We start from the raw sequence: 65,212 nt of genomic DNA on the forward strand, positions 1-65,212 counted from the left end.
AGGTTGTAATTGAAAAGCATTTTTCTAAAGGAATTAAAGTATAATTTTTCTGAAAATGAGTTTTGGTTCAAATTAAATCAATAAATACCTTTATTATATAATATTTATTTATATAAATTAAATACCTTAAAATATTGGCAAACAACCTGTTGATTCCTAAGGTGTAATTGTATTAATGTTTATTTACATAAAATAGAACTACAGTTGAGTGGCCTAAAATAAAGTTTTTATTGCGCTCTGTTCTGTGGAGTATTTTAAAACTTTAAAAATATTTATTGTCATACTTCAACTAGTTTTAGTCACCACATAAACCTGGAGGTTTTGACGTGTGACAGCAATATTTGTTTCTTTTAAAATTTAATTCTTTTAAATAAAAATAAATTTCTTTTATGAAAGTCTCCATTGACCGGAGTGCAACAAGTCAAAAAATAAAATTATTTTAGGTTGCTTAACTGTAGGATTACCAAATATGCAATTAAATTCCATATTTTAAAAATAATCTAAATGCATATTTTCAGAAGTTGAGCTTTAGTAACTTTAATCAGAGATCATGTAAAAGATAAAAAAATCATTCTTAAGTATCAGCTGAGATCACCCTGAGAATTGGTCAATATTTTTGTTATTAGGCATTTAAAAAGATTTGATTTTTTAGTACTGTAAACGAAATTACTAGTGCTTCAGTATTTTAGTTACAAAAATTTTTAGACTTTTTGGAACTAATGATCTGTATTTCAGCAGATCTGTATTTCAGGCTTCCTTTAGTAAATCTGTAAAGAAGTCTTAAGCGAAACTCTTTATACTCACTCTTTAATTATTTTAACAAACGACTACACCAACTTTTTAATTTTTAAAAACTACACTTTAATATTTTCAAGTCAGAAAATGTTTAAAAAACTTTTCTGACACAGATTTTTAACCAAAATTTTGTTTATAATTTTTTGAAAACGAGACTTTTAAAAGCAAATTAAAAACAGACTAAGTTCTTAACTTTTTAAAAATTATTTTTTTACTAATATAGCTCAAAATTTGATGCAGGTTTCTAATCTGCAATAAGTTTCTTAATAAGTTTTTGCATAATATTTTCATTTTGAAACTGTTTTTTAAAAATGTTTGTAGCAACGCGCGTAGCAACATAGAGTATGCACATTTTGTGTGGTTTTTCAGAATTACTGTTTCAAAAAGTAATTAGGATTTATATTATATTTACCACCTAATATTATGTTGTTTTTTTATATGCAGACATACAATTTTTTTGCAAGTTATTAAATCTTTATTATAGAGCGACGTAAATAAAAATATGAAAAATCTTATTTAAGTGTATATTGAAACCGCATTATTTATATTGGGTTATAATCAAGCCTGTAGTTAAAATTTATTAAAAACTTAAAATGGCACCAGAGCATTTTACTTTAGCTGGTTTTACTTATAAACAAGAAATTAGTAAATAATACAAAAATAGATAAAAAGATATCACTATTTAAGACATGAAGGTTTTAAGGTTTTTACGATTTCAACATTTATTAAAAGGCAATAACTTAAATTTACACATTTGGAGCAGTTTTGCAAAGTTACATTACTTCTTTGCTCATTCAAAAACTACAACTTCAAACACCTTTATCGTCTTTTCTTTATCTTAAAAATTTTAAAAAATTCTGAGAACAATTTTGTTCTAACTAATTGACTTGATTTTCACTTAATATTTAAAATACACTCTTATTTTTTTATTTATGATTACTACAATTATTATCATTAACATCTTGCTTGTTTATTTTTTATTTTTATTATTAAAGTATGATAATAATAAAATATAAACAAGCAAGAAGCTGTTTTCATTTGTTACCTAGCTATCATTTTACATAAATCTTGTTTATTTTTAATGTCAGTATAATATTTACTCTGTAGTTTTTATTTTAACTATATGTGTTATTTTTGTTATAGCAACATAGATAAGCTAAAGCATTATATCGAATGTAATTACTAGTATGAGTACTAATTATCAGTATGAGTTTCTTAGCAAGATTTTCGTACTTAAAATTAGAAGTCATTCTTTTAATCTCTTTCTCATTAAATCATTAGGAGAGCAGATTAAGAGTATTCTGACAAATTATGTAGAATCAATTCAAACGTAGATATTACAAATTAATATCATCTAAATTAAAAACTAACAAATATAAGATATAATCAGTGGCCTGGCAGCGGTGGAGTGGTTGGGCGGGATGACCAAACAATGTTTTTTTAATATTTTAAAACATATTTGTTTCGCATCCCTACTCAAAAACCACCACTCAGTTTTTGACATTTTGTTTTAAAAAGCATTAAACTTGTTTTTATAAAGCGAAATAAAATCTTCAATTTATTTTTTAAACTGCAACGACTTCGCAAATTGCGCTTGTCTTTTTATCTAACTGAAATTAAACACAAAGGAAAAATTTAAATAAGTAAAAAAAGAGAATAGAACATACCGTAAAATGGGGACTTTGGCCCAAGCTGAATATTTTACTTCACTAATATACTTAGTACCATAATGTCCGGATATTTAGTCTTACTTATTTAAAACTTAAAATTCTTAAAAACAGCACTTTGTTAGGACCACCTAAAATTCGTATTATTCAAGTCCTGCAAACTTTTACACCCCTATCAGTAGGTATTTCACAGAAATATGCAAAAAATTTATTCTTATTTACCAGTGTTTAATTCTATCTTGTTTTGGCAGCTTTAAGGCTTATAAAATTTATGTAACTGGAGCTCAAAAAAAATAGGGTGCCTTTGGCCTACTACCTGGGCCAACTTTTCCCAGGCTTAATAAAGTGAATGTAGTATTAAAAAATGTTATATAATAGTTATAATGATTATTTGTAAGGATTAGAATAGTTTATGTGTTGTCATAATGAAAATTCATATTTTGTATTAGAAGTACAATACTAAATCCGTATAATTGTAAAACTATATCAGTTCTTAGTTAATATATGCCAAAAATTTATAAAAAAATCATGTAAGCAGAAAGTCTGTAACCTGTAGTTTATAACAGGTACACCATAACGCATTAAAAATTTAAAAACTGTTTATTAAATTAAAGACAACCAGCTTCAAAGTACAAAATATCCATATCAGTATCAAAGGTAAGGTTAAACACGCATATCTCAAAAAGCATGATGGGTAGCCATTGTTTATATCTACAAAATAAATGTTTTTCTGTTGATATAAATTATTCCACGGTTTTTTTGTGGAATCATATGACTTTAGACGTATCGCAAGATACTATTTAGACAAAGTCGTAACTTGTTGAAAATGTATCTTCATTTTTTATACTTTTTATGTAAGTTTTGTCACAAAATCTTTCTCAAAACTTTTTCGTAAATTTTTGAATTTACTAAGTTTTTAAAAATTTACAAAATTTTGAAAGTTTTTTTCTTTTTACCTTAACATTGCTACTTTCATAGATTCACTGCATCATTTAGATTCTTTTTACTGGGTTAAGTCAAAGTCACTTTAACACGCGGGGTGAGTTTTGCCCACCATTTAAACCCTCTAAAAAATACTTAAAGTGGTTAATTTTCAGTTATGAGAGAGATAGTTTTAATAATCATACCTATGCACTTTTAACGGTGCTCAGTGTTTGAAGAAATAACTTTTGTGGCTTTCATGCACTAGACGTTAAAGTGTAAAAAATCCACCTCCACTGTCGCTGTCATACGCATAATCGAAACATGCTATAGTGCAAGAGGGGATCCAAATAGTGTTACGACAAAAAAAATACTCAAAAATCCTTTAAGCTAAAGAGCAACTAATGAAAAAAAATTTTTGAAAAAAAAACAGATGTACTAGGTCAAATGCTGAGATACGTTGGTTGTTTTGCAATTATTTTAGCTTTTGGGTTTTCTCGGGTCGTTGAAGACGACTCCCACAGCCCGAGAAAACGCGACAAGAAAATAGATGGACTAAGTCAAATGCTGAGGTACGTTGGTTGCATTACAATCATTTCAGTTTTTGCGTTTTCTTGGGTTGTGAGAGTCAGAATCGGTCCTTCAGGAAATAAATGATACACACACCTACCTCAAACACAAGAATTGATGCGATATCAAACTAGATACTCTAAAATTATTTTCAACAGAGATTAGGTATCAAATAATTAATAAAGAAGTCGTTTATGCAAAAGACTCGTTTTAATTGTTAAAAATAAAATCTCTCATAAAACACACACGTCGAAACTTATCTAAAATCTATCGATTATTTGTTCATTCACTGTTACACTACCTATTATAATATCAGGTAAGTAAAGCACATGCTCTTTAGCCCTAAAGAATATACATACTATAAAAACAAGCGTGTGGTATAGTATCTAATTTTGATAAATACGCTACACCGTTATTCAAGCGTTTGATGCTCATGTATTAAACCATTTTCAAAATTTACGATTAATGCTTGACTATTTAAAAATAAAAAAATAGCACGCTCCTAAAATGTTTTGAAAAACAAGTTTTTTGTAATTGATCACAAATATTCAACTAAATACAATTTTAAAATTAAGATGATTTGATTTAAAAAACTTTTCTATCTTATTCTGAGAACCGCGACTATGGAATTTAATTCCAAAGAGAAAAACAAAACATATGACATCAAAACATAAAACCGTTACTAATGATGAAGTGATTAAAAATTTTCTGTTAAGCAACAGTGTTACCGTTGTACAGAACAATTCCAGTATTACGTACGCTCTCATTTGAGTTAATAACATTAATCCAAATAAAAAAATTGATCCCATTTTTAAACCATAATTAACAAAATTAAAAAACAGATAGTTTTGGGTTTTAAAAAGAAACCCAAAACTATCTGTTAGAAAACCAGAGTCAACTTAAATTGCGAGGGCATCCTTCAAAATTTTTAATTTTAATGAGACAGGTTTTACTATTGTGCAAAAAACTCCTTGTGTCATTGAATCAAAGGGAACAAAGCAAGTCGGGCAAATAACATCTAGAGAAAGAGGTGAATTAGTAAAAGTGTGTTGCATTGCTTCCGCAGCTGATATAGTAATACCCCCTGTTATTGTTTGTCCAAGAAAATTATTTAGAAAACCACTACTGAAAGGAGCACCAGAAGGTTCTATTAAATTAGCCAATCAATCTGGATGGATGAATGCTGAAATATTTATAGATGTTTTAAAACATTTTGTTAAGTTTGCACGCCCAAAACCGATCAAAAAGTTTTATTGATTATCGATAATCTTGAAAGCCACCTTTCACTACAGCCACTTGAATATGCAAAAGAGAACCATGTTTGTATGATAACTTTGCCACCACATACTTTACATAAGACACAACCTTTAGATAGGTCTGTTTTTGGTCCAATGAAAACATATTTTAATGCAGCTACCAATAGCTTGATGCTTAGAAATCCATTACAAGCCATTACCATTTATGAGATGGCTAGTCTCATTCCACAAGCATGGAAAAAATCTTCCACACCAACAGCTCATGTGAGAAATTAATTACAACTGCTACTTCCTTCATTTATCTCAGATTTGGATGTGTAACATAAAGCTGTTGTAACTGATAGAGAAGGATGCAGTGAAGGCTTATTTGAGAAATTAATTACAACTGCTACTCCTTCAGGTATCTCAGGTTTGGGTGTGCAACATGAAGCAGTAGAAAAAACTTAACTGTAAATTCTCCTGAGATTCTACAAGGTTATCCAAAGGTAATTTAAACTAAATATTCTTAGTTTAGGTTTTCTTTAAATTTTATAATTATATAATACTATAATATATATTTTGCAGGTACAAATTTAACATCTCATTTGGCATATAAACAAACTTAAATTTGGAGTTTGCACGTTGTGTGAAGGTGTTCTATCTGAAACATCAAAAAATCCTGCGGGGGCCCATGCACACATGCCACCCCTTATATACTGGCCCAGAGTAAGGCCTATTTTTTGAGTCGACAAAAAACAGGTTTTAGCAGGGCCGTGGTTGATGGGTGGGTTTCCCCCCCCCAAAAAAAAAAAAAAAAAAAAAAAAAAAACTTGTCATTAGCGTCTCAAAATCTTCCAAATTTGACCGCTAGGTTTTGCTAAATTATAAAGCTTCTTAAATTAGTAAAAGAGCACAAAATTTGCTGTTTCCTCCTCCCCCCTCCAATTAAGAGGGTATAGGTAGCCTACCCTCGGCACTGGGTTTTAGCCATTGTTTTCAAGACTCATTTTTTACTTACTAAAGAGGGGTACCTGAAAAAAACGTTCGCCTTCAGTATAGTTTATTTTTATTTGATTCGTTATTAAAACAAAAAAAAAGTTCAGTAGGATTTCTACGGGAATCGAACTTGAAGCTCCGCCGACCGTTCCCTCCGCGTTAACCTCTCGACTTAACACACACATTGTTTGTATACAATTCAAATTTATTAAAATTTAAATTTGCATATATATTTAAAGACGTTTTTTGAATGCGCAAACAAAGGGCTTTGAGGTCGTATAAAGTATCTAAGGTACCCTCCACCATTTTTTTTTTTTAAATAAACTTTTTTATTGAGAAAAAAGTTTATTTAAAAAAAAGTAAAGGAGGGGGGGGGGGGTATTTGAGAAACGTACGTACTTTTTAAGGGGGGCTGGGGACATAAAAGTACGCATGGCAACAGCGGGGAGAGGGGGTCAAATTTCAAAATTTTTGGCGTACGTACTTTATGGACGACCCCTTACTAGTGTCACAAAGAAAAAAAAAATCCTAATTTCGATAAACTAAAAACGACAAAGAATTTTAATTTCTTCTATATCTGTTGATTAAATTCTTTAAGTTAATATATTTGTAAGTATTTAAGAAACTAAAATGAAGAAGCAAAAAATCTGTTTTGTTTTGTTAACGAAATATATTTGATAGCCCTTAGTTACATTTACAGTTATATTTCTTTTGAATCGCCAAAGTTTTGAAGCTACTCCACAAAATAAGGATGTCTAAGTATATAACAATCATTTTTATGGAGCAACGCAATAGCAATAAATGTGAACATTTTTTAAAGAAAAACACAATACTTTTTAATATTGACATGTTTCGTTGTTAACATACTACATTTTCAAAAGATAAAATTACCATTTAAAATTTCTGGATATAAATATAAAATCAAAATTTAAAGACATTACAGAGAAATATTAACAGACAAATAGAATTGTTACAAACCAATAAAAATTATAATACAAATTATAATACCGTAAATAGCAAAAAGATAAAAATAAAATTATAAGTAACTTAAAAAAAAAACAACTAAAAAGTAGACAAATTTATATTATAGTGAACAGTGTGTTTATTTAACGATGGGTTTTCCCATTTAATATAATCATTTTTATGTAGAAAAGAAACCATTATATTGAAAATTTTATGTTTTTCGTTCTGAATCGTATATATTCTGTATTGTTTAAAAGATGAATATTCTAAAACGCAGATCGTTGCAAATGACCAGTGTTTTGGAAAATTAGTGATTTGCTAATAAAACGCCATTACCTGAAATAAAGTAAAAAAAAAACTAAAAACAAGTCTCATAATAAAAACAAGGAGTTCAGAAAAATTATATAAATAAAATAAAAAATAAAATAGGTGAGAGTGGGGAGAAGTGGGACGCAAATTTTTTTTTCAGGGTAGTTACAGTAACTTTTTTATTTGTTATATGAACTGAACCAAACTAGTCTTAACAAATAAAGCAGTGTTTGGGGAACCGAAACCACCCCCTAAGATAAACAGAATGTTTTAATGTTTTTAAGTATATATTTTTAGGTTTAAGAGGAACCCTGCTATTGGGGTAAAGTGGGACAAGTGTGCGGGAGAAGCGGGACATTTGGGGGAGATGCAGGACTATGTAAAAACGACTCTAAATCTAGTTTAATTTAAAGTTAAGTTTAGTTTAAATAAAACGCGGCAGTGGAGTAGCGGTAGAGCGCTTGGCTTGTAAGTTGTAAGGTTCGGAGTTTGACTCCCACCATGTCCCTGGAAGTACCACGCTCAACTTAGTTTCTCCGCGCAGTGGGCCTTGTTCGTAAAGGTTTGTGTTTCCAAGTTAAAGGGTTGAAAGAGGGTTGTAACCACAATGAAAAAATATTTAAAAATGCGTAGCCTCCTCGCCTGAAGTGGCCCCTTTGGAGAGGTGAATAATAGAAAAAAGATATATCAAATTACCAATGCCTTTTTCAATCAAATTAAGATTACATTTTAAGAATTAAAATTTCTTTACTAAAAAAAGAAAAAAGTTATTTTACATTTAAGATTCTAAAGTTCACTTGGAAAATAATTTCACCTTTTGTTCTTGATGTTGTTCCAGTAAGCGGTTGAGGCAGGACTGTTTTTATATCATTAATATTCACACTACAAATGTCATTAATTCTAGGTTTGACAAATTTAGAAGTTTCTTTATTCTGGCATTTCAAGATGCTGACATCTACATCAAAATTTGTGTCTACATAATGAGAAATGGTGTTTTTACTACAAACCTCGCAAAGAACATAATCACTGACACTCACGTCTAAAAATTTTACGAGAAGGTATTGCATCATTTGGCATAGGTACAAACAAACTTAAGTTAGGAGTTTGCACGATGTATGAAAGTTTCCTATCTGGAACATCAAAAAATTCTGAGGGCGCCCATACATGCGTGTGCATAGACGGAAGCTATACCCTCTACTCCATATACCATACATCTTTTTATGTTGGCAAACTAGTATCTTTAGTCAGAATGTAACTTTTCTACTGATTAGCTGGTTCATTGTGATAAATTAGAAAATCGAAGTACGTACTTTTAAATTGAACCCTTATCTCCCCCCTCCCCTCCCATACGCTTTCGTACGCTTTTTGAAGACCTCCCCCTCCTCCCTATGAGCGTACGTACTTTATGAACGACCCCTAATTTGTAACACAACTAAAATGTCTGAAATAAGTGATTTTAAATGAAATAAATGATTATGAATTTTTCGGAAATAAGACAATTCTGATCTGATCAAAACTTTTATCCAGATATTATTTATTTCAATGACATTATTACGGATTGTTTATATTAGTAACCTAACAAATTAAAGAATTTGTTTATAAAAATACGAAAAACAATAGTGATCAACTAAGAATTCTTCATATAAATATCAGAAACCTAAACCGTAATTTTGAAAATCTTCTTAATTTGAGAGAAAAAAATAATATTTTTTAAAATATCATTTGTTTAACTCAATAACTGAAAAATATTTAAATGTTAAATCGAATTTTAATCTTATATACTTTGATTTAATTTCTCCAGAGAGTTTATGAAGAGTTTTTGATAAACGCGGGAGTTCTAATTTATGTAAAAAAAAGTATTGCGCGTAATATTAAGTATTTCTGACGTCGACAAATAAATTTCAACTATTGAAATTCTAAACCATCAATGGCAAAACATTTTTTTTTCACATTTGTTGGTTGTTATAAAGCTTTATATATCCAATAATAAAAATAATAATATAAACTTACAATGATAGAAAATATAACAAATATTAACAAGGTATCTGAAAGAAGATCGCGAGGGTCTTGTCGTCAGAAACTTAAATAAGCATTTAACAAGAAAAATAAACAAAAAATAAATAAACTTTTACTAAATTGCAAGATAAATAGTCTATGTTACTGAAACAAGATCAAGAGGATCTTCTCATCAGAATTTTATTCAGGAGTAAACCAACATATAAATTAAAAAGCATAAGAACAATAAATAAAATAAGTAGGAATAAACTTCTATAAACGTAGACATAAACAATAAAAAAGTAGACCAAAATATATTTTCAGTTTTTATTACTAATATTAACTCAATATATTATTTAATGAAAGAATGAGGTTTTTCAGTTTATTTTTAAAAAAGAAAAAACTAATAGGTACTTCAAAATTAAAATTTGGTAAAACAATTTTATTCCAAGGGTGCTCGATAGGTAATACAAAATTGATTAGAGTTTGTTTGACAAAAAGGTTCATTTAAAAAGTTGATATTTCTCAAAATATATTTACTGATTTAAAAGTAAAAAGATCTTTGAAAACGGCTTAGCATAAGTTATTTATCCACATATATACAAAACATAAAATAATAAATACAATTAACATTAAATACAATTTAAATGAGAATTCTAAATACATATGAATGTATTTGGAATCCTCATTCGAATAAAATAATGCTTTGATTCGAAGCCTTCGAATGAGAGAATCAATTTTCAAAATTGATTACGCGGATTGCGCGTTTCTGATGGCGAATAAGAATTATTTATTTACAAAGTTATTGCTTTAGGTCTCTTAAAGATGTGGCCAAGAATATGAGCATGTATTTTGAACAAAAACTTTTTAAAAAAGGCATCCTTGAAAAGAAAAAGAATTTTATTGTAGTGGATTTCAATATGAATTGCTTCCGCTGTTCGGCGGACTGTAAAGTTAAAATATTTTTATATTTGAATTTTTGTAATGGAAGCCATTCCTTTAATAAATCGCCCTACCAAAGTAACTCCAAAATCAGCTACTCTAATTGATAACATCCTAAAAACTGATATTTTTAACATTGACTTAAATAAAGGTACCCTAAAAACAGACTTATCTGACCATTTCTCCCTTTTTTTTACCCTTTTAATTTAAAAGTATGACTAAAACAAACATAAAAAGAACATAAATGAACATAAATGAATATAAAAGAATATAAATGGTTTAAATGAATAAGTTAACATTAAATGTAAGCAATTGCTCTTCAAAAAAATTTTTTTTTTTATTTTGCCAATTGATAAAAATTGCAAAAAAGAAGTTACAATAATAGAAAACCCTGGCCGGAGCAAGAAGAAGACAGACTTGTCTTATCAACGAGCCCCGTTAAAATATTGTTTTCAAACGTATTTAGATTACTAATAAGTGATTAAATAAAGCAGTATAAGTACCTAAAAAACTTCAGCAATAAAGTGATTTTTTGCAAACAATCTTCCAATAATTTAAAAATAAAAAATGAAATAATACAAAAGTGAGATATTCGTGAAAGCTATTAAACACAAAAAGTTGCGTTAAGTTTTATTAAAAATAATCCAACATAAAAAGTAAATAGGGCTGATTAACAACTATCAACAAAAACTTTAAACAAAAAAGTACAATACTTAGTAAAAAAAAAAAAAAAAAAAGAAAAAGTTAGATGACTTTTTAATTCAAAACTTTTAATTTGTTTTTAAAAAAGATCTTTGAAATCTAGTATATCGAAGTCCATGTTTAGTAAATGCCGTTTTGAACCAGCGTTAAAACTTTCTAAAGTGCAGCTTAAAACTAAGTCTTGTTTTTTATAAAAAATATGAAGAAAATTTTTCCAAACAAAAGGTCCCCGATATTGAGTTTGGTACAAGCCTAACTTAAGATGGTTTTTATTTTTTTTTTTATTTTTTTTTTATTTTGTCATCAAAAAAAAAGAATACAATGCTGTTTTATATAAATAAAAATTACATGACCGGGGCTAAAAGAAGACAATATTTGCCTTATCACTACGCCCCAACGTGCTTTCATCAGCAAGCGTGTACAATCATTAAAATGTAAACATAAAATTACTTTGTACGAAAAATACAAATAAAATAAATACAAATACAGATAAAAAATTAATACAAATTTTACATGTATGTTAAGATCAGTAACTAATCTATAATCAAAAGAAGATCGTTAAAAAAAAAATAAAAAATAAAAAAAAACAAAAAAAAAAAAATAATAATAATAATTACACCTAAAAATTAAAAATAAGTTAATAGAAGAATTTAAGAAAAATTTAAATTAAAGACCAGTTAATAAGATGGTTGTTACAAAAGAAAAATTAAAAATAAAAAAAAAGAAGACAAAAAAAAAAAAAATCTTAAAAAGAATTTAATTCATTAACATTGTTAAGAAGTTTTTGTTTTAGTTTTTGTTTGAATAGAGAAAGCGAAGAACAATTTTTCAGCTGGTTATTTAACAAAGTGTTCCATAATTTAGGACCTCTGATAGCAATAGAAAATTTAGTAACCAAATAGTGCATTTTAGGTTGCTCATAATTGTAATTTGAAAATCTTGTAGGGTACTCGTAATTAATTTTATTGAAAAGTGTATTAAATATTATAGGAGTTACTTTATTATGAAATTTGTACATAAATATAAGAATTTGATAAAGGTTCAACTGAAAAACATTAAGTATGTGATGATTTTTAAATAGTTCTTTAGAATGCGTAAAACGACTTGCACCTTAAATAATTCTGACAGCGTGTTTTTGTCTACTAAGCAATTTTTTAACTTTACTAACATTAGAGCTGCACCATGCAATATTTGCATAGTTTATATAACAATGTATGAGGGAGAAATATAAGATTTTTAAACAGTTTTATTTTAATAATTGCTTAGCTTTGTATAGAATGCCAATATTTTTTGAAATTTTATCTTCTAATGTTCTTATGTGTTCTCTCCATGTTAAGTTTTCGTCAAGAATCACTCCTAAAAACTTTAATGATGACTCTCTAATTATTTTAGAGTTACCAATATTCAGATCAGGAAGTTTTAATGGAATATTGTCTTTATCGTGAATTCTATGAAAAAAAAGTATACTTAGTTTTATTTAAATTTAATGACAATTTGTTTGCCTTAAACCATTCCGCTAGATTTAAAAGTTCTTTGTTTACTATTTTAAATAAAAGGTTGACATCTCCATTAGAATAAAGTAAATTTGTGTCATCTGCAAATAAAACTGAATTTAAATTTTTGAAAACTTATGAAAGTCGTTTACATAAATAAGGAATAACAGTGGACCCAGAATGGAGCCTTGGGGAACACCGCAAGTTATAGTCACGTAATCAGTTTTTCCTTCTTCGTGTTCTATGTATTGTTTTCTATTGCTTAGATAACTTTTGAGCCATTCTAAATATGTGCTTTTAATTCCATGGTCTACTGTATCAAAGGCTTTGCTAAGATCTATAAAAACTCCGAGGGTAAACTTACTTTCGTCAAATGCTTTAAATATATCGTGAACAATATTAATAATGGCATGGCCAGTTGAACACCCTGGCTGAAATCCAAATTGTTTATTACATAAAATATTATTTATATTAAGAAAAGTTAAGATTCGGTTATACATAATTCGCTCTAAGATTTTCGAGAAGCATGGAAGAATTGAAATAGGTCTGTAATTTTCAGGATTAGAAATGTCTCCTGATTTGAAAATAGGTATGACCCTCGCAATTTTAAGTTTCTCCGGATAAATACCTAGTTTTAAAGATAGATTAAAAATATGTAAAAGAGGGATTGTTAAGTATTTTATCGATTTTTTAATTACGTTACTACTAATATTATCATACCCCACACTTTTGTTTAGTTTTAAAAGATATACTGCATCTAAGAGTTCCTTTTCAGTAATTTCATGATTATCCATCTCATAGGTCTTATTAGGAGTAAGATATGACTCAAAGTTTACTTCAGTAGTTTCTATTTTCAACGCTAACTTGGAACCTACACTGACAAAATATTGATTAAGTGATTCAGCAATTAAAGATTTATTTGTAATCGTTTTATTTTCAATGTTTAGATTTATAGGAAGACTATTTCCGTCAGTTTGTTTTGTGCCAATTACTTCCTTAATTATGTTCCAAGTATTTTTTGGATCATTTTTATGTTTTCTTAAATGCTCGGTATAGTAATATTTCTTTGATTTTTTAATAACCATCTCAAAAACACGTTTATAATTTTTGTAATTAGTTTCATTCTTGAAAGTTTTTTTTTTGAGAAACTTATTATATAATCTTTGCTTTTTTTTTGACGACTTTATAATTCCAGGCGTTATCCATGGATTTAATGTTTTTTTTTTCACACATTTTGTAACTACAGGAAAAGCCGTATTGTAAAGTTGTTGTAACTTATCAATAAACTTATCGTATGCCTTATCTGTGTGTACAATATCAAGGAGGTCATTCCAATTTAAATCTGATAAAAGAGTATTAAAATTTTTCATGGATTTTTCATTTATATTTCGCGTAAATTTTTTAACTTTTTGTGCATAAATGTTATCACATTTTTGTGAGATAAGAAATACAGGGAAGTGGTCTGAAATGTCGCATTTAAATATTCCTGTTTTTATTTTTGATTTTAATTCATTGGTGATTATTTGATCAATCATTGTTGCGCTTTCTCTAGTTATTCTTGTGGGTTTATTAATTAGTGGAATATAGCCTTTCTGATACATGACGTTAAAGAAATTATTTACATTTGTATTTAACTGACGCATGTTCAGGTCAAGGTTGAAATCACCTACAAAATAAATGCTTTTATTTTTGCTTAATTTATTTTGAATTTTGTTTTTAATATGATTTTCAAATTGTTTTATTGAGCCGGAAGGTGGTCTGTATAAAACGTGGATGATAATGTTTTTTGTGGTTTTATTTATTATTTCCACACATAGTGATTTACAATCATTAGTGGTTGAGCACAAATTTTTTTTTAGCTTGTACGACAAAGAATTACTTATAAATACACACAAACCCCCTCCTTTCTTCCCAGATCCTCTAAATTGATGAATCACTTTATAATTTGGTAGCTGAAAATTTATATTTGTCTCGATATATTCATCAGTACACCATGACTCGCTGAGACTAATAATTTTAAAATTAAATTTAACCTCGAATAAAAATTGTTTAAATAATTCAAAATTTTTTGAAAAACTCCTAATATTTAAATGCAAAATTGAAAATGAATTTGCATCTAGTCCTTGCATTAGGTTTTCAGTTTTAGGGTCTTAATATAAAGTAATAATATTTTGAAATACTTTGTTATTATTAAAAAAATTAATATCCGGGTCAGAATGCTTATCTAGAAGTATCTTACATTTATTTTGTAATGAATTAAATTCTAAGTTAAGTGTAACATTATCTTCATTCATAAGTAGGGTATATTTTATAAACTGTTAAATCATATTTTTCCGAAAAAAAAAAGGAAAAAATAAATAAATAATAATAATAATAAAAAAAAAAATTCTAAATATAAATAAAGTAATTAAGCACTCGCTTTATTTTTCCTAAATTCTCTAACTATAAGTTTATCATATTTTATAGAAGAATATTTACCATTTTTTCTATGCATCTTCATTACTTCTACGAGTTTTTTCCTTATGACCATTGTTTCAAAAGAGAAGTCTTCGTTAATGTATATTCCTGTTCCTTTAAGTCGATTAGATGAATGTAGTACTTTTATTTTGTCTTTGTAATGTAGAATTTTAACAACAATTGTTCTAGTTTTATTTTCTTCTTTTTTTCAAACACTGTGAGCCCTCTCGATATAAACGTTCTTAATATTTAATTCGTTTTCAAACAAAATTAATAATTTTTTTTCAGTTTCATCCCAGGTTTCTTGATCGTTTTCGGGAAGCCCGTCGATGCGAAGATTATTCCTTCTGAGTCTATCTTCTAGCTGTCTTAATTTATTTTTTTCCTCTTCACCTATGCTGTTTTTGTTTTTAATTTTCTTTTCCAATTCGCATACCTTTTTTTCTTGGATGTCTTGAGTAACTGTTAGGCTTTCTTCGATATCTTTATTTGTCTTTTCTAGGATTTTTACTCTCTCGGTAATTTCTTTAAGTTTACTGTTTAACTTTTCGTTTTCTTTTTTTAAAGAGTCGCAAAATTGTTTTGATTTATGTATTTCATTAAGTAGCTCATTTATTTTATCATTAGTTATTTTTAAGTTACCACTGATAAGCTTAAAGATATCTTTCTGCTGTTTTAAAAACATTTCATTAAAAATATCGCGAACGACATATGTTGATATTTGAGTTTCATCTGTATTCCCCGTTTCGTTAGATTTCTTTCGAACATCAATATTTTTTTTATCCATTTATAGTTTGTTTTTTTATTGAAAATAAAATTAAAAAAATTTTCAAAAAATAATTATTTCCTCTGAATAAAACACGTCTGATTTATGGGAATGACAAAGTTGTTCACTGAATTTAGTAGGATATGTATGAGAGATTTCATTAAAGTAAGATTGAAATGTTACTGGAGATAAACTACGTTTTTCTCTAAGCATAAATAACATTATTTGATGAATACTAATCTCATAAATATTTAAAGCTCTAAGCTGACCTAAGAGAGGTTCGCAATGTGCATTCCTGTTTGCCCCAAATATTATCCTGCAAGCATGTTTTTGTTTGCTATAAATTTATTTGAGTTTAGTGTGTTAAGCTTTTTTTAAACATATAAATACTGTATTATTTTTTTCTACAATATGCGTAAACTGCTTTATGTGCGTCGAAAAAATTGGCATAAGTGCGCTAAAATAAATTCTTTCGGTGCACTTATGCCAATTAGCACTTATGGCAGTTTTTAAACTGCTCTGCACTTATGACAGTTCATACTTATGCCAATGTTTGCAAATTCTATTGGATCACTTGAGCTATTTCGCACTAATGAGAGTTTTTGCAACTGTTTCGCACTTACGACAGTTCACACTTATGCTAACTCGCACTTAAGCCAATGTTTAGAAATTCTTTGAGCGCACTTATGCCGATGTTTAGAAATTCTTTAAGCGCACTTATGCCAATGTTTAGAAATTCTTTAAGCGCACTTATGCCAATGTTTAGAAATTTTTTAGGCGCACTTATGCCATTTGCACTAATATAAGTTATTACATTTTTTTAATACTTAGATAGTTAGAACTACTGCTGTGCGCTTGCGCGCTCGACAGTGAAATTAAATAGTTAACTTCAAAAATTCGTAGTTTATAATAAAAAGTGCTGGCTATTAAGCCAATTCAAAAATTACATGAAAAATCAAAAATTATATGAAATTTCTACGCACCACTTAGACTTTTTGTTTGTATTTGTGTTGAAAAAGTATATATATTTGTATTAAATTATAACAAAGTTCGGTAGCTGTTAAGGTAACTCGCAGAAGATTAAGTAGGTCATTATATCGAGAACCTTAACATTAATATTATGAAGTTGTTTATTAAGTGTAGTTGCTAACTTAAGTTGTTCACTTTATTTTAGTTAGAACTCTTGTAATTCCAAATTTAATAATTCAAAAGATAATTTAAATGGAACGAATTCTTCGGTCACTTCAAGGTTAAATATTTAGGATTGAACTACTATGGTTCAAAAACTCTTGAATATGAAGCACATTTTAAGATCCTTTGAGAATTCAAGTTATAGGGAAATGAAAAGGCAAAATGGGGAACGTTTTGAAAGCCCTAAGTTATAGTGAAACTATCAGTCATGAAGCAGTAATACTTTGTCAGTATGTTTCATGTTATCATTTTGATTGATTGCCTGCACGAATTTTCAGTTTGTAAGTAAAAAAATTAAAATAAAAATTAAAATAAAAAGTTCATATGTCATTTGGTCACGTGACCGGGACAAGATGACATTCGGTTTCTGACTCCATTTTATAAAGATTTAAAAACTATTAACTAATCTAACTAAAGAAATACAAAATGAATACTGTAATAAAATATCACATCCGCCTAAAATATCACATCCCCCATAGAAAAACCGAAATCGAGAATGCGTTTTCAAGTTATTGCACTTAGAAGTGTATCTAGTACGTCCGAAATATTTATGAACAAAAACAATAAAATTAAAAACGCAACGATCAAGATTCATAAAGCGGTTTGTAAATAATATACTATAAATGAAGTTAGCATTAAATGGCAATATATTTTAAATTCATACTTATGAAATTTTGATCTTAATATATTGCGTGACAATAATTATATAGATTACACATGGGGGATGTGATATTTTAGATACCAAATACTAATACTTTGCAGTATTTTAAATGTTACATAGGGGAATGTAATATTTTAGAAGTCTGAATAAGAGGGATGTGATATTTTACGTAGGAATTTTATTTTATATATACAGATTACACATGGGGGATGTGATATTTTAGATACCAAATACTAATACTTTTCATTATTTAAAATGTTACATAGGGGGATGTAATATTTTAGAAGCCTAAATAAGGGGGATGTGATATTTTTCGTAGGAATTTCAGCTTCTTATTGTGATATATATATAGATTACACATGGGGGATATGATATTTTAGATACCAAATACTAATACATTGCAGTATTTTAAATGATTCATAGGGGGATGTAATATTTTAGAAGCCTGGATAAGGGGGATGTGATATTTTACGTAGCAATTTCAGCATCTTATTGTAATATATATATAGATTACACATGATGGATGTGATATTTTAGATACCAAATACTAATACTTTGCAGTATTGTAAATGTTACATAGGGGGATCTCTTTCGCACACTATTTTATAAGCAAATTCTTTTTTTTAACTGACATCTAACTTTTTGAACTCTAATGTAATTTGTAATACAATTTTATTGAATGCAAATTTGTTTTTTATTTACTTCAATGTCTAAAGTCAATTACTATATTTTACTTATTTTGACTTTTGGTAATTTGTGAAATTAAACCTAAACCAAAGTTTGTTTATACGTTTAATAATATATTTCAAAATTTTCATGTGCTACAAATTTTTGCATTTTGATTTATATATTTATATATATTTATTTATATATATTTATTTTTTATATATATATATATATATATATATATATATATATATATATATATATATATATATATCTCTATATATATATATATATATATATATATATATATATATATAGAGAGAGAGAGAGAGAGATTTCTTCTTTTCTTTTTAAACTTCTAGCAGTGTTTCGCGGAAAACCTCAATGAATTGTATAAATTTATTTATTATGTTATTAAATGTATTTATTAAAGTTATAAATATCAACCATTCTATTTGTTAATTTTTTACAAGATTTATTATGTAATAAATGTTATATTATTTATTATTAATTTTACTTTTTAGTAATAAATTTGTTCACAACAAAATGAAGTTTTATCTTTAAAAACAATGCATCCTATATGGTACCATCGGTTTGGGATGCAAAAGTCACATTTTATCTAAAAATAAGTATTTAAGGTTAAATCATTTTTCTAATTGAAAATAATGTTTAAAAGTAATTGAAATATTTCTTAATATCCATTTATCTTTTTATTGATTTTTTCTAGTTTTTGGACCAGTTTCACTTCCGCAAATACGACACAAACTATCCTGCCAACATTTTTGACCTATTGATTTAGCTTTATCATTTTTTTTTTGTTTCTTTTTAAATGTAATTTTATCTGAAAGTAATATAAATATTTTTAACACTATAAACAACCTTTTTAACCTCCTTCATCTAATAGTTGTTGCACCACTTTCTTCCTATATGCATTCACTTCTTCAATTGGAAAGGTGGTCACCAATTCTTCTCCATTTATATAATTTTCAGCAAACTAAAATAGGTCTGCATATATATATATATATATATATATATATATATATATATATATATATATATATATATATATATCACAAGTGAGGAAATTCACACACATTTTGAAACTCAACTGATGATGTTGAAAATGCCAAGGTTACTTGTACACATAATGATAATAATAATATAAGAATAAAAACAATATTATATAAAATATATCATTTTTTCGTTTAGTTAAATAATGTTACCTTAAGGCAAAATACTCCACATGATATACTGTCAGCTTGTTTAGCATGTGGCGATGTTAATATTCTAAACTTTTCAATAATACCATATCTCTGTTGTAAGTAACGACTGAAGTATAATAGTAGAAAAATTATAAAAGATGTAAAAACAAAATTTTGAGATACCAATCACTAGATTAAAAAGTCATCATACTTCCATTTGGATTCTTCTTTTTTTATGGAATTAATCGGCTCTCCCATAGGGTTTATATAATGAATGGTTTTATTATCAGGTTTAATTATCTAAAACAGAAGTAAGTTTCAATGTTAAGTTTTAACTTTGGTTCCCTGTAAAAAAGCTCACTGAAAATTAGGTTTCTTGAACTCAAAGAAGTTAACTATTTCAAAAAACTATTTTACATACAGCCAGCGTCCAATGGAATTTTGCCACTATGCAGCATATTAACAATTCTAATTTAAAGAGCTCTTTCTGTAAATAAATTTGTATTAATTAAATTATATATATACATATATATATATATATATATATATATATATAATATATATATATATATATACATATATATATATATATATATATACATATATATAATTTAATTAATAACTATCATTAATTATTTGCATTATTTTTTAGCTAAAAGTTTGTGAATACCTCATGCCGTCTTTGTATTAAATCAGTATTAATTGGCAACTCGTCCAGTGAGAGCAACCTAGCTGGTGACAATACTTCGATTCGATTCTTCACAGCATTAATAAATGGAATGACATTCAATTTATTGTTTTATATTTAAATTAAAATTTTTTTAATTTAAATAAAGACAAATTATTAATACTGTTTGTTTTGTACAAAAATTCAATTTTGAAGTATATTCATTAATCATACTTTTTTTTTACTGTTTACTAGTAGTTTTAGATAAATATAAACAACTTCGTCACTGAGACATTCGTTTAAAGTGTCTTGTAATGAATAATCATATATCTTGCAGCCACCTAAATCTGGATATATACCCATAATGGCTTTTACAGGGTTTACAATACGGAGATATTGTATTATTGACCTATTAATAAAATGTAATAATAATTAATTATTCAAGCATAGATTCGTCAAATAAAATAACGACAGTATTACATTTACAGAAGATAACATAATGTTATAAATTTTTAGACCTTCTATTTTTTCACCGGGTAGGGATAATGTTTAAAATTGATTTTATTTAGGTAAGTTTACATAGAAATCTTCAGTTTACTAGTGCGCCACTGAATAATATATACCTTTCACTATCTTCAACTATGCAGCTTTTTTTTGTATAAAATATCTCTAGAAAATTGCACATAAATTAAAATAAAAAGCCAACATGAAGGTATTTGAAGAAAATTTTTTAATACATACCTTCACTATCTTCAACTACAGAGCTTTTTATTGTCTCCTCTGCCTTATTTGTCTCGTCTATAAAATTGAACATAAATATAAAATGATAGGCTAACAAATATAAATGAAACTGTAATTATTTAATACATACCTTCACTGTCTTTAACTACGAAGCTTTTTATTGAATCTGCCTCCTCTACAAAACAAACCATACATTAAATAAAACGTTAACACTTATAAATAAAAATGTAGTTTTTTATTACATACCTTCACTATCTTTAACTAGAAAGCTTTTTATTGTCTCCTCTGCCTTATTTGCCTCTAAAAAATTGGATAGAAATTAAAATAAAAAGATAACAAATATAAATGCAAAGGTAATTTTTTAAGGCATACCTTCACTATCTTTAACTACAAGCTTTTAATTATCTGCTCTGCCTTATTTGCTTCTAGAAAATTGAACAAAAAATAAAATATGGAAAAAAAATGCTTAAGCAGACCAAAAGTTGAAACATAAAAAGAAAATCTGTTGTTACTATTTACCCTTTATGCTTTCCACCAATGAATGTTTTTTTTCGATTTCTATTTCATTTTTTGTTGTAATTGTTTCTAAAGTAGAGGGTACAAAAGTCTTTCAAATTAGAAAAAATTGGTTGTTTAGCAATAATATTCATGAAACTCTTTAGCTTTCTTTTTAAAAGTTAAAAAAAGTAGTTATTGGAAAACTTGTATATAAGTTGTGCGCATACCTTTATCACAAATGCCTTCGAGAAATTTCTTAACATGAGCTCTTTTGTGGGTTCCTTTTATAATAACTTTATTACTACTCAGTTTTTAATTTCCACATTTTGTAATATCGCTTACTCCATAAGGTCCTTTAAACCGTGGCTTGAAAGCTGCGCCTTTGCTTCTCCTCCCTCTAATATCAAGTAACAAAACTTTGTCCCCAATTTTAATGCATTCTTCATTAAATTTGATATTTTTTGAAACTCTTTTATCGTAATATTTTTTTTGTTTCTTTTGAGCTTCTGTAATGTTCTAAAATTTATAACTATTGTAATTAGAAAAAAAAAAAAAAAAAGATGGTATCTTAAAAATTAAACAATGATAAAATAATGCACACCTTTTTATATTTTTATTTGTATTTTCATCTTGTCCATTTGTTTGAGGGGGATAAACAGCAGTTCTTTGTCGTTCGATACCCAAGATCTTATATACCTCTTATAGATCTCATCGTTTAACTAATTAAATAACGGAAAAAAATGAATTATTTTTATTACTTGCTATCGTAAATGCTGTATTATACAAAATCAAAAGGTTTTATTCTAATTCATCCTTAAAGGATTCGACCTAATGTTGTTCCTACGGGTCTACATTATATAAAAAAAATTAAAAAATACCTCATTGCAAAACTCAGTTCCATTGTCAGTAAGTATGACGGATGGAAAACCAAAGGTTTTGACTAAATTTATAATCGCTCTTGCTACCGTTATTGCTTCCTTATTTGGTAATGCGTAAGCAATAGGCCATTTAGAAAATAAATCGGTGCAACTCATGAAGTATCTGTAGCCCATTGATGTTTTAGTAAATGGTCCGGCGAAGTCTAAACCAATAATTTCCCATACTCTAGTGGTCTAAACACAAAATTTCAACATAATGCAACATAACAAAGTAAACATAATACATTATACATTCGTATAATATACTAAATTAAAGATTCCGAATTCTAGAAAGATATTTAAAAACACTTTATTAAGTTACCTTTATGGAATGTAAAGGTTCGGATGCGGAAAGCAGTTGACCCGATGTTTGACATCGAATGCATTGTTTTATCTATTAAAAGAGTTATTTTTTTATTCCTTTTTTAACCTTTTATCTTATTTTCCCAAGGCCGATGGTAGTGGTTTTACAACTCTACTATGATAATAAAATAAAAATACTTTACCCATTTTTTAATATCTCCGGTAATATTGGGCCAATAATGTTTTTCCATTATTTTCATTATTGTTTTTTTTGTGCCACCATGACCCTCTAAAGGACTATCATGTTCCGCAGCAAAAATTTTGTTTTGCTCTTCCGTATCCACAACAATATTCGTATAATATAAATTTCCACATATCTTTACTCTACGCTTCAACTTGTTATCTAAGGATAGTAAATATTGAACAAGTATACTTTCAATTTCATTTATTTCAATGAAATATTTGAATTTGAGTTTTGTTTTTTATTACCAGTACCTAGCACACAATAACTTTTTGACACATTTCTCAAACTTCGTTTTTCATCTTTTCGAAAACCAGCAGGATAAGTGCTCTCTGTTAAATATGCTAAAATGTTTTTAAAGTAATGTTCGTTTTTTTCCACCTTTTCCATTTTTAACTTTTGAGTTTTTCAAAATTGTAATGAGTATATCAAACCTGTTTACATATTCTGAGTTAGGGACTATTTATATACATACATAATCGTAAGAAAATCAATAAGCATGTCTTAATGGCTCATACGGAAAGCAGTTAGGCTACATATACAATATACGATAAATGTGCTGCACACGTTTGACTTTTATTATACTAAATTATGTCTTTCGTACGGAAAAAACACAACATTTAATATCATTTATTTTGTAGAGAAATTTTTTGTTTTCTTTTAGTTTTGTCTTTTAAAATGAGCGTTCTGTCTCCTTTCTGTATGCCTATCTTTGTAACGCTTATATTTCTATTTTCTAATACTTATGTTTTTTTCCTTTAAAAACGTCTATTTCCACATGCAAGGGTTGCTGACGGCTTCGCCGAAAGATCGTGATTTATGTTGTGGTCTGGAGAGGCTTTTTGTTGACTAACCTGTACGACTAGCCCTGGTAGGTAAAGTGTGACTCGGTAAGGCAAGTAGTAGAAGGGGAATAAATTTCAATGCCTACTTAGTATTAAGATTACACGTAGAAAATTAAACTACTTAGATTAAATTAAGTTGAAGAAAAGTAAAAATATTTAATAAGTAGAATAGAAACTTTTGAATAAAAAAGTAACAAGAATATTATTTAAATATTTTCAATGTTTTTTAAAGATGTTTTGAGACCAGTATTATGCGTAATAAAATTTGAATAGCTCTGGGTTTCTGACACGTCAGACGAAGGTGCATTCAAAACAAAAATTTGTGCGCTCAACTTTTAACCTCAAATAATAAATATTTACTAATATAATTTCACTTCACTTTGCTTAAACTCATTCCTTTCCTGCTCAAGTCGAACTGTTTGACAAATATTATAATTACCGGCAATTTATGTTCGGAATTTTGTTACCACGGCTACGCGTTTGTACTCGACTCGTTGAATTTAAATTAAAAAGTCTTTCATATGCCAATCGGTATAGTCAATTTTATTATCTAACTTAATCATTTTAATTAAACCACCACGCTTTTATCCTTATTTTAAACTTGTCAAATTCCTCGCTATCTGGCTGTCATTATAAGCACGATTTTTAATTGTTGTTGAAATCCTCGTCGTACAATGTGGGACACGGTTTAAAGCATTTGTATCATTAAGTAAATAAAGAAACCAAATATTCTAAGTGTGTACAAATAGAAATTTTTTATTATTGCTCAATTGTTTCGTTGTCTAAATGATTAAAATATTCGCGAAAGCATTTCGATGTCGCAGTGGGCTTAAAATAACAATAATCAACATGCTGTTTTGATTTCAAATTAGTTAACAGTAAATAATCGCAATTCCCAAATTTTTTATGTTCGTCTTTTCCATAATATTATACAGTACTATAAATATACTACAATGCATATACAGTATTGGTACAGTATTCTTTATCATTACACATTGGTATTTGATGTTTCTTAATAAAAAAATTCACAATGATTTTACATTTATCATTATAAATATATATATAAATCGATTTCTAAACTGGACTTGAGAAGATTCAAAAATGATTCAAGAATCAGAGGCACCTTCTCTCATACCACCCACAAAAAATTGTTAATTTAATCATACTTTAAAATTGTTACTTTATTGGGATAATAAAGAAGCTTCTTTTATTTAATAAAAGATTCCAAATATTTTCTAGCCCTCTCTCCTTAAATTTAAAAATATACAAAAAAAACAACAACAATGACAAACAGTAATTATTTCTTTTCCTTAAATGTTTATGCACAAACACATAAAAATACAAGCATAAAAATGTGTTAGTTGTGTTCTTTTTGAATCTTTAGAACTCATTAACTCGTTCAAAGCCTTATGCATTTTAAAAAGCCGTTTCAAAGTCTTGGTTGAACAATTTTGCATTTTTTAATTGTTAGCTCAATCGCATCTAAATTAAATAGAAGATTAAATTAAACATTAAAAAGCTAAAAAAAAATAATGAAAATAAAGAATACAAAAAATTGTAAATTTATTATAAGCTTTGTAAATAAACATAAATTGTATACATATATATCTCATATATTTTTAAACATATTCCAACAAAGCTGAAAGAGATAAAAAAGAGCTACCACTATTTCAGTATATGTGTTGACTAATTATCACAATAAGAAGCTGAAATTCCTACGTAAAATATCACATCCCCCTTATCCAGGCTTCTAAAATATTACATCCCCCTATGTAACATTTAAAATAATGAAAAGTATTAGTATTTGGTATCTAAAATATCACATCCCCCATGTGTAATCTGTATATATATCACAATAAGAAGCTGAAATTGCTATGTAAAATATCGCATCCCCCTTATTCAGGCTTCTAGAATATTACATCCCCCTATGTAACATTTAAAATACTGCAAAGTATTAGTATTTGGTATCTAAAATATCACATCCCCCATGTGTAATCTATATAATTATTGTCACGCAATATATTAAGATCAAAATTTCATAAGTATGAATTTAAAATATATTACCATTTAATGCTAACTTCATTTATAGTATATTATTTACAAACCGCTTTATGAATCTTGATCGTTGCGTTTTTAATTTTATTTTAAATATTTCGGACGTACTAGATACACTTCTAAGTGCAATAACTTGAAAACGCATTCTCGATTTCGGTTTTTCTATGGGGGATGTGATATTTTAGGCGGATGGGATATTTTATTACAATACGCGTCGAAAAAAATGTATACTAAAACAATTACACCTAAAGATTCCATTTGACGCCATTCAACGTATTTTTTTTTAAGCGAAAGCAACGTATTTTTTTTTAAGCGAAAGCAACGTATTTTTTTTTAAGCGCAAAAAGTAAACTTATGCGTATAAAATTGAGTAGATAATATTAAAAAAAAACCAATTGGTGTTTTTAAATACAAGATGTATATACAGTTTTGTTTTCGTCTATTTTTAAGTTTTTTTGTTGAGTTGCTATATGGAAAGCCATTTTGGAATTACAACCATTAGAAGGGTTGTTTTTTTTTGTTTGTTTGTTTTTTTGATTATATTATAAAACAAATGACGATCTTTGCTAGACAAGTTGAAATATTAGGAAACGATACAAAATGAGTACGCCGCTGCGGTTTTACTCTAATTAATTACATCACAAACAAGAGGTTGCTTTGAAACACTTTATTATAAGTATTTAACCAAAGAAAATGAAAATGAAACAGAGATAATGGTTGTTTTTTATTTGAATAATCCTATAATAAAAAATAAAATTTTACAATAACCAGAGGTGTGCAACATAAAACATTTTTTATAACAAAAAATAGTTTTTTTAGTTAAATGAATAATATTTCATGCACCCACTAACATAATTAACTCTAAAAAAATATTAAAAAAAAATCATATCTTAAAACAGTATATTGAATATATCAACATTTAAAAAAAGAGTAGTAATAAAAGGAAAACGGAAAACGGAAAAAAACACATACTGAAACTTTTTAGTCCCTGTGTTTTTTCTTTCCGTTTTCCTGCAACGGGTTGCCTGTAAGGCGACTTGAGTTTGTAGAGTTTTTTTAAAGTTGCCTGTAAGGCAATCGTTGAGTAGTATAGGTAACTCGTAATTGTTTGTAGTAAAAATTTTTTAATCTTATAAAATAATGATAAAACGTCAATGATACCTTTGCATTGTTCGTTTTTTTTGTTCAAATTCAATTATTTAAAAGCACAGAATTCGAGTTACAAAATAGTTGCTTTAATAACGTTCTTGTTGAGCTAAATTTTCAATAAGGTTTTAGTAAAACTTTAAACAATGTTTTCGGTCTACTTTTAAAAAAAAAAAATTATCTAGCTGTGCGTTATGTGTTTGAAGCTATTTTAGGGCTGTTAAAAGCGGTTTTTTTAAAGATGTTAAAAACTTCGCTTAAGTAGATTTTAGTTGAAAAAGTTCATTTAAAGTGAAAATATATTAAAATGTTTGAAAGTTTGCATAAAACATGTTTAAAAATAAACTTACATTGGATTTATTTATAAAACGCTTGAAAGTTCCTCTGAATTGGATTTATTTAAAACATTCAAAAAACTTCACTTAAAGTGGATTTATGTAAAATATGTTTGAAACTTTTATTTTTACAAAGGATTTATACAAAGCATGTTGAAAAATTTGCTTTGTATGGACTTGAAAAAGTGTAAGGATTGCTTCAAATTTAAGTTTACAAATTATTTTATTACTTTCTTACAGCAAAACAACCTTTACATTACCGTGATAAACAATTTCTTTTGATTTAAAACTTATAATCAATTTTTTTTTGTGAACAAAATCTATGCATTTGCGATCTCATTAATTGCATTTTTTATGCCATAACATTAGAAAGAAAGACTTAACAATTCATTAAAGTTTTATTAGTATCAGTTGTATGATGTCTTATGTAACAAAAAAACTTGATTAAATATTGTAAAGATTTATACACAAAACCTCATCTCAAAATGTAGATCCACTTTAAGTGCTGTTTCGTACAGTGACGAAATATGCATGGTCAAAATAACAAACACTTGAACTTAAAATTATGTTTTTAAACTAAAACTCTCTATTCGCCAACCTTTATAGAAGCAAAAGTCTTATTCGAAAAACTTGACTTCTTAACAACTATATCTTAGTCTAAATACCAATCGAAAACGTAAAGTGGATTCAAAAAAGTCCACTTTAAGTTAAGTTTTAACAATGAAAAGGACAAATAAAGTCGACTTAACAATATATATATATATATATATATATATATATATATATATATATATATATATATATATATATATATATATATATAAATATATATATATATATATATATATATTTTTTTTTTTTTTTTTTTTTTTTTCAAGACCAAATTTAATGTGGAATTTAAATCCGTTGATTTGCGCCGTAATGCGAGAAAATCATTAGTAATGGTCAACAATGTTCCTTCAATTCGAACAACACCTGAACCTATTGCTTTACCAAAATACGAAGATCTCATGACAGCCTTGCAATGGGTTCCTAGTACGATGCATTCGTTTTACAAAAGTATTTCTTCAACAAACAATAACAATGATGCAAGCATTAAATAAAAATACTATCAAAATTCTCCAAGCAGTAATATTATCGTTTTTACTTTTAAATATTTTAATTTTTTGTTCATGCCCATTACTTAAATGCAAAATAATAATAAATAATTTCTTATTTTTAATTTTGTTTTATTAATTATTTAACAAGTCCCAATTCTGAATTAAGAAGTCGAATGTCTAAAACTTATTTTTAAGTACTTTCATTTTCTAATGCTATAAGGTCGAATGTCTGCTAAAAACGTTAAAAACCACAATAATATTTTTTTTGTCAAAATTATATTTCATGTGCCTTAAGTCAAATTAAATAAAACACCAAAATATTACATAAATTTAACCATCAAAAATAAGCCAATAAAGAGAAATTATTTTACTATTTCCTCTCTCCTGAACAATTTCTAAAATGTGATAACCAATCTTTGACTTCTGAGGTACAGATATTTATATATATATATATATATATATATATATATATATATATATATATATATATATATATATATATATATGTATATATATATATGTATATATATATATATATATATATATATATATATATGTAGTCACAATAATAATAAACAACAAAATAATTAATGAAAATGCACTTTGATATAATTAGGAAATAGTCATAAAACAAATAAATAGGAAATATTAAAAACAAATATTTATATAAAAAAAAAAGATGAAGCAATGAACGGAAAAATATCATAAATATAAAACATGTTTATCTAAAGTTTAAAAAAATATATATTGAAATCTTACTGTCAGATTTTTAAAAAACTGATTTCAAATAAATAAACAAATCTATAATTTAAACTGAAAAGGTATTATATAAAAATAAAGTTTAAGCACGCTAAGATTTTTGCCACCTCTTTTTATTTATATTTTTGTGAAATTTTTGTATTAATATATTGATTTACGTTAAAAATAAGGCATTCTTATTGACTTTTCAGAAATCAATTAAAAAATAAACTGTTGCCATATAAAATATTCTCTATGGTTAAGAGCTGTTGCAATTTTAAAAATTCGAAAGTATTTAGTATTTTCTAACGCATGCGTACCTAAATTAGCGCTTTTTACTAATATCTAAACGACCGTGAGAGAAAACACTCCACTATAAACAACCAGTTTTATAAATATACGTTCCGAATTTTTTCCTCAACCAGTGATCTAGTCTTATTTTAAAAGAAAGTACAGTTAAGTAGATAGTTACTTGCTCGGGTTGTTCGTTCCAGTATTTTGCTGATGCATTATATAGTTAGTTGTGTCTTGGAAGGCAGTTTGGAACATATTCACGCCTTATTTTATGATCGCGACCACGTGAAAAGGAGTTAATAAATTTTGGTTGAAGTATATTATTAATTATATCAAATTGATACATTAGTTTGAAAGTTTGGGTAAGATCGCATTGTAGGCGCCGAAACTCAAAGCCTATTTTGTTGCTTAACAGATTCAACCAAAGCTACGTCAGTTTTTAAATACGGACACTAAACAGACACTGCATATTTAAAGTGGGATCTTATAAACACTTTATATATTTTGGGAGCCATTTTTTCATCAATGATGATGATTTTCTTTTCTTGCATACCAAGAATTTTTAAGGATTTGGAGACAACTGATTGAATATGAGTGCTCCACTTAAAGTTAGATGTAAAAATGACTCCTAAATCGCGCTCTTTAGGAGAGCTTTTTAGGCTTTTATTTATACCTTGGTTATTTTGCAAAAAGTAATTATACATAGAATTGGTTTTACAATAATGAATAACACATCATTTTGAAATGTTTAATTTAAGTAACCAAGTGCTTGATCACTCGTATACTAAGCGTAGACTATCCTGCAGATCAACGAAATTAGTCTGCGATAAAGTTTTAGAAAAAATTTAATATCATATTTTAGAAAAAGTTTAGCAAATATTTCAGAAGTTTCAGTAAGTTGGGCAAGATCGTTTGTAAAAAGAATAAATAGAACAGAACCTTGAGGAACATCACTAAGAACATCAACCAAGACATAGCTAGTATTGTTAATTGTAACGCAATGCTTTCAACCTACTAAAAAGAAATTAACCCATTGTAGTAGTTTGCCGTTTATTCGGAATGATTTTAATTTTAACATAAGTCTGTTGTGAGGTACGGAATCAAAAGCTTTAGCAAAGCCGAGGTAGATTACGTCTATAAACTGGTGCGATGCTAGGGTAGACAAAATAATATCAAAAGTCTCTATTAGATTGGTTGCGCAAGATTTATGATATTTACTTGCGCAAGATTTATGATGAAGGAAGCCATGTTGATTTGTAGCAGATTGTTATCGTTGATGTGCTTAAAGATTTTATTCTTTAGAACTTTTTTAAAGATTTTGCACGCAACCGAGGTTAGTAAAATTGGTGGATAGTTTTCAGGAGGTAGTTTGTCTCCCTTTTTTTATAAACTGAACTAATATTTAGATGGTACTATTCCAGAATTAAAAGATTCATAGAAAATTTTCGTAAGCGGAATTGCGAAGCTTTTAGCACATATCTTAAGTATTAAAGGGCGAGAGCCGTAAGGTCTGAAAGGTTAGTAAGGGTTTAGTTTGGTTTGTTCATTAATAATGTCTGCAATAGAGAAAACCAAGTTTTTATTATAATTGCATTTAGGTTTAAACTTCACTTTTATTTAAGAATGGAAAGTTTTTGGAGCTTTCAAGAGTAAACAGATTTAAGATTTAAATTGAGAGTTCAGAAGTTCAAGTATACTGGGAAGAGTTTCAGTAATTTCTCCTGAAGCATTTTTGAGAGAAGGAATTTTATCTTTAATTTTTAGTTGGTTGATAATGTATTTATAGACGAGTTTTGGGTTGTTCTGAGATTTTGATATTATTTTATTTTATTGTAATATTTTTGCTTGAAAATTTCAGCTTTAACGGAAAGATTATGACAATTGTAATTTGTTTTGAGATCTTTATTCTTTCATTTAGTTGAGAAGTTGATATGCCAAGCCAATTTTTTTGTTCAGAATAATCTTTTAATATGTGGAGTAACCCAAGGATACTTTACTTTTTTTTGTTTTTTTTTCTAGGGGATAAAAATTTCGCAAGCAGTACGATGAAAAAACGATAAGCGGACGTGTTTTTGCAAGTTGAAAATTTACAAAGAAAAAAAAAAAAAAAAAAAAAAAAGTAATAATAACTTAGGACAAAAAATTGTTTTACATATATTAATAAAAAACTTTTAAATTAATAGTGGTAATAAATATTATTGATATTATGGCAGTTACACTTGTTGAAATTAAAAAAATGATAAAAGACTTGTTTACAAACTACAAAGTGGAGATGAAAGCTGCGCTAAAGCAACAAGAAGCAACTTTATAAGCATCGTTAGTGCAAACACCAAAATCTTAAACGAAAGATTAGACAAAGTAGAAAAAAATATTTTAGAGAACGCTAAAAAAATATCAACACTGGCAGCAGAAGTTGAAGAAATAAAGGTTAGTCTAAATTTTCATGAGGAACTTATTGAAAAAAAAATAAAAAATTCGTTAGATATTTTCATAAAAAATAAATCTAACCATAATGAAATACAAAATAACAACACTGACCTCAAAAAAATTAACAGTAAGCTAAGAGAAATTGAAGATAGAACAAGGAGGAACAATCTAAGAGTTGACGGAATTAAAGAAGATGATAATGAAACCCGGCTGGAAAGCGAACAAAAAGTAAAAGAAATATTTAATGAGTACTTGGGTTTAGAAAATGTAAAAATTGAAAGAGCACATAGAGCTGGTAAAAAAGGTGTAAAAGAGAACAGAACAATTGTTCTGAAATTATTGGACTTTAAAGATAAGGAGAAAATTTTAAGAAATGCCTCAAAGTTAAAAGGAAAAAATATATATATTAATGAAGATTACTGCATGGAAACGAATAAAATAAGAAAGGAATTGCGTGAAAAAATGAAAATTGAAAGAAAGTTGGGAAAATTTGCTTACATATCATACGACAAGCTTATTGTACGCGAGTGGAAGACAAATAAAAAGTAATTTTTTACTTATTTTATTTACGGTTTATTTAATTCTTATTTATTTTTTTGAATATTTTTATTGATAATATATCAATAACGAAACCCTTTAAAATGAATCCGAAAACGTTTGAATACGAAAGTCTTTTTGAAAACATTTCAGATAAGGTTTTTAAAATAAATGATCAAAACACTTTTGATAAACATGACCTTGACCAAAACTTTATTGATAACTTTTCATTAATGAATATGGAAACACCTTACATGTTTCCAGATGAAATAAATATTTAAAAGATGTTAAACCTTATGAGAGCCTTTCTCTTGTTCATCTTAATATTAGAAGTGCTAAAACAAATTTTGAAAACTTTAAAATATTCTTAGAGGAAAGCGATTTTATTTTTAATATAATTTGTTTAAGCGAAACATGGTTAACTGATGACGAATTTAACGAAAGCACGCTTTTTCAATTAAATAACTATGAAGGAGTGCATTTGCAGAGGAAATCGAAAAAAAGAGGCGGGGGTGTTGTAATTTACATCAAAAATAGTTTGCGGTATAAATTACGAAACGACCTATGCACATCTGATTACGACAGGGAATTTGTTTCTATTGAAACCAATAACAATGACTCTAAAAATACCTTAATATCATGCTGTTATAAACCGCCACAAACATCAACAGAAATATTCTCAAATCATCTTCAAAATATTATTTTGAAAAGCTTACAAGAAAAAAAAAAAATTATTTATCCTAGGAGATTTTATTCTTAATGCTCTAAATTATGAAAATAATATAGAAACACAAAGTTTTTATAATAATTTATTTCAATTTGGTGTAATTCCTCTTATAAATAAACCAACCCGAATTACAAAAAATTCGGCAACACTAATATATAATATACTAACAAATTCTTTATTTGAAATCTCCTTAAAGAAAGGAGTAATTAAAACATCTATATTGGATCACTTTCCGATATCTATTTCAATAAGTACCTCAAATAAAATTAAAATAAATGAAAAAAAAACAATCACAAGGCGACATTTTTCTTTGGATAGCCAGGTTAACTTTAAAAGTGAGTTAGCCAATATTGATTGGTCAAATTTAGAATCCTCAAATGATATCAATTTAATGTATAATACGTTTATAGATATTTTTGTATTTCTTTATGATAAACACTTCCCCAAAGTAGTAAAAACAATTAAATTTAAAGACATAAATTCACCTTGGTTGAGTAAAGGTCTTAAAAAATCATCTAAGCGGAAACAACGATTATATATAAAGTACCTTAAAAAAAAATGCGATAAAACAAAATCGGAATACAAGAGTTATGCAAGTCTCTTTGAGAAAATTAAAAAAACCGCTAAAGCTAATTATTATAATAAACTACTTGATAAGTGTCAAACAGATTCTAGGAAAACATGGCAATTATTAAATGAAATTATTGGTAAACCAAAAATTAACAAACCGTGCTTTCCTAAAACTATAAAAATCAACCACAAAACAATTCATGATGAAAACGTCATTTCAAATGAGTTTAACAACTTCTTTGTTAATATAGGATCTAAACTTGCTTCCCAAGTTCCTAGTGCAAATAAACCTTTTGATAAATATTTAGATCGTAATAAAAATGAATTGAATAACGAAAAACTAACCATGTTAGAATTTAACAATGCTTTTAAAAGCCTAAAAAGAAACAAAGCAACCGGAATAGACAACATCAATAGCAACATTATAATTAATTGCCAAAACGAGCTTAAAGTTCCTTTATTTAAAATATTTAAACACTCCTTAGAGGAAGGTATCTTTCCTGAAAAACTGAAAACTGCGAAAGTAAAACCTATTTTTAAATCAGGAGATACAAGTGAAATAGGCAATTACAGACCAATATTAATACTTTCTACATTCTCTAAGAAACTTGAGAGAATTATGCACAATAAAGTATATACTTTTTTTAAAGAAAATAATTTTATTTACTCCAAGCAATTCGGCTTTCAAAAAAATACATCAGCTGAACACGCAATCCTTCACCTAGTTGATGAAATAAAAAACTCTTTTACAAACGGAGAAGTTACATTAGGTGTATTCATAGATCTCTCTAAGGCTTTTGATACAGTCGACCACAAAATATTATTATCAAAGCTTAACATGTATGGCATAAGGGGTAGAACGAACAAATGGATAGAAAGACTACTTAGAAATGGATAGAAAGACTACTTAGATAAACGTGTGCAATCTAAATACTATGGAGATAATAAACTCTCTAATCCTTCCATATTAAAGTGTGGTGTTCCTCAGGGTTCAATACTTGGGCCTTTGCTTTTTTTAATCTACGTTAACGATCTCTATCGGGCATCAAAAAGAATTTCAACTATAATGTTTGCTGATGATAGCAACTTTTTTATCTCCAGAAAAATTATAAACGAACTGTGCGTAGAAATGAATCAAGAATTAGAAAAAATTTCTGGATGGTTTAGGGCAAATAAACTTTCTATTAACTTAAGTAAAACGAAGTTTTCTTTATTTCATCCTTTTTTAAAAAAAAAAGAAGTTGAATCTTCTCGTCCAAAATTGTTTATTGAAAATAGAGAAATAAGTAGGGATAATAGTTACTAAATTTTTAGGTGTTTTTATTGACGAAAATCTAAATTGGAATAAACATATCGCCTATTTAAGAAGTAAAATATCTAAAAGTATCGGAATAATATACCGATCACGCCATTTATTGAAAAAGCCGCTACTCAAACAAATCTACTATAGCTTTGTTCAAAGTTATTTAAATTACGGTAATACAGCATGGGGTAGTACCTATAAAAGCAAACTAGAACCTCTCTATCGTAAACAGAAGCATGCTATACGAGTAATTAATTTTAAAAATAAAAACGAACACACAAAGCCTCTTTTTGAACAGATGTCTTTACTAACATTGTTTGAACTAAATATATATAATGTTCTAAGTCTTATGTATAATAGTAAAATGCAAAAAACTCCTTCAATTTTCTATAGTCTTTATAAACAAAAGCCCGAGTATAAATACCTGTTGCGCACAAATAGTACCCTTTTTGAGCCTTCATGCAAAACTAAGCTTGTGCAATTTAAAATTACTTATCGTGCACCTCATATCTGGAATAAGTTTTTATTACTTAATCAAAATAGTATTAACCTTGAAAACTTAAATAGCTTTAAAAAAACTATAAAAAAGAGTATTTTAAAGTATAAAAATTTACTTACTGATTTTTTCTAAATTTTTTCACTCCTAGCTTCTTATATAAACTCTTATTTTTTAAAATACTTTAATATATATTTCAAACATTGCGTTAGCAATAAACGTGGTAATATTAAGAAAAAGTAACGATACATGTTTGTATAATTGTTATCTTACACTTTAATACAATTATAATGTAACAATTTAACGTAAAAATTTTGTAAATATTTTAATTTTTCTATACGTATATATATATGTATATATGACAATGTAAAGCGGTTCTTGATGATAAGACCTTTTGGTCTTCTGCAAGTTTCTCGCGTTCTTCTTACAGTTCGTATTACAGAAGTTTGTTTATTATTTATGTTTGTGATTTTTTTTTTTATATCTATATGTATATTCAATCTTAACGAATCTCAATTATGTAATCACGAAAATGTATACTATGGAACAAAAAATACATAACAAAAACAAAACATAATAAGAAAGTAATATATTGAACATTTGATCCGCATTTTTGTGTTGAAATAAAATATTCCAATCGATTGATGCAATGAAGTTTGATATTGAATTATAATCACCTTTGTTGTAACTAAACAATTGAGGTTCGTTTTCGGGTAGCGATTCTGAAACTAAAAATTTTCAAGGTGATACTAAAGTGACCCTTAGTATTATTACCTAGCATTAGGAGACAAATTTAAAATAGAATTATTGTTATAGGGCGTAGTAAGTGCAACATATTTTTGGGGAACCTTAGGATGTCAGAAGACAGGTTCTTGCATTGTAAGTCTGAGTGCAAGGCAAAAAAAGATGTATACAAAGTTCAATCAAACAAACAGAAGGTATGAGGTAAGATGCTAGATGAATAAAATGAACAAAGAATATAGAGTTGTGAAGCAAATAGTTACAAAAAATATAGATTTTGTTAAAGGGTGTATTAAAGGGCTAGATAGAAAAATATTTACAAATGAAGTTTAGGTAAAAACGAGTTGGATGGCTCATTTTGAAAAATTGCTAAATGAAGAGTTTGAAATGATCAAGGAAGGTGAATAAGATTGGAGGACCAGCAGATAACAAGTAGTGAAGAAAAATGAAGGATGCTCAAAAAGCTCAGTTCGACAAGGCTGATAATCCTTCCAGTGTATTGAGGTAGGTTTTGAAAGCTTCAGGGATGCAGATGTTCATTATGTTTTAGATCTTTGCAATGAAATTGTTCAAATATAAAATTCGTAATGATTAGAAGCATAAAATCAAGCCATGGCTGTTCTAATTATTATATTTTAAAGGTTGGCAATCATACCATGCTTGCAAAAATTTAAGTTCAAAATATTTGTGAAATTTAATAACTTAATTACTTTAAGATATTTCAAAGGCATTGAAGTATAATTAATTGCCAAAATATTGGTAAAACTTTATAACTCAATTACTTGGCAATATTTTAAAAGCATCAGAAAAGCTAAAGAAGTTTCAAAGGAAATAAAGGAATTAATTAAAAAAGCCGTAGGAAATAAAATGACTTACAGGCAGATTTCTGAACTTTACAATGTTTCTAAACCAGATACAAGTCACACTATGAAAAGATTTTGTCTGCGCAAAACTATTGAAAGCAAACCTTGCTCTGGAAGACCTTAAGTTACAACTGAAAAGTCTGATAGATTATCAGTAAGGTATTCCAAAAATAATCCTCACAAGTCTGCTGTCTAACTTAACGCATCAGTTTCATGGCACAAACTTTGGCGTCAATACAACTAAACGCCAATTACGACAAAATAATCTCTATGACTGTTGCCCAGTTAAGAAATGGCAAATACCTGCAAGAAATTTAAAAACAAGAATAAAATTTGCAAAAGATCATATTAGTTGGTCTGTTAATGACTGGTCAAAAGTCTTTTTATTTGATGAATCAAAGTTTATGCTATAAAGTAGTGACGGAATTAAGTATGTTGGGGGCCCAGTAGGAGACAGATTAATCCAAAATATCAGTTACCCACTGTTAATCATGGAGGAGGAAATGTTATGGTTTGGGTATGTTTAATCGTGACAATGTGGGTCCCATTCATTGACTTAGAAGGTTTTATGGACCAGAGAGTTTATTTAGACATCATAAAGAAAGTTATGCTGCCACATGCAAAGCATAAAATGACTTGCAAATAGATCTTACAACAAGATAATGATCCAAAGCATTTAGCCAAATCTGTTAAAGAATAATTTAAATCACAAAAAATCAAAGATCTTAAATGGCCTTTACAGAGCCCAGATCTCAATCCTATTAAGCATCTTTGGGAGTACATCAACTTGCAATTAGTTGGTAAAAAAATAACTAACAAAGACCATTTATTAGCATTTATTAAAAAATGTTGATATAATATTCCTCAGGATATACTCATTAAATAAGTAGATTCAATGCCTCATCGCTGTGATGCTGATTTAAAGACAAATGGATATGCCACCAAATACTAAGTGTTTTATTAAAACTAGTTTATTGTTAAAAAAATTGCTATTTTGTGAATTTTAGTAAAAGTTTCAGCTTTTTTGAAATAAATATTAACCAAATTCAGTTGTTTCTAAACTTTTGCACGGAAGCTTTTTCGAAAAAAAAAAAATTAAATGTTAATTAACCGTTTAATTTTACAACTTTTGTGGCTTGTATTTTAAGTTGAAATAATATAGAGCACATTTGGTAAAAATTTCAGCTTATTTATGAAAGTTTGTGAAAAGTTATGCAGTAAAAATTGAAAAAAAGTGGCATTATGAAAAACATGCAATCTGTAGAAGCGAAGAAACAAGGACGCTAGCATAATGATGAGGATCATCATTATAATTGATTAATTTTTAATAATTGATAATTTGCAAAAAGTTATCAGGATTGACATAAATCCTGATAACTTTTTGCAAAAAACTTTGTAAATAATCAAATAAAAGTATTTTGTGCTAGTATTCCTAAGAATACTAATACAGAGTAAGGGTATGGAAATTTAAATGTTGTACAAAAACAAAGCAGCTTAGGTATTTATGCTAAAAAAACACAACACAAAGTCCAAAAAAATAACTTATATTTAAAATAATAAAAAATAAAACCTTAACATTTATGAAATTCTGTTTATTCATATTAATAAAACAAATAAACCTTTGCTAACATAAAAAAACATTAGGCACCTCCCTACAAACTAATTCCCCAAACATGTAAAGTGAATTTTTTCCTTAAGTTTTACTTTGACATTTCCAAACTTGTGTTTTCCAATGGTTCTCTACAGCAACATTTAAATGCCATTATGGATTATTTGAAACAATTTTTTACAACTGCATGCCCTTCCTGACGTTAATATGAAGCAGGTTGTACTGGTTTACATGTTCAACCCTCAGAATTAGGGTCGGCATTCGGTAATGCCGACCTAACTGCTGACCTGAAAGTATTTGAGATCGGCAAAAAATTGCTGACCTTGTTTCTATGTTTTATGGTTAGACCTTTGTATCAAATAATTTTTGCCGACCTGATGCCGACCTCAAGAAGATTGAGGTCGGCAAACTATTGCCGACCTCATTTTTCCTAATTCCGAGGGTTGCATGTTATTAGTAGCAGGGTGACCTGATCTGACAAATAAAAAGTGTATTAGGGATCCTATTTTTTTTTTTTTGTCAGTGATGGTTTAACAAATTGAATAGAAAAAGGAAAAATACTTCAAGCTAAAAATAAACTTAACCAAACAAATATTAGTTAAAAAAAACATTCAAGTCAGATTAATAAATACAAGAAAAACATGTGTTTGATCATCTATGTGCTTGATCACCAATGCCAAAACTATGAGAAGCATAAACTAATGTAAAAAAATTAACAAAGTAACTTAAAAAACATATAGGTGGATGAATTTTTTAAATAGAACACCCAGCATATTCTATTAAAAAGGCTGAAAATGTATATAGATAGAGAAAAATCAAATATTTTCAGAATCTTTTTATTCTATGTTTTATCCCCATTACTAGGGATTGCAATACCAGTTAACTGGTTTACAAGTAAATCAAACTGAAAATGTATAATTTTGTTACTGGTGAATTTATCCTTAATTACTGGTAAATTTAAAAAAAATATATTATAAAAATCTAAGAAACAAAATACATTCATTCAATAAAAAACTACACTACTCATCTTTTCAATAAAAAGTAAATGGAGATATGTTTTTGTCCCCATTAACTTTTTTACTTAAACAGTTATTTTTTTTTTGTTACTATTCTGTCTCAAGTATTTTGCTGATTTGATATTTACTGAATGTGCACATAATTAATTTGTACGTAGCTCATATCATAGACAAAATCTTTTCAAAACATGTTAAAGAGGTAATAAAAATAACAAGTTGCCTGTTTCATGGGAGAAAAAAATATTTCTAGTTGCTAATTACATTTTTTTAAATACTTTATTAAATCATTTGTTTGGTGCAGGTGTTACACTATCAACAGCCAAAGTTGGTTTGTTACTTGTTACATATTTGTTTGTACACCTTATAATTTAAGAGCACTGTTTAGCGCTAAGGGTTATACAAATATTCTTAAGTCTCTATACGATTCAAACTTATATACTTAAGTATCTATAGGATTCAAAAGTATAATGCATTGTATGGTGCAGTGTGTAAATCTAAACATGCTGGGAGTACATCTATATATTGCAATATATAGATGTACTCCCAGCATGTGTAAATTTAAGCACTCAGTGTGTAAACCTAAAGTGTGACACTGCATCATGAAGTGTCCACCCCAATGTACCAACAATAACAAAAAAACAACAACAACAAAAAGCAATACATTTACCAAAAATATAGGTGTTTTACATAAGAATGTTATAAGTTGCAAAATATATGTACAGTCTACATTCTGGATGATTCGCTCTAATATAGCTAGGCTAAATCGAAGAGAGCAGCCATGAACAAAACAAAACAAAAACAATGCAAATAAAACAAAAAATACACACACAGAAGGTTGCTACTAGTCAACATTCATATTTATATCTTATATATCTTCTATAGTGAGATATCTTTTATCACCAGTGATACAACTATTATTTCTATTTATCTTAATGTAACAAGTAGTATTTTTATTTGGTTATGAGGACATATTTTCTAATGTTGTTAAAAGGGATTGATTTTAATTTATTTTGAAGTGGATTTAAGTCCATTAATGCAGAGTATTTAAAAGAATATTTACCGTAGGATATTGTATTTTATGTTGGCACACTCAGTGCACCTCTACAAGAATTTCTTGTAAGTTGACAGCTAATTGCACTGCGTAAGGTAAACCATTTATTAAATATAGGAGGTAGCTTTTTATTTAGGCAGCTGTGAATAAATAAACAAATTTGAAAAGTGCAAATATCATGCACTTTTAAAATTTGTAATGCGCTAAGTTTATTGGTAGAAATTCAATAACCCTGACTTCTTTTTTCTGCAAAATAAATAAATGATTTACAATACTTATGTGTCGACTCCATGATAGAAGGCAATATGACTATTCCTATCAGTTAATATTGATATGATAGAAGGCAATATGTCCAACCTCTCAATCAATATTGACTGATAGGTTGGGGTGGAGCAAGAAGTCTTTATTTTATTTATTTATAATTTTATTTAGGAAGTCTTATATTCTTTATCTACATTATATATATATATATATATATATATATATATATATATATATATATATATATATATATATATATATATATATTAAACAACTTTAAAATGTATTCTACACAATAGAGTGCTCAATGTTCTTAAAAGAACAGAGCAATTATATACTAGTAGGATTTCCAACTAATATATATATATATATATATATATATATATATATATATATATATATATATATATATATATATATATATATATACACACACATATATATATATATATATATATATATATATATATATATATATATATATATATATATATATAATTTTTAAATTACTGTAAAAAAAACAATTCATCATTTCAAAATAAACAACTTACCGACTACATTATCTTTAAAGAATTTCTTTGAAAATATGTATGGTTTATTAAACATTTACATAAGGGTATGTTTTAAGACGTTTGTTTTTAAACACTTTATTAAATCAAATAAATTATAGTATGCATTAATCTATACTTAAACGCCGTGGATAGCCTACGGAAAGTCGGTAGCCAAAAAAATAAAAATTTGCCTACCGAAAGTCCGTTTTATTGGCTAAGAATGTCACGTGTTAAAAATTTAATCTTGTTTATATTTTTTATCTTTTTTTACAACATTTTTTAAAGTATTTTTCATATAGCTGTTTTCATAACTTACTTTATTGCGTTTCTAGCGAAAGTATGGCTTTTTCATGCTCTGATTCTTTTGCATCATTTGCAGTTTTAAAAGAAGCTATTAAGAAGTACGAAGATACTTCTTTTATAAAGTTGTGGGTAAGAGATGCTAGAACTATTGAGGCTGCTAGGAAATCCATTCCTAAAAAAGCTGCTTTAATGGCAGCTGATATTAAACATTATTTTATAAAGTATTGTTGCATTCATGGTGGTCAAAAATTTAAATATTGTGGCTAAGGAAAGCGTAAAACTTCGTAAGTTATTGTGTTTATTGTTTTAGCAAAGTATAGAAATTTACTTTGATTTATATTATATTATAATTGTTATTGGATTATAACTTATAATCCAATAACTAACCGAATAAAAAAGTCTTATGTTGAATTTTGATTGTGCTAATAATTATAGAACTTTTAAAAAAGACTGTCCATTCTACCTGAATTTTAAAGCTTCTGAAGATGGTCAATTTTTAGTGTTACATACAATGAATAATACACATAATCATGAAGTATCTGAAGTAAAAAATTTTTGTTTTGTATTTAAATAATTTCTTATTAGTTTTTAATATAAGTTACACACAAACACACACACATACATATACATACATACATATACAAATGCACATATATGTATATATATATATATATATATATATATATATATATATATATATATATATATATATATATATATATATATATATATATATATAAAGTTAATAAAAGATTGAAGATATTATAGGGAGGTTTAATTACTTTTTTGATTCAAGATCACACATTTTGAGTATTTTTTTTTTTTTAAGAAAGTAATTGATGTCAGAATTAAAATTGTATTGTTGAAAGTATATTATTTTTAAAGCTTTGTTTTGTAGGTTAAATAATCTAAAAAATGCACGAGACTTAGTTTGTCCCTAAACCTGACAAGCATATCTGAGATGTGATCCAAAAATTGAATGGTTTATATTGAGTAAAGTTTCATAATTGACATAGTGACACATTTTGGCTAGCATTCCATTTCACCGCTACACAATTTCACCGTTAAGTTTTTAAGACTAGAGGAGTAGGATAGATTTGAGTCAGTTTTGATTCTAAGATATTTTAATGAAACTAGGTTTTTATATATTTTAGTTTTAAGTTTAGGTTTTTATATTTTTTAGATTGACGTGATTTGTAAATGATGAGTTCAGTTTTGTTGGTATTAAAACTTAGTTTGTTAAAGTGCTGCACTTTAACAAACTAAGTTTGTAACTAGATTGGATAAATGACTAATATATTTGCTAATTTTTTTTAATGGTTGGTTTGTTATGAGTAATTTTATGTTGTCAGCAAAATAATAAGCCTTTAAAATTTTAGATATTAAGATCATTTATAAAAATGAGGAATAGCAATGGTCCTAATTCAGAACTTTAGGGTATACCTATGGAGCATTTTATTGGCAAAGATTTGGCATTATTAATGAAGACATATTGCAAAATTTTAAGAAAGTATGATGAAAACAATTGGAAAGCAATACCTCGAACACCATAGTGTTCTAATTTACTTAGGAGATTAGAGTGATCAACAGAATCAAAGGCTTTCTCCAAGTCAAGTAACAATCCACATGTAAAAAGTTTATTGTCAAGAGCTTTTTTAATAGTTTCAGTTATTTTAACAAGTACATAAGTTGTTAAGTGTCTGCTATAAAATCCATACTTATATTTGTGGAGACTTTGATTTTTTTCAAAAAAAGCTATAGAATAATGTTAGATAGAAGAGAAATTGATTGATAATTTGTGTGGTCCATTATAGAATCTTTTTTATGTATAAGAATGACTTTGTATATCTTAAAGATATCTAGAAATAAGCCTTTATTAGTAGAACTATTATATGGTACAAAGAGGTTTAGAAGTAACATGATAATTAAGTTTAAGAAGGTGTGTGGGATCTAAATTTTTATTGTTTTCTATAATTTTTTTTATTAAATTAGACACCATATTCAGTCACTAGATTAAGAAAAAAGAATTAGAATTTTTTAAATAGCCAGACAAGATACTATAAGAAGAAATCATTTTACATTTAGATGGGCATTGTATTGTTTTATAAAAATTGTTGAAAGTGTTTGCAACAGCCATACTGTATAAGATGCTGTTACTATTAGATTCTGTTACCATTAGATTTGAGATGGTAAGAATTAATTGGTGTGGAGGATCTGTGTTGTAGAAGTTAATCTACTACATTAAACTTTGCCATGGCTACAAAAAAACCCAGAAAACTTCAAGATGAAAATCGCAATTTTAAATCCAAATAAACAGGAATGTATACGCTTTTACCAAGTACCACTGGTTTACCATCATGTTTAATCAGTATTAAAATGTTGTTGAATAATATATATATATATATATATATATATATATATATATATATATATATATATATATATATATATATATATATATATATATATACATAGCTTTCTGATGAGCCTGCTGATGGTGAAACAAGTTGTTGAAGACTAGTAAAAATTAGATAAGTTTTTTTACTAATTTATTATTGCTCTGTTCTTTAAGGACATTAAGCACTCTATTTGTAGAATACACTAACATAGTTTATATATATATATATATATATATATATATATATATATATATATATATATATATATATATATATATATATATATATACATTATGTGTATATATATATGTATGTATGTATGTATGTATGTATGTATGTATGTATGTATGTATGTATGTATGTATGTATGTATGTATGTATGTATGTATGTATGTGTGTATGTATGTATGTATGTATGTATGTGACATACATACATACATACACACATACATACATACATACATACATACATACATACATACATACATACATACATACATTAGTACAGATTGTTTTGAAGTGGACTGAATTTTCTTCTTTATTAATCTTTGTTTTAAATTCAGATTCTCTATAAGCACTTGCCAAATCAAAGAAAACTTCCAGATTATGCTATCGAGAAAGCTAAGGAGTTAATGCATTTAAAACCGAACAAAAAACTGCTACAAAAAGAGTTGATTAAATCCACAGGTAAAATTATCACTCTAAGAGATCTTTCAAACATTGCTGCTTCATCTAACAAAGTTGAAAACAGGAATGATATCACAATCTTTGTTACAACTTTAAAAGACAAATATAGTAAGTAGTCTTATGAACTGATAATGCTTCTTGTTTTTTATTTTATTTTTTTTTCTCTTAAATTTGGCATGTTTTTAAATGTTTCTCCATTTGTTTCTGTTTTTATTGCTCAATAATTTGTGATTTATTGACTTTATATTGTTTTATTAGGTCAAATTTAAACTATATTTTCTGAATCTTTCTGGTTTTGTTTAGAAAGCTAATAAATTGACTTATTAAATTGAAAATAGGGATTGTTGTTGCCATATCAGTCTCAGCTTTAGGGTGAACAGTTTCAGCTTCAACTTGATGCTGAACTTGAAGTTGATAAGGATTATTATAATCAGCTTGAGAGAGAGTGAGTTTAGGAGTTACTCCTAAAGTTTAGGAGTAACTCCTAAAGTTTAGGAGTTACTCCTAAAGTTTAGGAATTACTCCTAAACTGCCCCTCAAATGATTTTATGCAAGTGAGACTAAATGAATAACTTCTAATTTTAGATGATTAAATTTTAAAAATTTATTTTTAGATCTAAAATTAATTAATCTAGATAAATTGTTTACAGTGATGCAAATAAAATTATATAATAACTATAAATATATGTATTATATTTAGTATATGTAAATATATATTCTAGGAGTGCACCGATCAAGTCTTACCCGAAAGCGTGTACGGTCGCACGCCTTGTTTGTCCACATTTAAAGTAATTTTTTTGGACAAAATTTTTTTTAACTAAATTTTTTGGAGCTATTTAAAACTTTTTTTTAAGTTTTTAACTACATTTTTCAAACAGAGCAATTGTTATGTTCATTATCTCCAGTATTTCGTATTAACGCTGGAAATCGGGCAATATAAAGGAAGTAATTTCAGACTGGGATCAAATGTGGTAAATACATTTATAAAAAAATCATGAATTTTTTTAGTTAATTTTAGTTAAAATATACTGCCTTTTTCCTCAAATTGTATGAAATTCGGTAGCTAAAATTACCTACCTAAAAAAAAGAATACAAAGTTTTAAAAAAGTTTTACAAAATGAATATTTTTTTGCAATTTACTATTTTTAAGTTATTAATGAATAAATTATAAATGAATAAATAAATGAATAAAATATAATATTTTATTTCGTTACAACTTTGTTTCTTTTTTTTAAAAAATTGGTTTTTTTCTAAGTAGATAAGTTTACCTTGTTATCACAAATTATTGAAACGCTTTAAAAGTTAAAAGATGCGAACTGCCATGGTCAGTGTGTCTATAAAAATTGCTTTAAATGTGGACAAACTTTGTGTGCGACCGCCAATATTTTAGTCTTGTCCGCGCAAAATAATTTAATTTGAATAGGATGCCAGGTAAAAAAATTTTCATTTTGAATGTCTTGGGATGCCAGCTAAAAAAGCCTGCTTGATTTTTTATTTTCTATGATAAAATTTAACAGATGTTTAGATTTTACTGTACAGTATCTACATAGGTATCTGTTGTTTTAGCTTTCATTACCAATTAAAGGGCAACAAATATTCATATATTTTTCGACTTTGTTTGAATTAATTAATATAGATAGAGATGTTAGAATCAGAAAATAATTTAGGCTGATTAAGCTTCAACTTCAACCTGACACTTCAAATCAGCTTTACCCTGAAGCTGATTGCCAGAAATCAAATAAAACTTTCGTAATGAAAAGTTAAATTAAAAAATGGTATGTAATAGCAAAATTTGATAACACAACTTTGTTATAGTAATAGCTGCTTCTAATGTTTTTATTCAGCCATTCAGAAAATGTTTCTAAACTTTATTTATTTACATAAATTATTATTTTTAATTATTATTAAAACAATCACTTTTTTTATTTTCAGATGCTAATGTTGAAGTTTTATTAGATTCTGACAACAATTTGAAAGGGATTTTTTTCAAGACGATATTATGCACAGTGCGTACAATTCATATCCAGAGTTCCTTTGTTTTGATGCAACATATAAACTGTTACAAATTCGTCTGCCTGTTTATATTGTACTTTGTGAAGATAGTTGTGGTTAGTGTGTTTCTTTATACATTAATGATATGGTTGACACATCCCTAGATCAACTGTTGTAAATAATATTGATAACAGTCAATTTAGGAATGTATCAACCAATCACAAAATGTATAAAGGAAATGAACAAGTTTATATATTCATATACAAATATTTATTTTTTATGAATGAAGACTTTAAAGGTTGTAGGTTCTAAGTCTTTAAGAGTTAAGGTTAAGAGTCAGAAAAACATAAAAATGGGAGAGCGTTCCAAAAAATTGAATTATAGGGGGAAAAAACTAGACAAATAAAAGACCATGCAGTGACAAATACAGTAAAAACTTATGACTTTACTTAATGACGAGTCAGATGAGAATGAGTTTTGGTTGCTGGAGCTAGAGCTAATAGCTTCTTTGAGCAGGAACCATGATAGTATTTGTAGAAAAGAGAAAGAAAAGCAACAATATGACGATGTGATAATGGTTGGAGGTTGGCTGCAAGAGCAGGGCCAACTATGTTTACAATGCGTTTTTGCACCTTGTTTAAAAAAGAAAAAGCATTATTAAAAGATTTACCCCAGATATGGCAACAGTATTCCATAAGCACAATAAAGAGGCTAATTTTGCAATGGATTTGATATACGGTTTCCAAGAAAGATCGGAAGTATGAGTTAATCCAAGAAGATGAAGAGTAGATGACTCATCAAGTACATTACCATTCATAAATATAGGAAGATCTAAATTATTATGATAATGATTGGCTGAAAAAAGTTGAGTTTTATCTGAATTAAAGTTCACCAGCCACTGTATGCCCATGCTGTAGCAGAAGTGATATCCTTCAAGCTCATATGCCCCCTCCAAGCATTCAGAGAGTGTTGGCTTCTTATCACGATAAGAATAAATGGTAGTATCATCAGCAAACAATGCCACCTAAGATGTGAGAATATCTGGAAGATTGTTAATATAAATTAAAAAGAATATAATGCTGAGGATAGAACCTTGAGGAACCCCTGAAGTTACAGGATATAAAGAGGAATGCTGTCCATTGAGGACAAATTTTATACTACGATTGGAAAAAACTGTAAGAAGAAATCTTATGGAGAACACCAGCACGCCAAGCTTTATTAAAAGCTTTAAATATGTCAAGAGCGATAGCCTTAACCTCTCCACCTCTATCTAATGCACGAAAAACCCTATCTTGTCCATATTGATGATCAAAAAGTAAGTTATTTGATTCATGATGATAGATTAAGTGTTTGTTAATGAAAGATTCAAAAACCTTGCTTATGATAGGAAGAAGACTAGAGGAAAGGTAGTTGGACAAGTCAGATTGCTCTCAAGAGTTTTTGAAAATATGGAATTTTTTCTTACACTCTTAAAAAAGAAATTATACAAACCTTCCTGCAAATTGCCTTTTTTTCAGGTAACGTAACTTGTTTGTTAAGGCAATTAGCCGGAGCCTTAACAAGCAAGTTACGTTATCTGAACTAGTTCAATGAAAAAAAAAACTTGTGCGTTAGGTAACCTGAACTAGTTTGGTAAAGTAAACTGATAGTAAATAATATTTAATAAAGCAACAAACTGATAAATTTTACGTTTATTATGCTATTAATTTATTTTAGATTATATACTCCTGAAAAAAAAAATATGCCTGCTCTAAAAAAATTAATTACCACTTGTTTTGTTAAATTTTCAAATTAAGAATATTGAATTGTCATCCTATTTATATATAAGTTAAATTAACCTGCCAAACTTTTTTGAAAGTTTTCACAAAGTGTTTAATGGATTATGTTTTATTAGAGTTAAGTAATGAAAAATATATATGTACTTCTAATCAGCATTCTCAAAATTTGTTTAAAAGCAACTTCTTCAGAGTTCTTAGATTTAAATGGAATGTGTAATCTATTTCTGTAAAACAGCTGTAAAAAATTTTCTTTTTGCAAAAACTTAAATGTTTAACTCTTTTTAATTAACAACTTAGTATAAAGATGTAGTAACAATAGTAACAAAGCAGCAGTAAAAACAAGCTTAGAAATCCTCTGCTCCAGCCTAAGATTTAAACTATGCATACTTTAAGTACTTTACCAGTAAACTGGTACAACTGCATATAAACTTTGTATTAAGTACTTTTGAATCAGAAAATGTACTTCATAGAAAAGGGACATGACATTTGACAAGAAATACATTTATAAATCATTTCACATTTACAATTTAGCTTTAAATGCACGATCATCTTGTAATTGACAGATTACAAGATGATCGAACGAAACGTTGTAGCACAATAAAGTATTGAAAAAAATTTGATGATTTAATTGAAACATTAAGTAACTACTAACGTAACACATCTTAATGAAGAACCAAAGGTAAAGATGTAGAAAGAAGAAGAATTGCACACATGCAAATTCATGTTGAATATTTCAAAAGGAATGTTATCTGGACTACAAGCAGTAAAAGAGTTTAGTTGAAAAATGGATGTCTAACTATGGGTTAACTTGTTTAATTTGAATAGCAAGAAGGGTGTTGCAATTAGAATCAAGTGTCAATCTAGAGAAAAAGTTATTTGTTAATAGTTCTGCCTTATCCTTAGGAGAAGTAAAAGAACAGACCCATGAATTAAAAATGAAATGTTATACTTAAGTTTGTTAATGACACTGTTAAGGATTATACTAAAGTCTATAGAGCCTAACTTCTAAGGTAAGGTACACTATTTTGTAAACTAGGAATAATGATACTTAGCATTAAAAATCACTTTTTACATTGATTTCTTGCAATATTAAATATGAGTTTGTTCTCATGAGAGTTGTTCTTTTAGAAAAGATGAAAAGAATGATTACAATTAGATATAGCTGCTGCACAAACAGGCGAGAACCATTGAGTAAAATGGGGCTTGACTTAAAACCTGAAAGAATCAAAGCTTTCATAGTTACCATAATCCAGGAGGTTATATAGGAGGAGCATGTTTCAGCAGAAAGAGAAAAGTCATCAGCCCCAAGGGCATCATAAAAAAAATTGCAAAATGAATTCTAGTCAGCTTTAGGTTAGTAGTAAGTATTGCAATGATAGGGTGAATCCGAAGAAGAAGTACAAGACGAAAGATTTATGGAAAACACTGCATTCGCGGAACCACCTAAAGGAGAAAAAGAAGAGACTGTACGCAAGCTAGGGTCAGGTTTAAGACACATATCAAGGAGTTAAGGTAAGTGATTAGGTTGTCTAGAGAAAAAGTCACAAGTTAGCTATCTTAGTAACATATTGAGAAATACAAAAGTCATTGTAATGATGACAGGAAATGCACTTCTTCTTGTCTTTGCTTAGAAAGCGAATCCAACAAGACAGCAGGACATGGAACGGTTTGGACTGGATTTCAGGTTTACAGTAACTGGGTGATCATGGTGACAATATGCCAACTAACTTTCTATATTTTGCATTTGCATTGTTGCTAAATTGTTTTTTAATTAATGTTAATTTTACTAAAATAGGTGAAAGTGAAGTAGCTGCCGTTGGTTTAATTACAAATGAAGATGCGACATCATTGAGGTTTGACTATTTGTGTCATAACATGTATGTAAAGATAGTATTTTTTATTTAATGGTATTTTTTTTTGTCAAAATAACTATCTTTATAATATTTTTAGTTGGTTTGTAGAAACATTTAAAAGAAACAACTGTTCCTGTCCTAAAACTAATGCCATAATGACAGACAAAGACTTGATCGAGAGAGATGTTGTACGTGCTTCTTTTCCTGATGCGTCTCTTTAACTTTGCCTATTTCACACTCTTAGGTAAAATAATCTAGTAACAGCTAGTTAAATGTTACTTGTGAAAATAGTTAGTTAAAGGATTTTTATTTTCAGAACTTTTAATTGTGAAATTTCTTCTGTAAAACTTGGCATCACAAGTGGGCAACAAACGTCTTGTCTAGAACTCATTCAAAAATTAGCATATGCAAGATCAGAGGCCCAATATAATGAATTTTATGAGATATTTGTTTCTTCATCGCCAACTACAGTTCTCGACTATTTTAATAATAATTGGCACAACATTCGTAATGAATGGGTCTTTGGCTTAAATTATGCATGTGCTAATTTTATGAACACCACTAACAACCGTCTGGAAAATTTTAATGGAAAACTGAAAGAAGTTATTGACCTTAATAGTACGTTAGAAAACTTCCTTGAGATTTTATATGTTTTATTAGCCTCAATGCGAAATGAGAGAGATCACAAAACTATTTTCAAAATGCAGAAAATTTGTATTGACTTTTTTGAACCTAATTCTGCTGAAACAGGTTATAAAAATTTTCTGACAACATATGCATTTGAGCAAGTATTGAAACAATTTTCCTTGCGTTCTGAAGTACATCTTTTTTGTGACAATGAAAACCATATAGTTAAAAGCAGTGAAGGTATGCTTATAGTCACTTCTGATATGTGTGGTTGTACATTTAGAAAATCAATGGGTCTGCCATGTCACCATATCTTTGCAGTTCGCCAGTTGCTAGGTTTGAATTTGTTTGAAGCCAAGTTATGTCTGGAAAGGTGGACAATGAAGTATTATCGTCAGCATCAAAGAGTTTTTAATACTTTTTCGGAAACTAAGGAGTCTTGTGTGGAGATTTGTGTTGCTCCAAGAAAAAAAACAATCCTTAACAAAACCAAGAAGAATGTTTTGTTGTGCAGGACAAAGCAGGTGTTCTAGGTATATATAAATTTCAAAAAAATTATATGCAATTGAGATTGATAATTATAGTAAATAGAGTTTATTAATTATGTAAGAACAGGATGGAATTATAGCATTTTGTACATTTATTTTAGATACTCAGTTAAAAAAGATTTGCTTGCCTCAAAGTGTTGTCCAATGTGGACATGCAATAGGTGCTACTCATACAACAATCTTCCTTTTATAAAACTTGAACCTGTTAAAAGACATGCTTGTATGTTAAAAATATTGTTTTACATTTAAAGCTAATAAATAACAAGTTATTTTTAAAAGTTTTTCTTTCTAATTTATATTAAGGGTCATCTTTAAAGAGTTTAACTAGTAAATTGTAGTAAAAGATTTTTTTCTAGTACTAAGAAGATTACTTTTCTTGCACAATTTTAAACTTAGCTTAATGATAATCACTGTGCAAAAATGGAAATGGTCTCCTATCTATATTAAAAAGTCAAATACAGCATGACATACTTTATTGGTGACCACTTAATTAAAATTAATAAATGTTTTAATGAATTTTTTTATTAATAGATGGTTTTACAGCATTAAGATTAAATGGTTTTGTTATAGTGATGCTTAGTTGGTTTTTAAAAGCTGACGACGTACAGAAAGCTCTTTCTGGTACCCTTATCAATAAGAGTGCTGTAGAAAAAAGACCGAATTGTATTCCATCATCTATACTTGATGAAAGTGCATTAGAGTTGCTTTCTTCATTGCAAATATACTTTAGCTCAGATGCATGGAAAGCACTTGATAAAGTAATCAAGGCTAAAAAAAATCAACATATCTGGCCATGCGCTGTTTGCCTGAAGAGCACAAGCGAAGAAAATAAAACTGGCAATGCAATAGCATGTGATTCATGCTTGTTGTGGTCACATAAAAAATGTGTAGGACAAAAAGAGAATTCCTTTTTAAAAGCAAGGTATTGGTTTTGTCGCACTTGTTATGGAAGATAATGATTTAAGTATTAACTTTATAATTTTTGTATATATATATATATTAAATTGATTGTTACAGTTTATATAGTTATATTTAGATAGTATTATATAGTATGATTGTTACAGATTATATAGTTATATTTAAATAGTATTATTTAGATTGTATAGATTAGATACAGATTGTGAAAGTATTTACAAAACCTCTGTATGCAATGTCATATTTTATTTTTTGAGCTATATTTTGATCCAAGCTTTAAGATAAATAAAAATCTAATCTTATAAAATAAAAAAAAATAGTTTTAAAGAAAAAGAGAAAGAAAAAAAAAACAGTTTTTTAGTAACAACATTTTTTCCTTTTTTGTTTTATTTGTTTATTGTTTTGTATTTAATCTAGAAATATGAAATGCCAAGTCCTATGGTTTACCTTCTCGTGGTGCATTTCGTTAAATAAGTTACAAAAATTTTATACTTTTTAATTTATAAACTAAAAACCAAGGCAATATTTGTTGAAGTTATTTAAAGTTTGTGGAGATGCAATTCCTTGCTTTGTCCAACCTTTTAGACTATATATATATACACATACAAACATAAATATATATAAATATATATATATATATATATATATATATATATATATATATATATAGAGAGAGAGAGAGAGAGAGAGAGAGAGAGAGAGAGAGAGAGAGAGAGAGAGAGAGAGAGAGAGAAATTAGTACAAAAAAAAACAAATATCTAACTTGAGCTTCTACTGCCAGGTTCCTGATGATCCTGCTGAAGGAGAAACTGTAGATTATGTAGATTCAAGTATAAATAAACCTATATATAGAATATGTAGATTCAAGTATAAATAAACCTGCAAATAAAAAAATTTTTATACCGTCTTACTAATGATCAACGCCAACACCTTAATGAGTTATAAAATTAAGAACATTTGATTAAGGTGTCGTGCATAACTATCAATTAAAATTAATTAATAGTAGTTTATTTGGCACTTTGCCTGAGCTGTGCCAAAAATATTACGCTAGTGTTGTATCATCAGCAAAGTGTTGTACCATCAGCAAAGTGTTGTATCATCAACAAAGTGTTGTATCATCAACAAAGTGTTGTATCATCAGCAAAGCTGTGCCAAAAATATTACGCGGATTTGAATTGTGTTGTTATAACAATTACTTTTATAATAATATTGATACGGTTGAAAATTAAACTCTTTTATTAGGTTAATAAATAATCCCATGAGTTTTTACTTACTCAATTACAGTGTAAAAATATCTGAATTTATTTATAAATGAAGTATTTACTATACGCAACCTAATGGAAGTATACAAACTCTAATCTGTGTATACAAACCTAATGGAAGTATACAAACTCTAATGTGTGAACGAAGGTAGATGGTCGATTAATGTTACACGCTCACAGCAAGTATTAAAGACCAACGTTTAGAAAAGCAATTTTAAAACAATCAGTTTAACTAGAATTTAGAGGAACAGCAAGTGATTTAAGGAACTTTATGAAGGAGAACATTCCGAAGCAGAAATTGATCTAACAATCTTGTCTATTTTATCATTATCGTATACCCCATTTAATACGTACACCCAATTATTTTATTGGGTGTTTAAAAAAATTAAATAAAAAAAGCGCATACGCGTGCTATTGCATTGAAACCTTTGAACCAAACAGATTGTAATTTTAAAAGTAAAACTTTACTGTTTTATATTTAAAAAAAAAATTAAAAACATTTTAATTCCACATTGGACTTTAATTCGTCATTATATTTTAGATATATTAATTTTTTAAAACGTATGTGTAAATTATTTTTTTAAGAAATATCTTAAAATATTTTTCACATTTTACATGTTTAAACGGCAGGCTAACAGTATTTTTATTCTAACAAAAGCGCTTTTTATTGGGTAATAAACTCTATTTTGACACGTGACATTCTTAGCCAATAAAAGGGACTTTCGGTAGGCAAAAATTTTTTTTTGGCTACCGACAGTCGAGGTGAGTTGTTTATTTTTTTTATTTTACCGAAAGCGCTTTTATTGGTTGATAAATTCTATTTTGACACGTGACATTCTTAGCCAATTTTAAACGGACTTTTGGTAGGCGAATTTTTATTTTTTTGGCTACCGACTTTCGGCAGGCTATCCACGGCGATACTTAAACTATATAATTTGGAACAAGATGGCGACTGATATTTTTTAGCTTAGATTTGTGCCCGTAAGAAATCGTTCCCGTTTTAAAAGAAATCGTTCCTGTTTTTAGGAAATCGTTCCTGTTTTTCTTTAAGAAATCGTTCCTACGCCTTTTTCGGGAAATCGTTCCGGTTTTTAAGAAATCGTTCCTATGCGGAAAAATAGGAACGATTTCTTTAGGGAAATCGTTCCTGCGTATTGAGAAATCGTTCCCTCAACATACTTTATTATTATTATTATTATTATTATTATTGTTATTATTATTTTTATTATTATTATTATTATTATTACTATTTTTGTTATTACTATATATTGTACCGCAACAAGCTATAGCATGTGTAACCAACTATGGTTTTGGGGCCTACATAAAAATTTATAAATTATTTTTTAAATAAGATAATTAAATGGGAATAATGCCAATTTCATTGTTAATCAGCTTCAAGGTTTTCAGATTCTAAAAATTTGTTCAATCTTGCTTTGAAACTATTTACAGTTGTGGCACTGACTATGTTTTTAGACAATTTATTCCAAGTGTTCACCACACGATTTGTAATAAACTGACGGCGCTCTGATGACGTTGTTCATTGTTTTTTATTAACTCTCTAACTAGCTTAAAGTCATGACGTCACGTTCGATTTTGATTTAAATTTCCTGTATGAGAGCGAATTTACGTTGCACCAATTTACAAAATTCAAGCCTTTTTTTATTTTAAAACACTGTATTAGGTCACCTTGAACTCTACAGTCTACAAGAGATTGAATACCCAAAATTTTTAATCTTATTTTGTAATCCTTACAAATTAAACTACAAATTTCAAAATACAAAGAACTTTGTATTCTTTATACTTTTCTCAATAACAACTTTCATTTTCTAAATTACATCTTACGATTTCTTATTTACAACTTTCATCTTTTCAAACACATCTCACGTTTCTTAATTACAACTTTCAAGTTCTCAATTACATCTTGAAAAGGTGTATCAATACTTTATATAAATCATAATTAATTTTTTTCTAAACTTTCTTAAGTGCACTCTTAGTAATAGAAACACAGTAAGTAAATAGTTTAACTAAGTTTTTTTTTCAAAAAACCAATAAAATTAGATCTATTTAAGATATTCTTTTCAAAAAATTGTAAATAGTTTTAATTTTATTGGTTTATTTAATACTGAATTTTTTTATAAAATATTTTTAACAATGATTTGATTAGTAAAATAAGGAGTATTATTTTACTTCAGCATGTTAAACAGAACCATGACGTTGTGTTTAACCTAATTTTATTTTTTAGTTTAACCGAGTGTAAAATTTTAAAGATTTTTTGGCCCTTATGATTGGTTTTTTTTGGGGCTTCTAAGCCACTTGCCACGACACTGATTTCAAATAACACGAATGGAAGAAAAAACACATGCCACGTGTTTTCTCTAAAAACCTAAACAAACCAAGTGGTTCGCAATTAGTTGTATCAAGCAATTAGTTGCATCATATTCATCTTAAGAACTATTGTTTGCATCAGGGTAGTGCTTGCGCCAAGATGATAAAGAAAAAGAAGCTAAAGCTATTTTACAATTATCTGAATATATGAGTTGAAAACTATTACAGGCCATTTTTTAACTTCTAATTACTTAAAAACTCACCACACTACATCTCTTGGTACACTGTCAAAAGCTTTTTAAAGGTCTCCAAATTACATTCACAGATTTTCTTTGCTTTTACAAGCTTGCCTTACAAGAAATATAGTTTCTATTCTGTATCTTAAACTAAATTTAAACTTATTGACAGATTTTTAGCTTTGTAGAGTAATATTGTAAATTAGAATGCGAATTTTCAAATCCCTCAAAATGAGGGGGTGGGGGGGAAGGTGTAAACTTTGCATGGTCATAACTTTTGTAACTTATAATATTTTTCTACGAAATTTAAAATCTGTCAATAAATTTAAATTTAGTTTAAGATAGTAAAGTAGAAAAATTTACTTCATTAGTACCTTAATGTTTGAGCAGAGTGGGGCAAGGGCTTTTTTGTTCCCAGGCCTCCGCCAACCTAAGTTTTTGCAAGGCTTCATCATTTAGCATAGTTTAGAGTTTTTATTTAGCAAGTTTAGAGTTTTACACAATGTGTGAAAATGTCCTATATGAAACATCAAAAAATCATGCAAGCGCCCATAACTGCTTCCTATTTTGTCAGTAATAATTCGTTTTTTAAATTTCATTACTTTTTCAAGCAATTTTCTTTTTCTGTTTAAACCATGTTCTTTACCTCCTTTGTAAAGCTTTACTCTTCAATTTTCCTTCTGATCGTTTGAAGTTTTACTTTTATAATTGCTTCAGTTGTAAGTTTTTTTTTAACTTTTTTATCCTGCTCCTTAACAATCTAAACATCTTTCAATCTCTTTAACAATCCTAATATACTTTTTTCAACAACATTTCCTATTTTTATAAACATTTGTTTTTCGCTCAGAACATTCTTTTCCTCTGAACCTTTTTTGTATATGGCTTGTTTTTTGTTTTGTAAAACTAAGTATTTTTATTGTGACGCCATCACTAGGAAGATTACCATCCTAGGTTAATAAGCTCATCTTGCCTTTATCTCACTAAACTAAGGTTTTTATTTCAAAATATCCATTATTCAGATGATTTTGCCCTAAAATATTTTTATTTTAAGATCAGTTATAATCATGACATTATATAAGCAGACATTTCCTTTTAGTAAGCATTGTAGCGCTCACTAAAAGGAAATTTTACAAATCTTTTTTTTACTCGTTTTAAGTGCTTAATAAGTGCTTACAAAAATTTATCCTTAATAAATAATCTTTAATAATAATAAAGATAATGATCATGATTATAATAATAACAATAATAACAATAATAATAACAATAATAATAATAACAATAATAATAATAACAATAATAATAATAACAATAATAATAATAATAATTTTTTGAATGGAATTTGATAGTTGTTAGTGATTAAATTATAGATGCTAATTTAAAAAATGATCTTAGTTTTTCTCTATCACGTCAAGTTTTTAAATTATAGGGTTTTCACTTTCTTAAAAAATGTGATAAAATGTAAATTATATAGTACATAGCCGGTATATATTATTTTATCCAATTATTACCATGCAAAGGAAAATTAAACAATTGGGTTGAACTGCAATGTTTATTTAACGCAAATAATATTTTTAAAAAATAATATGGCTATTGAATATGTCAATTATATAAGTAGTTAGGGTAAAAAATGTACGTTTATAGCTCTTTATGGAATGTTCAGATCGAGGACTATGACGTTTTATGCTCCAACAAAAGTCGGCTATCAAATGTACATCCCATCTACCTTGATAACGTTATTCCACAACCTTCAAGTCTTGATGAAATTGTTCTCCGTGCTCATCATTGACAGCACCAAGATTTTAACGAAAATTGGCGAGATGGAAATGCAGAAAATGTAGTTAAATGCTCTTATTGCAACCAAGCGCTTTATAATTTCCAATAGTTGCTAAACAATTTCTTTTTAATTATGTGCGTACGTATTTCCAAGATAGTTCTTAACGCTGACTTTAAATAATATCAAAGCATTCTTCTCAAGATCCGACATAGTTCTGGTAAATATTTATCTTTGATAAGCTGTCGAATTCGTGGACCATCAAAGAGACCGGCTTTAATTTTTTTAATTGACAGTCTAGGAAATGCATTAGCAATGTACTTGAAATAATCGTCATTAGTTATTAGTGCTTTCACAAACTGCTTTATGAGACCTAATTTTATGTTCAAAGGTGGAAATTTTAATTTTTTTAATTCAATATACAGAGAAAGCAAGGATAATTTGTGTCAAAACGAAGCTAATTAACCCTTTATTGGGTAGGACCGCCAAATGGCGGCATTCTTTTTTAAATCCAAATCAGACGAGTACTTTAAACTTTGAAAGATTTGGAAAATAATTTCATAAAATCCTAGCCTACTACGATCTTTTTGCAATAAACTTATGCGAAACTGAACAATTGGATATTATGAAATAGGTCGATAAAGTTATGAGGTTTTTACATTCAAAAGTTACATGTTTTTGAATGACCTGTATACTTGGATTTACTAAATTTAATAATAATGTTTTTAGTTTATTTATTAGTTGAAACCTAGAATTTAATTTTTTGTGTGCAACCAAGTTTGTAATATTTGTTTATGTGATCAATATCTCATCAGTTATTTTGATTCCGCCAATTGGCTGTTATGAACTACGGCGATTCGTTTTTGGTTCAAAACATAAAACTGTTTTGGTTTAACTCTTACAGATATTAAATATTGGAAAGACATTACTATTATTTTAGAAACATCTAACTGATGTTAAAGAAACACATAGTTATTAACAAATGTTAGATACACTTTATTCTTCATTATTTTGTAATTTTTATGGTAAAACCTATCAAAAACACAGTTACAACAAAATATGATAATAAAATAATTTTTACAAAATGTATTACTAACAAATAATTTTAAAGTTAAATAAAATTTCTCTATCATGTTATTTACATATTTTGTAACAACTATTTTAATATCAATTTAGAAAAAAAAATTTATTAAGAAAATAATAACTTATATAGAGTAAACAAACCATATAAATAATTACACATATGTCGTTTTCTATAAATCATATTTCTATAAATCACAGTTTCATTTAGATAATAAAATGAATAAACAAAGCAAAACACGCTATGACTTAAATGAAGCTATTCAATATATTTTGGAGCCAGATTCAGAGTCTGAGCTTTCAGATTTGGAACTTAGTAGTAATGAAGAGGACGATAATAATCTATTTTTGGTTTCCCGCATAAATGATGAGATAAGTAAATTTTTTTTTTTTTTTTTTTTTTTTTTTTAATCTTCGCTTCCAACAAGGCTGCAAGCAGCCACTAATTAAAGTTGGAAGTTACTGTAAGAGAAAAGATGAAGATTGTAGAGCAAGATAACGATTGACGGACGATTTAAAAGATTGCAAATTATATGAATCAGGAAAGCAAGATGAAGGAAACGAATTCCAAAGAACTGATGTTCGAGGAAAAAAACTAGACGAATAAGCGTTTTTGGAGCACTTAGGAACAGTCACAGAAAAAGGATGACACTTAATTGAATGACGAGTAACACGAGAATGAATTTTAGTAGATGACACAAGAGACGCTAGCTCTTTAGAGCAGTGCCCATTATAGTATTTGTAGAAAAGAGAAAGAGAAGCAACATTACGACGATGTGATAATGGTTGGAGGTTGGCTGCAAGAGCAGGTCCAACTATGTTTACAATGCGTTTTTGCACCTTGTCTAAAAGAGAAAGGGCATCATTAGAAGATCCGCCCCAGATATGGCAACAGTATTCCATACAAGGCCGAATTTGGGATTTATAGAGATAGAGAATAGAATCCAGAGTAAGAAAGTGGCGAGCTCGATAAAGAGATGCAACCTTAGCAGATGCTAATTTTGCAACCGATTTGATATATGGTTTCCAAGAAAGATTCGAAGTAAGAGTTAATCCAAGAAGATGAAGAGTAGGTGACTCATCGAGTACATCACCGTTCATAAATATAGGAAGATCTAAATTATTGCGATAACGATTGGGTGAAAAAAATTGAGTTTTATCTGAATTAAAGTTCACCAGCCACTGTGAGCCCCATGCTGTAGCAGAAGTGAGATCCTTTTCAAGCTCAAATGCCCCCTCCAAGCAATCAGAAGGTGTTGGTTTCTTATCACGACAAGAATAAATGGTAGTATCATCAGCAAACAATGCCACCTTAGATGTGAGAATATCTGGAAGATCGTTAATGTAAATTAAAAAAAGTATAGGGCCAAGGATAGAACCTTGAGGAACCCCTGAAGTTACAGAATAAGAAGAAGAGTGTTGTCCATCGAGGACAACTTTTATGCTACGATTGGAAAGGAAAGATTCAATGATCTTAAAGATGTTGCCGGATACACCATAAGAAGAAAGCTTATGGAGAAGACCAGCATGCCAAACTTTATCAAACGCTTTTGAAATGTCAAGAGCGATGGCCTTAACCTCTCCACCTTCATCTAATGCATGATAAAACCTGTCAGTTATTACTGTTAGCAAATCAGCTGTAGAACGAGAAGATCGAAATCCATATTGATGGTCAGAAAGTAAGTTATTAGATTCAAGATGAGAAATTAAGTGTTTGTTAATTAAAGATTCAAAAACCTTGCTTATGATAGGAAGAAGACTTATGGGACGGTAGTTAGACAAATCAGATCGCTCCCCAGAATTTTTGAAGATAGGGATAACAGATGCGGCTTTCCAGCAGGCTGGAAAACAAGACTCTGATAAGCACTTGTTGAATAGTTTTGAGAGTATAGACGACAGCTCTTGAGAACACTTCTGCAAGACAATAACAGGTACGTTGTCTGGGCCACAAGCTGTGGAAGAGTCTAGGCAGGAAATCACTTTAGATACAGATGCTGGAGTGATATGAATGTCAAGCAATGGATCAACCTGTTTGTTAGCAATATCAGGTAGAACGCAATTAGTGGAATCAAGAGATGATATTGATGAAAAGTTTTTAGCAAACAGTTCGGCTTTGTCTTTAGGTGAGGTGACAAAGTCTGAACTGTACAAGAGAGGTGGAATTATAGATTTGCCCTTATTATTGATATTATTAAAGATTCTCCAGAAGTCACAAGAGCCTAATTTTTGAGATGAGATACGTGATTTCATGACCTGAGAATAGCGGGTTTTGGCGTTAGACAAAACCTTTTTACAGTTGTTTCTAGCAGTAATAAACAGACGTCTGTTTTCTGGAGAATTGTTTTGCTGATAAATATGGAAGTAACGGTTTCGATTGGCAATCGCAGCAGCACAGTGTGAGGAAAACCATGGAGGAGAGTGAAGTTTGACCTGGAATCGTCGAGAGGGAATAAAAGATTCCATGCCTGCCTGAATCCACGAAGTTATGTAAGAAGCACATTTGTTGACAGTAAGTTGAAAGATTTCAACCCAAGGGCCATCACGAAGAAAATCACGGAAAGAATCCCAGTCAGCTTTACTGTAGTTGTAAGAGGTTCGATAATAGGGGTATTCAGGTGATGAAGAAGAATGAGATATTAGTTTTAGAGAGATCAAACTGTGATCAGAAGCACCTAAGGGTGAATGTGGAGAAACTGAGCACTGACTAGGATCAGATGTGAATGTGAATAGGATCAAATGTGAAGAAGAGCAATGTATGACTGCAGATATTCTTTTGGAAGATGAAATTAATATTGAATTTACAACTCCAGATAAGCCAAATACAAATGAGAAAACTTCTTCATCCACATTACGAAAGCCAATAACTCATAATTATAAATGGTGTAATAAAAGACCACCTATAAGAGACACTACTTTTTCTGGTTGTGAATTTAGTCTTCCACCTAACAATGTTGATACTTTTACCCCATTGATATATTTCCAAATGTTTTGGAAAAATACTTTGTTTACCTTACTTGCTGAACAAACAAATCTTTACAGTGTTCAAATATCTTCTAAATCTGTTAATGTAACAGAAACTGAATTGAAGCAGTTTATTGCAATACAAATGTACATGTCTATTTTCAAATTGCCAGCATATTATATGTATTGGTCAACGGAGACGCGATATCCTAAAATAGCTGATCTCATGTCTTTGTCTCGATATAAAAAAATAAGAGAATTTTTACATGCAGCTGATAACTCAAGACTTAATGATCCAGTTAATAAACATAACAAAATTTATAAAATTGCACCTGTACTAGATCATGTTCATCAAAATTGTCTTTCTATAGAACCAGAAACTGGGCACTCTATTGACGAGCAAATAATTCCAGCCAAAACTCGTTATAGTGGATTAAGGCAATACAATCCTAAAAAGCCAGTGAAGTGGGGTTTCAAAAACTTTGTTCGTAGTGGAATTTCAGGAATTTTATATGACTTTTTCTTATATACTGGTGCTGCAGCAATTGGCTCTGAAAAATGTAACGGCTCTTATGTTGTGAAACGATTAATAGAATCCTTACCAAAAAATCAAAACTTTAAGCCCTGCTTTGATAATTGGTTTTGCAGTCTTGATGTATGTTTACATTTGAACAAATTAGGCATTCTTACAACAGCAACAATTAGAAATGATAGAATGCAAGGGTGTTGTTTACCAACTGAAAGTGAAATGAGAAAAAAAGGAAGAGGAAACCATGCATATAAATGTGATATTAATTCAGGAATAATAATCACCAGATGGTACGATAATAAATGTGTCAATTTATGATCAACATATTGTGATCCAGATTCAATAACAGATGTTAAAAGATGGAATCGCACTGAAAAAAACTTTGTCAACATAAACTGTCCATTAGTAATAAAAGAATATAACCAATGCATGGGAGGTGTAGATTTATGTGACGTGTTAATTTCACTTTATCGCACTAATATTAAAACCAAGCGGTGGTACATTAAAATATTGTTTCACTGCATTGACATTTGTAAAGTTAATGGTTGGTTGATTTACAGGCGTCATTGCAATCAATTAAATATTGCTAAAAAAAAATAGCTGACATTACTTCAGTTTACAACACAAATTGCATCTAGCTTGTCTTATGCAGAGAAACCCCTAGTGGCAGTTGGCAGGCAATCTAAAAGATAATTGTGTAAGGATGTGACACCACAAAAGCGGAAGAATTCAATTCCTTTACCAAATAAAGATATTCAGCTTGATTGTTTAAATCATTGGCCTGAACATCGTGAGAAAAAACTTAATTGTCGCCTATGTAAGCTTGGAAACAGCAGAATTTTTTGCAAAAAATGCAACATTTGTTTATGTTTAAACAAAAAAAACAATTGTTTCCTATTCTTTTCATGTAAAGTAATTATTTTGATTTGTTTAAGGTTTCTTTATTGAAACATTATTTTTTTATTGATTTTTACTTAACGGTTCATAACCGCCAAATGGCGGTCATTTGCCATTTGAAAACTGCTAATAGTAGCAAAAAAAAAATTTCTGATTTGCAATTAATGATATAAAAATATGTTTTTTGCCAAAGGAATATTTTTTTACTCAATGTCTTCACATAGTGAACAATAAAGGGTTAAGGAGGAAACACACCATTTTAGGGTCAACGCAGATTGTCCTATGATGCTTCTTATACTGTAATAACTCAATAACTCTTTTTAAATCCATATTCAGAATAAATTTTTTGATAGGCCCAAATCCTGTTCCAAATCATTCAACTCTAGCTTATCAAATCCCTTGAGCTGAATTGTGATGTTCAAAATCTGCATCATTTCTGTCAGTGTCTTCTTGAATTAATTTTTTCTAGAGTAGATAGTTGTTTGAATACTGGATCTTGAATTTCATTTAAATGACACGTTGGTCTTAAAGTTTATGGTAAATTAGGATAAACTACTTTTTTTTTATTTTTTTTTTAAAGCCTTTTACTAGACAGAAGTAACAGTCTGTTGATTGATCTTTTTGCTCACACCAAACCTTGGGAATCCCGAATGCTAACTTTTCTTGTGCTCCCTTAGTCCACATAAGTAAACATTTGACAAACTACTTGTACACTTTGTAAGGGGCGCATGGCTTGTATTGATCACCAAGTTTCATCAGGAACATTTAAATATAAAACTCACATGTTTTGAAAACAATAAAAAATATTTTAACAAAATTAAAAATTCACACAAAAAATAGCTTGTAGCCCAGACAAACTATTTTTTTAGATTGTAGGGTAGACGAATCCAATCGTAATCAGCGGGTAACTCTTTTACGGTAAAATTTGTTTAACTAAAGCGCAAGGGGTGGAGAAAAAAAGTTGACTTCTTAGAAAATAAACGATTTCAGTTTTGGAATCAGCATGTCAATTTTAATCCAAATAGGCCTCCTAATCAAATTAAACACAAAATTTTAATCAAATTGTTTCTCAGAGTAATTTATTAAAATATTTATAACTCAAAATATCAGACATCTACATATAGTTTAACATTGAGTTTTACCTGTATTTGGCTTTACCATCTAAAAAACAATTGTGTTTTATCAAAAAAATACATCATATAGAATATCAAAGTTCATATTTTCTTCAACTGAATAGAAAATGGTAGTAAAACTAAAAAAATGAATATTAGATAAATTTTGTTTAAAAAGACTCAACTAAAAATTGCTAGACTACAACAAAATTAAAATTTCAATATTATATTTTCTCAATGGATGTCAGAAATACACATTTCATTCTATATATACAATGTTTTCCTTTACGTAAATCCAAGGCCGACGGTTTTTGAAGTAGGAGGGCACAACTGTCAGTCTCTAAAAAAATGTCCTATATATCCAGAAACTTTAA

General features: G+C 28.1%; 1 protein-coding gene and 2 long non-coding RNA genes across 7 annotated transcripts; 1 reads left to right on the forward strand and 2 right to left on the reverse strand.

The window, feature by feature from the left end:
• Positions 1-19,204: 19,204 nt before the first annotated feature.
• On the reverse strand, positions 19,205-19,974 carry LOC136076629 (uncharacterized). Its single transcript, XR_010636437.1, has 3 exons — positions 19,743-19,974; positions 19,553-19,658; positions 19,205-19,323 (listed from the first exon to the last, which is right to left on the reverse strand). It is a non-coding gene; the product is annotated as an uncharacterized LOC136076629 (long non-coding RNA).
• Positions 19,975-25,029: 5,055 nt separating this feature from the next.
• Positions 25,030-26,006, reverse strand: LOC136076631 (uncharacterized). Its single transcript, XR_010636439.1, has 2 exons — positions 25,808-26,006; positions 25,030-25,225 (listed from the first exon to the last, which is right to left on the reverse strand). It is a non-coding gene; the product is annotated as an uncharacterized LOC136076631 (long non-coding RNA).
• A 15,689-nt stretch (positions 26,007-41,695) lies between these two features.
• Positions 41,696-53,267, forward strand: LOC136076630 (uncharacterized). Of its 5 annotated transcripts, XM_065789926.1 has the most exons (9): positions 41,705-42,150; positions 42,302-42,410; positions 44,829-45,060; positions 50,518-50,575; positions 50,673-50,819; positions 50,892-51,735; positions 51,852-51,970; positions 52,321-52,672; positions 53,083-53,267. In XM_065789926.1, exons 6-9 carry the CDS (start codon positions 51,701-51,703, stop codon positions 53,162-53,164), a joined length of 588 nt encoding a protein of 195 aa, XP_065645998.1. In that variant the 5' UTR covers positions 41,705-42,150; positions 42,302-42,410; positions 44,829-45,060; positions 50,518-50,575; positions 50,673-50,819; positions 50,892-51,700; the 3' UTR covers positions 53,165-53,267. The 5 variants fall into 5 exon arrangements, 4 of the variants coding, with proteins under 4 accessions (XP_065646001.1, XP_065645998.1, XP_065645999.1 ...); XR_010636438.1 differs by lacking the exon at positions 53,083-53,267 and having other exon boundaries at positions 41,696-42,150; positions 52,321-52,876; XM_065789929.1 differs by lacking the exons at positions 50,892-51,735; positions 51,852-51,970; positions 52,321-52,672; positions 53,083-53,267 and having other exon boundaries at positions 41,696-42,150; positions 50,673-50,885.
• Positions 53,268-65,212: the final 11,945 nt, after the last annotated feature.

This window comes from Hydra vulgaris, chromosome 02 (assembly GCF_038396675.1).
Source record: "Hydra vulgaris chromosome 02, alternate assembly HydraT2T_AEP".
Classification (NCBI taxonomy): Eukaryota; Metazoa; Cnidaria; class Hydrozoa; order Anthoathecata; family Hydridae; genus Hydra; species Hydra vulgaris.

Coding starts and splice junctions, on each gene's coding strand:
- LOC136076630 (XM_065789926.1), top strand. CDS start 51,701: ATGTTTTGTTGTGCAGGACAAAGCAGGTGTTCTAG. Junction 51,971..52,320: donor ACCTGTTAAAAGACATGCTT/GTATGTTAAAAA, acceptor GTTTTGTTATAG/TGATGCTTAGTTGGTTTTTA. Junction 52,673..53,082: donor AATTCCTTTTTAAAAGCAAG/GTATTGGTTTTG, acceptor TATTTAATCTAG/AAATATGAAATGCCAAGTCC.